We start from the raw sequence: 72089 nt of genomic DNA on the forward strand, positions 1-72089 counted from the left end.
CATGGATTTCAAGTTAGGATGTAAGAGCTTAAGCTATTAAGCTCTTATGGATGTTTTTGGGCTTGTGAGGGTACACCCACGTACTCTGAGTACGCCCCGCGTACTCGGTTAACCACAACATCGTGGTCAACTACAAGGATCAGAGTACGCCTAGCGTACCTACGGAGTACGCACTGAGTCAGCTTAGTTGGATTTACTCGGCTGGGTTGAATTAGTTGACTTAGTGGGTTTAAGCAGTTGACTTTGAATTTGAGTTTAACCAAGTTTGACCTTAAGGGTATTTTGGGAATTCTAATTGAGTTTAGCCATTTGGTTGGGATAGGAGGCAGTCATAGCTTAGATTTGAACTTGAGATTCCTTCAGGTTTTGTCAAGTTTGTAAGGTGTGTTTTCTCACTATACTTGCAGGTCGAAGTCACCAAGGTCGGACCATTAGTTTGATACGTAGTGATAGGCTTAGTATGGAATATATATGCATGTTTATGCTAGTTATTGATATGATAGACTGGTAGATCTGTTGGAATGCCTGTGAATCTATTGCATGACTATATGTTATGTTTATTTTCTGGTATATATCAACATATTGCTTTGGGTTGGGTTGAGGTTGTACTACTCCGTGCGGTAGCCAACAAACCCTGGAGCATTCCAGATATGAGCTGAGGACCAGGTAGGGCATGTCAGGCTCATTACGAGGGCTCATGAGTATTCCAGATACGAGCTGTCGGGTAGGCATTCCAGACTTGTAATCAGGGCTTGATGATATTCAGTCCAAGGACTGGGCTGATTGGGGAGCAAGCCAGACATAAGTTGTGGGCTGTGAGGGAAAGCCAGACTTATGCTTTGGGCTAAGGGGTAATCCCGACTTTTAGTTGTGGACCAGTGCATGTTGTTATTGTATATGTGTTCGTTGGTTATGTATTGGTACTTTGGGGGAACTCACTAAGCGTTGGCTTATAGTTTTGGGTTATGTTTCAGGTACTTCGGATGAGCGCGAAAAGGGGAAGGCATATACACATCCTCTATTGACAATCTTTGATTTTGGGAAAACTCTGATGTCAGAAATATTTCGAAAACTAATTGTAAACACTTTATGGTTTTGGAATGTATATAAAAAGTTTAAATTTTCCTTGATTTTTATGGATGTTACAACAACTGTCATAGGCCAAGAAGAACATCGTCCAACACCTCTTACTGCTACAGATATTGAGAGGTTGCATGTTGACCAGATTACATTTTTCGAGATGTTGTTTGGTGTTCCTCCATCTCTCTTTAAGCACATTAAGTTGTGCAACTTTCCATAAGAGATTTAGGACACTCTTCAAGACTTGTTCAAAGGTTCTTAGAATATATAAGACAAATGTCTGACTTTTGTTGTTAATGATTTTGATACCTTCACCGCTACTAAAGGTGAATCCATAACATTCCCTTCAAATAGGTATCGAATTGTTGTGAACAACATGACTCCACACGGTATAATTAGAACTACTCTTGAGTACAACCTGAATTTCATCAATAGCCTCGAAAAAGGTTGGGGAAATGTCAAGTCATGTCTTCAAAGTAATGGATCTCTGAAGAAGCTGAAGCTTTATTAACTCTTTGATGAACTACAAGTCCACGAATCAAATGTTGCACAAACTTTAAGAGAACTGTCAGGAGGTCCTCTTTCCTTGGTTAATTGTGTAACCCAGTTGTTCCGAACCCATCCATTTCAGATCCCTTTAGAACTATCCCACCTGTTTCACCTATTCAACCTACATTTCCCACTCCACTAGCTCTACCTATTCCGAACCATCCAAAAAATATTGATCTCGATCCAGCTGAGTCTGAACTTCGCTTCCAACAAGAGTTTGCACTATTGTCCATGAAATACAAGCGTCCATGGAATCCTAGTCACATACCATATCAAAACTCATTCCAAACCCCTCATCAAATAATCCTCAATCGTTTCCTAAACCTTCAGAGAACCCACCTACTTACAATCCAAACATCTCATCATCAAGTCACCTCTCAGAATCCTATGAAATTCCAAAGTCAGACAAACCCAAGATAATTTGTCAAAAGTGTGGACATGGTAACCATTTTGCCAAAGATTGTTTGGCTTAAACCACTCAGAAACCAAAGGTTAAGGATTCTTCTTACTATGCCTACAGAGCTCAAGAGATGGCAACATGTGAGAAAGCCTTGATTACTATTGTGTCAAGAGATGTTGAAGGGTACTAGTCTTCTAGATACGAGGATGATGTGAGTACTCGAAGGAAAATGTGTCTTATGGAAAGACAGTTAATCGAATGTGATGAAGGCTACTAGTCATCAGGTTCATAAGAAAATGATGAAGATGCTGAGCCGAACGTTTGCTACATGGAAACAAATGATACACCATGCATAAGCATCATTCAACAGGTAAAATCTATGATTACTGAAAATAATTTTGATTTATCTCTTTGTGAACCATATCTAACCCAGGTCCAAACAGATATGACCATTATCCATAAATCCTATGAGTCTTCCGAAGAAGTAAGTGAGAAGTTAGAGAGTGAACTGAATTGCCTTAGATTACACTTTGAAGATCGAAAGCTTAAGATAGAATCACTAGAAAGAGAGCTTGTAATGTATCAAGATGAATGTATCATTCTATAAAAACAAATGTGAAATCAACGTTTGTGAAAGAAATGTTTTAGTTTCTGATAAAAAAAACATCTTAATGCCTAAACTGATGCTTTACATCATTCAATTGATATTCTTGAAGAAAATGAACGGATGACTCATAATTTTCATCATCCATGGTCCAAAGCACCAGGTCTTAGAAGCAAGTTTCTGAAAAGAATTGCTCGTCCCTTAAAGGAGTTGCAAAACCTAACTTTTATGGGAGATGTTCTGAACATTACACACTCGGATACTCCTATCTCACCACTGTCACCCCTTCTTGAGACTTCAGACAAATTCAAATCTCTGATTCCTGAGTTCCAACCTATAGTTGTCAAATGTCCTAATTCCACGCCTCTTCAGCCTCTGATACCCCTGGACCTAAATCAGTCTTCAGATTCATTCCCTGACATCATCTTTACTGGAGTTCAATTTCCAAACTTCAGTCCTCTGAACAACTATGTTGTTGAGGAAACAATTGTATGTGATGATTTATCTGATTTGTGTGTCTCTAATTCTAAAGTGATCTTGAAAATAATTGTAGTGCCAATTAAGCCTAAGTTTAACAATCACTCATCTGAGTAAACTTCTAATTCATCATCTAACTCTTGGAAAAATCCTTAGTTAAATAAGAAAGATGTTGTCAATCCTAAGATCAAAGCCAGAAATACACCCAAGAAGGACAATAGGTCAAGGAAAGATTCCAGATTCATGGAGAGATCCGAAAAGAAAGTGTCTCGAACTATTAGTCCAATCACTAGGAACCATAATACATTTGGTCCTATTAGGATTCTCAATAGACCATCCAATCTTCCTAGTCCAGTTGTTCAAAATAAGTTTGTCAGTCCTAATCTAACATAGGTTACTGTTAAGACTAATTCTTTGAAAACTAACTCTCATCAAACAGTTTCCTCTGTAGTTATTCCTAAATATAATGGTACAACATTCAAATCACAACAATTTCCAAAACTAATTGTGCCATTATAAGCAACAAGTAAAGAACGAGTTGATAAGAACACTATTGTTGAAAAATCTTCAAAAGATTCCAAACAATTTTTTTGGAAAGTAAAAATGGGTTAAAAAGCTTCTGTAACTTCTATCAACACACTGATTCAAACATCCGAGAAAACTATTGGTCCGAGGAAAGCAGTATCCAAACAGCCTTTAGTTGAATATCATTTTCGGATAAATGGAAAGACCATGACATTCTACTTCTTTTCCAAAGTGTATTGGAGAAAAACCTCCAAAATACCAGCCACTCAAAAGTTATAACGCAAGTCCAAAGCCCATGCCAAAGTCCCTAAACCTAACTCGAAGCCTAAAAACACCAAAACTGATTGATTTTGCAGGCACTTTGTGCTTCGGAACAAGATACAACATGGTATATTGATAGTGTTTGTTAGATGCACATGACGGGTAGAAAGACTTTCTATGTGATCTAAAACTTTCACCGTTGGTACATGACGTATGGAAACAATTCAAGTTCACAAATCTAAGGTTATGGCATCCTTACCAACAACAATTTTTCTCTCTCCAATATGGCATATGTATTTGACCTCAAACACAACCTGATTAGTGTGGCTCAACTCACAAATGCAAATCGAAAAGTTGAGTTCTGCAAAAAGCATAGCTACATGATTACAGAAGACTAGAAAGAATGTCTAATCAATTCCATACACAACAAAAATATTTATCCATTAGACATCGACATGATCATCAGAAAGCCTCAACTCTGTCTTCTCTCTAAAGTCGTTACTGATGTTAGTTGGTTATGGCATCAGAGGCTCGCTCATCTAAACTTCTGATATATGAATGACCTTATTTCCAGTTAAATGGTATGAGGTCTAACACTCCTCAATTTTGAAAACAACCATCTCTGTGTTGCATGTGAATGTGGGAAGCAATCCAATAAATGTCATCCTGTAATCATTGAAAAATCAATTTCGGAACCATTAGAACTTCTACATATTGATCTTTGTGGACCCTCCACCGTAGAAAGTTTGCATCACAAAAAATACATTCTTGTGATTGTTGATGACTACACTAGGTTAACTTGGGTCTTCTTCCTTAGGTTAAAATCTGAAATAGTGTCAGAACTTATTAATTTCATAAAAGGAATTGAAGTTCTTTTCAAACTTCATGTAAGAAGAATTCAAAGAGACAATGGCTCGGAATTTACCAATGTCACCATTGAGAAATTACTCTCCAACAAAGGCATCGACCACAATTTCTCTGCTGCCTACACTCCTTAACAAAACGGTGTGGTTGAAAGAAGAAACTGAACTCTCATTGAAGCCGCTAGCTCAATGCTGAACTTTGCCAATCTACCTATTTATCTTCGGGCTGAAGTTGTGTCTACATCCTGTTTCACTCAAAACCGAAGCATCATTAATCTACATCTCAACATGACATTGTATGAAGCCATGAATGGTTGCAAGCCAAGTATCTCCTTCCTCCATGTTTTCAGATGTAGATGATTTATCGAAAACAACCATGATCAACTCACCAAATTTCAACCCAAAGTTGATGAAGCAATATATTTGGGATACTCAGAAAAATCGAAAGCCTACAGATTTCTTAATCGTCGAACTCGTGTACTTTAAGAAATATTTGATGTCATGTTTGATAACAACCTTGTTTGGAACTCTGGCCCAACTCTTGTTACGACTCACATCATTAAGTCCGAGGCTACATCACCGGGATCTCCGAATCCCCAAATCATCTATGAAGTTGACTCTAAAATCCTGTTCGGACCTTTAGAACTGCTCTTGACTCTGAATCTTGATCAAGATCGTCCTCATCAACTGCAACTCCATTTGTCAAAACGTTTCTAGTCATCTAAGAAGCAGAACTGCATTGATCTCTCAACAGCTGAAGCAGAATACATTGTTGTTGTAAGTTGCACTTTGCAAGTTCTTTGGATGAAATCTCATCTTTTGGATTATGGTTATAGATTTCAACTAATTCCAATATATTGTGATTTCTCACAATCCAATTCAGCACTCTATGAAAAAGCACATCGATATTCGGTACCATTTCATTAAACATTATGTTTTAAAAGGAAACATCGAGATTATTTTTTGTTACATCTGACGATGAAATTGTTGATGTCTTTACTAAGGCATTAGACGGAAACAAATTTAATGGGTTTCTAAACAAAATGGGTGTGATGATGCATGATTCACAATTCTTTCAACAGGTGTGTACTCTCTGATGGAAACTTCTGAAAGTGATATAATTCCAAAGTCAAAATCCTTTCTTCTTAGAATCATTACCTCTCAAAAATACAGGATCATTTTACATGTCTTTTTTTCTAACATCTTCTTCTAGTTTTGAGTTGCTCAACTTGCTTCATCTTTTCAAGCTCCTGACCAATATGGTTACATTGGTGTTTTTGCTTTGATATCTCCTTGGAATTTATTTCAAAATGAAGTGTTATGAAGTTAACCTCAAAAATCATATCTGAAAGGGTAATGCACGTTCATCTCTAACTCTTGTCCAAGTTCTGATCCTTCATGTCTTGGAATCCAAATTTGTTGAAAATTGTCCTTTAATATCTTTGTAACTTTTACTTCTAATATTTAGTCTAAGATTGTGCCATCTTGAACTCTATATTGTGTACTAATGATGTGTTTGTATTCTTTTAGAAGTATTTTATGACATCTTGTCTCGGAATTTACTTACTTCGAAATTCTCAGTTGTAAAAGGAAGTTCAAAGGTTTTTATTAAAGTTTTTTTTAATTCCGAAACATTTTCTTTTTACAATAACTTTTCTTGATGATTATCCTTAATTATCAACAAACATGCTTTGGAACACATTCTGAGAAAGTGCACGTCAACTCCATAACTGAAAGGATGGTTTTCCTTTTTGGCACAACTAAACATCCCATCTTTTGCATTTTCAGTTTTTTAAGAATACTAATTTTGGAAACACATTTAATGCGACCCATTTTTCTTTCGTAATGAAGACTTAGTTACATTATCTGACTTATTTTTTTTCCAACGTATTATCCAGTGAACTTTTCATAGTCACTTTAGGTCAGAAGTTTATGAGTTGTCTACTCGCAATGTAACTTTTGAGACTCTATAAATAGAGTCCTTAACATCATGAATAAATACACCTCCACATCTGAATTTCTCTATCTCTGAATTCTTATCTCTTACTATCTAAGATCTTTCTGAACTTTCTCTCAAATATTAAGATCAAACTCTCATATCTCCTTCAGAGCATGTCTTTGAGACTTCTTTCACTTTAAGCTAATCACATGAACTAACTCAATTTAAATGCAAACCTTGTTAAGAATCAGCTTAGTGTTTACCTGATATATAACTTATTGTCATTTACATTTCCTTTACTTTTCTATACTTACATTTTTGCAACAAACTATCTAACAACTCTAACTTCTTACTATTGTTGAGCTTTATGATCCTTTGAGATTAACTTATTTCCGCAATATATAACTTGTACTAACATTTGTTCAAGTGTTTCTTAAAAGTTTTTTTCTCAAGAATTGGTATCAGAGCCTAAGTGGTTGCTTCTTAAACAAAACCCTAATTTTGAAAAGCCTTCTATACCACTAAAGCTCATTTTTCTCAAAAAAATCAAAACAAAAAAAAAAGGAAATATGGCACAATCTTTATCTCTAAACATTTCCAATAGTGTTGGTGGTTCTAATCGAGCTCCAATACTTGTTGCAAGTGAAGATCATCACTGGTCTCAAAGGATGGAGAGGTATATGAAAAGACTTGGTTGAGATGTGTGGAGATTCATGGAGGAAGGACCTTATGTTCCCATTCTTACTCCTGTTTAAGCTGATGGTGCTCAAGCTAGACTAGATGGAGGTCAAGCTACAATGATACGTCCCACTAAAGATGATCTTGATTAGATGGAAAGTGATGTTGTTGTCTTCTATGACATCTCGTGTGGATTGGCCCCAGACAACTTCGACATCATCATTAACTGCAAGTCAGCCAAAGAAATCTGGGATGTTCTCAAAAACTTGTATCAAGGTTCTGAGCAAGCTCAAGAAAAGAAACTCACCACCGCACTCAACAAGTTTAACAACTTCAAAGCCCATCCTGGTGAGAGTCTTGAAGACTCCTTTAGAATATTTAGTCTTATTGTCACAAAGTTATCAAACGTTGGCTCCGTTCAAAGCAATCATGAAACAAACCTTCATTTTCTCAATGGCTTGGGTAAATACTGGACTACGGCAAAAATGATAGTCCAAGGAGATAGGAAGATTCACACATTATCTCTCTTCAAGTTATATGGAGAGCTTCAGGCACAAGAATCAACTGCGCTAGAAGATTGTGAAGACTTCGGAGGTCCACATGCCCTCATAGCTAAAACCCCACAAAGAAAAACCACCAAATCATATGAACATTACCCTCTTTCGTATGACAACCCATCACTCTTGTTAGCCAACAATTCAACAGGCTACCACCAACCACTTTTCGTAAAAATTAGTAGTTTACCAAACCATTCTTCAGCCGAAACTTTAATCCATAGAACAATCATTCTCGATATCCCAGAAACCCCTCACCAGTCTTCATAACCTCAGGACACTCATCAATCCAAGGAGGCACCGCAACTTGTCAAGTCAACTGACTCCGATACCACAACTGAAGATAAAACTGATGTTATCATTTGTCACAAATGCAACAAAGAAAACCACTTTGCTAAAAATTGTAAAGCTAATGTGGTGAAATACAAAGCATTCTATCTTAGAATGGTTTAGGAGATGGAAGAGAAAGAAAAGACAAGGGCATACGTGGCCCAAGTAAAGAGAGATCATGAATTATATTCGTTAGGAGATGAAGATGAAGATATCAACAACGTCAAGGGAAAAGGAAAAATATGCATGGTGGCAACTGCTGATGAGCCCGGATCAACAAAGTTGGAGAAAAACTACTACTTCATCTAGAAAGATGGAACTCTTTGCATTGTTGAACAGGTAAAACTCATGATCCAATCTAATAATTACAGTATGCATGATTGTCAAACCTTTTTAGACAACATCAATGACACATGTGATGCCGTCCTTTCAGACTATAACAAGGATTTAGATGAGAATAACATATCGTCCCAAGAAATTTTTCATGTAAGAGGACAACTAGAAGATAAGAGACTTAAATTTTCCATGTTAGAAAGGGATTTAGTGTTAGAAAAAGATGTCAGAATGTTGTGTGAAACTCAGTTAGGAATAACTTTAAATCAAAGGGATTGAGCCCAAAAGGAAAATGTACGCTTAAATATTTTAATCGAAAAGTTGTTTAATGAAAGTGAAGCTATTGAAAATCCTGTAAATAATGGGACCGTAGATAACACATACAATTGGTGTTGGTCCAGAGGGTATTCAACCCTAAAGGACTCATCACCTCGGTTTAACAAAGATGATCCCTATGTCCCTCTGGATCGATAGTTTTATTTCCCTATCAATGACAAAACATTCCCTAAAGACATTAGATGTCACTTCGGTAGGATTCATGAACTGAGTAACAATTGTGTTATTGAGGAAATTCTCCTAGAATCCTCCGATCCAATTCCAATCATTAACACAAGTTGTCCCAGTTCTCAGTCATCTTCTATTGTAGATGAAGAAATTGTTTTGGAAGGACCAGACTTAGCTAATAATTGTTCATCCTTACCTTCCATAGAATGTTCCAACAAAAAACCATCTCTGACTTACTCTGCGGTAGCTAATAATTATTCCTTAAAAGATCCAAAATGGAAAGGTCTGTTGCCAATTCCTAAACTAAAAAAGTCACCTCGGTCAAATCTTAAGTCAAAACCTAGGAGAAATTCTCGTACAAAAGCTCTTTCAAGTTCCAAAGTTTCAACAGCCAAAAGTCATCCACGAACCGGACAAAAGACCTTACCTACACCCTCCAGACCGATGTCCAAATCCGGTGTTTGGATAAAACCTCTTAATTCTGAACTCTATTTTTTGAAAACCTCACATCCAATCCACCCTCGTAACATTCCTAAGGTTACAAAGCATCCCGGATTAGGTGAAAACATTGACAAGAAACATGTCCCTATGCCTCGTATTCATACATCTAGTCAGAAAGATTCTTATTTGTCCCCAGGCTCCAAACTTGTTTAGGTACCCAAACTAACCAATTAATCTTGTAGGTAATGTGCAAGGAGGAACAACAAGAGGGGTGGTTGATTGACAGTGCCTGCTCCTTACACATGACCGGAAGGTTAGAGTACCTTTGGGATTTCTAGCCTATATGTAATGGTGGACATGTCACTTTCAGTAACAATGCAAATGGTATCATCCGGGGTTATGGTGTTCTGACTACGGGAAACTTCTCAATTTAAAAGGTTGTTTATGTTGAAGGACTCAAGCATAATTTGATCAGTGTAGGTCAATCTTGCAAAGCTGGTCATAGAGTTGAGTTTGATTGTGAGTACCGCCACATTTTGACAAGTGATAGAAGCAACTATCTGATTAATTCTAAATCCAAAGACACAATGTACCCTTTGGATGTCTCTTTAATCATTGGCAAACCACAATTGTAATTTCTATCCAAAGTCAGTTGGCTATGTCCCTGCAAGTTAGCTCATCTCAACTTCCGGTATATCAATAACTTGGTCAGCGAAGAACTTGTCTGAGGTCTTCCTATTCTTAAATACAACAATGAAACCCTATGTCCAATGTGTGAGTGTGGAAAGCAGACAAAAAGAAGCCATCCCTTGGTGATCGATTCTTCAATAATGGATCCATTATAATTTCTTCATATTGACCTCTACGGTCCATCTATAGTAGCAGTGTCATCATAAAAAATACATACTTGTTATAGTTGATGACTACACTCGTTTGACTTGGGTCTTCTACTTAAGACTCAAATTAGACACACCGCAGGTCCTGATTAATTTCATCAAAGAAACCGACCTTCAAATAAATGTTCCAGTAAGAAGAATCAGAAGTGACAATGGAACTAAATTCACAAATCATCTCTTGATAGTTTCTTGGTTTCAAAAGGCATTAGTCACAACTTTTCAGCTCCCTACACATCGCAGCAAAATGGAGTTTTAGAGCGAAGGAATCGTACGTTGGTTGAAGTTGCAAGATCAATGTTAAATTTTTCCAACCTTCCTCTATACTTATATCCCGAAGCAGTGGCAACTGTATGCTTCATTCAAAATCAAAGCATCGTTTGCAAGCATCTAAACAAAACTCCTTATGAGGGCCTGAACAACCGCAAACCAAATGTCAGATTCTTCCACATTTTTTGATGCATATGTTTTGTGATCAACAACAAAGATCACCTTAACAAATTTGCACCCAAATCATATGAAGGCATTTCTCTTGGCTACTCTACCAATAAAGTAGCCTATCGGGTTCTCATTAGACGCACAAGGCTAATAGTCGAAAGCTTCGATGTCAAATTTGATGACTATTATGTTCGCAACACTACTCCCTCTTCTGAAAAAAGTTCATCCTGGAAATTGATATCCCAGTCTCTTCGGGTCCTCTTAACATATTTGAAGTTAACTATAATGACCTATTTGACCTCGTAGAGACTGCTCATCTATCTGAAATTCTTGTGTCTCCTGTAGCTCAACAACAACACAGAGGTATCTGGGCCGTCCGTGTCTGATGACTTGTCGAATGGAACTTCCAACTCGCCGGTTGAGGGGGGAAAGCACAACTCCGATTCAAAAGACAACCATCGAGGTTCCAGTTATTGAAGATGCAACTCTGGTATCTATCCGCGAGTTACAACTCAATCAAATGTATCAGACTCTAATGATAAAGAAATAGAGTACATTGATACAAGAACAGACTCGAGGGGATCATCACTCAATCAGCTATCCAGGGGGAATCATCCTTGGTTCAAAAGGAACTTCCATCCGCAACTCAAAAAGAATCTCAATCAAATGCGGATCGACTCCCTACAATCCAAGACAATTCTATGGGCTGCTCTAAAGTCGAAGGGGAACTACCTTCCCCAACCAAAGAATGTTCATACATTGAAGATATTCCCTTTACCACAACCTTGATCATCAACAATCTCGCCTTCACATTTGGATGAAAGATCATCCACCAAGGTCAAATCATTGGTAACCCATCCGCATGCATTCAAACTCGATCTTCTCGTGATCTAACGGACCACTGCCATTGCACAGCTTTCATGTCTACATTCAAGCCTCAATCCATCAAGGAAGCTCTCATGGACCCCGACTGGATCACTGCAATGCAAGGAACAAGGTATGGAAGCTGGTACCAAACCCAAAGGCCACACAATCATTAGTACTAGATGGGTTTACAAGAATAAACTTGGCGTATGTGGAACATAAGAGCATCAAGGTTCATCAAATGGATGTAAAAAGTTACTTTCTCAATGGTGAACTGAAGGTCGAGGTTTACTTACAACAACCTTCAGGTTTCGAAAGTCAAGAATTTCCTAACTATTGCTACAAGCTTGAAAAGGCAGTTTACGGTCTCAAGCAAGCTCCAAGGGCATGGTATGAGACTCATTCTAAGTTTTTTTTCATGCTTGGGTACAAAAGAGATGTGATGGATCCTACTTTATTTAAAAGGGAAAATGGTAATCACTTAATTCTCACCCAAATATATGTGGATGATATCATATTTGGTTCAACAGACCAAAAATTGTGGATGATTTCGCAAAGCTCATGACAAGAAAATTCCAAATGAGCATGAATAGAGAGATCAATTTCTTTATAGGACTTCAAGTAAAACAAGTCCCTCAAGGGGTTTGCATCCATCAAAAAAATACACCTCTTAGTTGCTCATGAAATACTTAATGGACAATTGCTCCTCAGCCAAAGTTCCAATGGCCTTCGGATACAAGATCTCTGTGGATCCTACCGGAGAGTCGGTTGATCACAAAACTTATCAAGGAATGATTGGGTCATTGATGTACCTAACCGCAAGTAGACCGGACAATGTCTTTGCCACAGGCTTATGTGCTCGATACCAAGTCGACCCTTAGATATGACATCTGACCGCAGTCAAGCAAATCTTCAGATACCTCAAGGGAAGCAAAGCTCTAGGCCTCTCGTATCCTGGAGGAAATGATTTCATACTTCAAGTATTTACCGATGTGGATCACGCCGGTTGCATATTAGATTAAAAGAGTACTTCAGGTGGTTACCAATTTCTAGGAGGAAGATTAGTCAGCTGGTCTTCAAGGATATGTAGCCATAGCCAGTTGTTGTTCTCAAGTTCTTTGGTTGAAGACTCAACTGATGGACTACGGTTACAGAATCCTCCACGTAGCAATTTACTATAACTCAGAGAGTGCCATTGCGATTTTTCACAATCCAATTCACCATTCAAAGATGAAGCAGATTGAATTGTGGTACCAGTTCATCAAATATCACATACTTAAAGGTAACATCGAACTAATTTTTGTCCCAAATCACGAAGAAATTGCTGATGTTTTTACAAATGACCTTGATGCAACAAAATTAAATAGATTTTTAGAGATGTTAGGAATGATGAATCCCGGTCCGCAATTCCTTTAGAATTGATTGCTACCTCAGTCATATCTCTGTGAAGAATATGCTTCTTTTCTTTTCAAACAAAATTCTTGAAGCATTCTCTTCACTGCGGTTCTCGAACAATATATCAATCATATGTTCATCTGGTATATTCTGTATACCGCAATCACATATGATCTATATATCCTTCGGATCTTTAATTCCTTTTATTTCTAACTATTTGATCAAGTGTTCTCTCAGCTCAAGCTACCGCATCCATCCATGTCCCAACCTCAGTTTCTCTTCACTGTCTTCCATCGCAGTCATCAGAATTCATCCGCAATCACATTAAATGATCACTTCATAAATTCCCTGAACTTTGTGTGTTATTTAATGTTCTTCATTAAATAAAAATTCTTCACTAAATAAAAACAACATTCGTTTTGTAGCATACAATGTTTCATTTTCTTTCAAAATTCCCTTTTTCGTGTCAGACCTATTTTAGGTTAAGTGACAAATAAATATTTTTTCCCATAAAAGAAATCTTTTAAGAAATCGTTTACCTTAAACTGTCACATCTCCTAGCACCCAAGCTATTTAATCCGTTTCAAATTCCCCCTTTATTCAACAAGTTATAACCCCTCACCACACATTCCTCAAATGTGTGATAATGGGCCTGACTGCCAATAAATGCCCCATTTTCAAAAATAAATATTTATTTTTGTTTTAATTTTATGTGTGGCTGATAATAGTTAAAACCCAAGGGTTTTTACCATTAATAGCTGTAAATAGGGTAAATCGAATAATATTTTGAAATCTGGTGCTATATAACACTCTTTTCCTTACAAGAAAGCTTTACAATTTCTAAACCCTTACGAGGATCTTTCTCTCCTTCATCTTCTTACTCTCTGGTTTTCGGAAAGTTCTAAAAACCTTTTTCAAAATGGTGACATCTGGAATCTCCAAGAAGCAATCCAAAGCTTCTGGGAGTGGAATTCCTTATCGTCACCTTTTTAGGAGGATCTTTACTCACATTTGATTTAAGGGAGTGGAATTCCTTATCGTCAGTTTTATCAATCATCATCGATAGGCTCCACTCTATTTAATCTCTAACTATACAATGAAATTTATTTAAGGTTTAAGTGATGTTATTCTTGAACGATGATACAAATGGTAATAACTAGATCTAGGTTAGCTCATAAATAAAAACTCATGATCCAAATATTCCCAGTTGAGAGATATGTCTGGTATGCCGCAAGACATGTTTGGACTCCTTTGAAGAGCATGCAGTTCATTGTAAAGAACTAATGAGGTTTAAAGACAGTCATGATATGGTTAGGGATGTTTTGTTTGACATATTAAGCGTGTCGGGGTTTCCGCCAAGAAATAGGCACCTGTGAATTACTGACCCGAGAGATGGAATGTCAACCCTTAGATCGGATGACATTTTTAATTTTGGATGGGTTGGAGAGAAACATGCTTGTATAGACCTTATATAGGTATCCTCTATTATAGGCTTGAGGGATGGAGGTTTCAAGGTTGGACATGCTGTTTTAAAAGCTACTGCATGCAACATCACAAAACATGAGAAATTGTGCATGGAAAATAAACACGTGTTCATACCATTTGTATTTGATACGTTTGGTTTCCTCACGTTAGATGCGGTGGAGCTTCTTAATTGAGTACAATGGATCATGCCACAACGTAAATTTTCCAACCAAAATTTTCCACATATATTTGTACTAGCATAAGGTGATCACTATTTCCTTTTTTAAATAATGTGGGATCAATTACTCCTCTTTTATATCCGGACGAGACAAGAAATCTAGAGAGAGTCTCATACCATGCTCTTGGGGGTTGCTTCAAACCGTATACCGCTTTTTTAAGTTTATAGCAGTGATCAGGGAATTCTATACTTTCAAAGACCAGGGGTTGCTGAAGATAAACCTCTTCTTTTAATTCCCTATTAAGAAATGCACTCTTAACATCCATTTGATAAACATTGATGTTTTTGTGAGATGCAAATGCTAGAAAGATTCGGATAGCCTCCATTCGAGCCACCAGAGCATATGTTTCATCATAGTCAACACCTTCGAGTTGATTGTAGCCTTTTGCAACTAGCATTGCCTTGTTTCTGATTACGGATCCAGACTCATCGAGCTTGTTCTTGAACACCCATCTGGTGCCAACAATGGTGTGACCTTGCGGTTTTAGAATAAGTTTCCACACACTATTACGTTCGAATTATGCTAGCTCTTCTTGCATCGCCGCAATCCAGTCGGGCTCTAGTAAAGCTTCTTTGATTGATTGGGGTTCAACGGAGGACATAAAGGCTGAGAAGTGGCAGTGATCAGATAAGTCTTATGAAGATCTGGTTTGAACGTCAGCTGACGGATTGCCAATGATTTGACCAAGTGGATGGTGTTTCGTCCATATGTGAAGAAGCAGTTGAAGGTGATCAACAGCTGCAGTAGAGGGGATGTCTTTAATGTCAGAAGAATCCGAGATAGGGAACGGCAGTTCCCCCTGGACTTGAGAACAGCCTGCGGAGTTTTCTTGAGCTGTTGGTGTTGCGGTAGATTGAAGAGGTTCCCCCTCGATTTCTGATGGGATCTCTTCAGAAACATGAGGGTGTTCTTTCTTGGCTAATGGGAGAGAGGAAATTCTAGGATCCGATCTGGTGTCAATATTTTCTATGTTCTCCTCATCCGAGTCTGAAGAGATGTTTGATGGTTGAGATTCTTTGCGGATGAACGGAACTACTTCGAATAGTACTGGAACCTCGATGGTTGTAGTATGATCCAGAGTTGAGTTTTCTCCCTCAACCAGCGAGGTGGAAGTACTTAGAGACACAACATCGGAAGGCGTAGGACCTGATACTTCAGCATGTTGTAATTGAGCTTCCGGAGAAACAAGAACTTCGGATAACTTGGTTGTCTCTATTGGATCAAAAAGATCATCATAGTTAACTTCAACTATGTTTAGTGGACCCGAAGAATTAGAAATATAAGATTCAAGAATTGATTTTGTTTCAGAGGAGGGAGCCGCGTTGCGGATATAGGAATCGTTGAACTTTACGTCAAAGCTTTCGACAATTAGCCTTGTGCGTCTTATTAAAACCTGATATCCGATTTTATTGGTTGAGTAGCCTAGAAAAATGCCTTCATCGGATTTGGGTGTGAACATTTTGAGGTGATTTTGGTTGCTGATTATGAAGCATCTACATCAAAAAATGTCGAAGAATCGGACATTAGGCTTGCGGTTTTTGAGACCTTCATATGGTGTTTTGCCGAGAGGTTTGCACACTATGCTATGGTTTTGCACAAAACAGGCTGTGGCTACGGCTTCAGCCCAAAAGTACAGAGGAAGATTGGCAAAGGTTAGCATTGATTTAGTTGCCTCCACCAGAGTTTTATTTCTTCTTTCAACAACACCATTCTGTTGCGGGGTATAAGGAGCTGAGAAATTATGACTTATACCCTTGGATACTAAGAAATCATTCAGTAGATGATTGGTGAATTCAGTGTCATTGTCACTGCGGATGCATCGTACTAGCAGTTTGATTTGAAGCTCGATCTCTTTGATGAAACTGATGAATACCTGCGGTGTTTCTAACTTGAGTCGGAGGAAGAATACCCATGTAAAACGTGTGAAATCATCCACTATAACCAGTATATATTTTTTATGAAGACTGGCTACAGTAGATGGACCATAGAGATTGATGTGAAGTAGTTCCAACGGTTATGTAATTGAAGAGTCGATCACCGATGGATGACTTCCCTTTGACTGCTAACCACATTCACATGCAGGACAGAGTGTGTCATTGTGAAATTTTAGAATTGGGAGACCACAGACTAGTTCCCCTTGTGACCAGGTTGTTGATATATCGAAAGTTGAGATGAGCAAGCTTCCGGTGCCAGAGCTAGCTCACTTCGGATACTCCTTTGGATAGAAAGCAAAGTTGCAGTTTGCCAATGATCAGAGAGACGTCCAGTAGATACATAGTGCCTTCGGATCTGGACTTGATTAGACAAGTGCTTCTATCATTTGTCATTATGTAGTAGAATTGATCATCAAATTCAACCTGATGGTTTGCCTTACATAGTTGTCCAACACTAATGAGATTGTGTTTCAGACCTTCCACATAGGCGACCTTTTGAATTGAGAAGTTTCCTGTAGTAAGAACACCATAACCTCAGATAATCCCATTTGCATTGTTTCCAAAAGTGACATTACCCCCATTACAAACTGGCATGAAGTCCCAAAGGTATTCCAACCTTCCGGTCATGTGCAAGGAGCAGGCACTGTCGATCAACCATTCTTCTTCTTGATCGTCCTTGCACAAAGCCTGCAAAAATTAAGTGGTCAATTTAGGCACCCAAGCGAGTTTGGAGCCCGGAGTCACATACATTTGTTTAATCGATGCATGATGTGAGGTTGTACGGACAGGTTTTAGGTCAATTTTCAAACCTAGTCCTGGGTATTTGTGATTTTTTGTCAGATTGTAAAATTGAGAATAGTTACGAGATTTTTGAGAAAACTGGGATTTGTCATGAAGAGAAGTCTTTTGACACTGACATTGACATGCAGACTTTTTGGCATTTACACTGACATTACGCTTGGTCTGTGGTATTGACGAAAAGGTATGTCTTTGTCCAGTCCGAGGATTGTAAGATCTGACAACTTTGTTTATGTGATTTGAAAAGGTGGTCTTTGCAGATCTCGCAAGTGTGCAAACATGTCCAGACCTTTTGTGAGGTGACTTCTTAAACTCTTGATTTGACCTTTTGAGTGTTTGAGTTGGTAAAATTCCTTTCCATTTTTGAGCTTTTGAAAGTGACTTAGAAAAGGTTGGGGTAGGAAAAATACCCTTCCATTTTGGATCATCTAATGAATAGACCTGAAAACCATTTGATCGAAAAGACTTTTCCATTTTAAAGTTTGTGTCAGATGATTTCTGAGTAGTGTTAGAAACTGTAAGGTCCTTCCCTTTTGTTGTCTTGGAAATTCTTGATTTGAAATGATAATTTGAAAACGCAAGTTATCTGGATGTTTTGACTTGGGAATTTTAACAAATTTCTTATGTTTTGAATAAACTTCCCTTTGCTTGCTGCGGGAATGAAATTCTTCTTTGAAAACTCTTTTTGCTTCGGTTTTAGGGGAACCGCAGTCAATGATATTTAGTTGCGGTTTCCTTAAATCTTTTGAAGGTTTAGAAAAGCGGGGACTTGATTCATCCAAACTAGAAAAATCAGGGTTTTGAGAACATTGACCAACTTCAAAATTATCGATTGGTAATTCATGACTGATTGGTTCAATAATAACAGAACTCTTGAGTGTGGTTTGCGGTGTAGTGCTTTGAACAACCGCATAGTAAGTCTTAGTGAATACTTCAGTGGGACATTTGACATTCGGTAGTGGAACAGATTGCGGTTCATGACTACAGTCAAGGGTACTGCGGTTAGACTGCAGAGATGGGAAATCCAATGTGACTTCTGGATTTTCAACAAAAATTTCCTCATCAACTACGGATGTTGTCTGAGAATCGAAATGACTTGTGTTATTAACATGATTAGAAAATTCAGGAAGAATTTCTTCGATAACACAATTATTACTCAGATGATGGAGTTTACCAAAATGAGTTTGGATATCCTTAGGAAATGTTTTTTCATTGACTGGAAACAAAAAGTTGCTGTCAGGAGGAACATAGGGACGTTCCGGGGTGAAACAGGGTGAGGAATCTGTTGCGGTTGCATACCCATTGGACCAACCCCAGTTCAAAGTGTTATCCACATTCCCATTGTTAACTAGATTCTCAATGGCTTCACTTTCATTAAAAAGCTTTTCAATTAAAAGATTTAAACGTACAATTTCACTCTGTGCTAAGTCTCTCTGATTCAAAGCTATCTCTAGTTGTGTTTCTCTTAACATTTTAGCATCCTTTTCTAACATCAAGTCCTTTTCTAACATATCCATTTTGAGTATCTTCTTATCCAAATGTCCTCTAACGTGGAACATCTCCTGTGATGTAATGTTCTTCTAATCTAAGGCTTTATTGTAGTCTGTAAGGACGACAACACATGTGTCATTAAGTGTGTCTATGTAAGGTTGACAGTCATGCATGCTATAATTTAAAGACTGAATCATAAGCTTTACATGTTCCACAATGCTGAGGGTTCCATATTTTGCCATATAACAATGTTTTTTCTTTATTTGGGTTGAGCCGTCTTCATAAGCAGTTGCTACCATACAGATCTTGCCTTTTCCTTTGCTGTGATTGTCCTCATCCTCATCTCCTGATGACCACACTTGATGATTTCTTTTCACTTGAGCAACATAAGCTTTCCTTTTTTTCTTTTTCTTCCAGTTCTTGAGCCATTCGGAGATAGAAAGCTCAGTCTTTCACAACGTTTTCCTTACAGTCTTTTGCAAAATGGTTTTCTTTGTTGCACTTATGGCATATAACCACACCACTTTTATCTTCTGAAGGTGTACCGGAGTCAATAGAATGAAACTGCGGTGGTGCATCTTTAGGTTGAGCTTGCTGAGACTTCGGTGGAGGGTGAGGATTCTTGGTGAAACGAGAGTGATTGTTTTGAAAGTTGCAGTTTAAAGGTGGTCAGTTGTATTGTTGGTTTTTACGAAACGAAGGTAGTAATTGATTGAATTTTTGACTGACAAGAGCTATGACATTTTAGAATTCTTCTTCATCGTCATACTCTGAGTCTACTTCATATGAATAGGGTAGAGAGTCATACGAAGTGGGATGTATTTGAGTGTGAGGTGATTGTACTATTAGAGAAAGTGGACCCCCAAAGTCTGAACAGTCCTTGAGCATGGTGGACTCCTGAGCTTGTAATTCTCCATAGAGCTTATAGAGGGACAACGAGTGAATTTTCCTATCTCCTTGAACAATAGTCGTTGTCCAATGTCATCCCAAACCATTCAAGAATTTAAGGTTTGTCTCATGGTTCCTTCTTACAGTACCCGCATTGGATAGTTTAGTCACTATCAGGTTGAACCTTTTGAAAGAGTCTTCTAAGCTTTCACCCGCATGAGCTTTAAAGTTGTTAAACTCATCGAGTGCAGTAGTAAGCTTTTTTTCTTGAGCTTGTTCGGTCCCCTCGTACAGATTCTTGAGCACATCCCAGATCTCTTTTGCAGATTTGCAATTTATGATGATATCGAAGTTGTTAGGGGTAACTCCACATGATATCTCATAAAAGGCTATTGCATCGTTTTCCATTTTGTCGAGATCATCCTTGGTGGGACGGTTCATGACTAGTTGACCTCCTCCTAGTCTGATAGTGGCACCGTCGGTTTGAGCAAGTGTGAGAATAGGAACATGTGGTGCTTCTTCAACAGATCGCCTTAAATCTCTTCCAAGTCTTCTTAAGTACCTTTCCATTCTCTGTGACCAGTGATAATATTCATTTGCAACCAGTATTGGGGCTCGATTTGAACCACCAACACTGTTGGAAACATTTAGAGAGAAAGCTTGTGCCATTTTTGAAAATGATCTTCAGTGTTATAGAAGGCCCTTTGAAAATTAGAGTTCCGATATTCAAAAAACAACCACTATGGCTCTGATACCAATTGTTGAGAGAAAAACTTTGAGACACACTTGAATAAATTTTTAGAACAAGTATATAGTGGAATAGTTAATCTCGAAGGGTCTGTTAGCTCAACAATAATATTAAGAGTTAGAAGTTAGTGAGTTAGATACGAAAAGTAAAGAAATGTAAATGACAACAATTGTTATATCAAGTATACACATAAGTAGATTCATAACAAGGAATGCATTCAAACCAAGTTAGTAAATGAGATCTAGCTTAGTGATTAAGTCACAAGTGACTTGCTCCGAAGAGAGATGGTGATTGATTATGAGAGTAAGAATATTTGATAAGTAAGATAGAATGAGAACTTTAAGATGTGTATTAGAATTTGATGAAAGATTCACACACATACCGATTAAATGAGAAATGAGCTCTATTTATAGAGACTCATGAAATACAGTAGACACGTTCTCTATGAGTAGCCATGCAAGGTCTACTGGACAATAGAGAGAATTTAAATAAGACAAAATAAACTGAGTAATAAAAAGTGATTGCGGTGGCTTCTGACGTTGGTTGCGGATGCGGTGCTGACTGCGGTAGCAAGAAAGTTCAAGAGGGTCACTTTAATGATTCAACAGTCCGTTTTCGTCTGTCTTCTTACCATTAAACTACTATTGACGAGATCTTCGATTCTCGTTTAGGTTGTGTCGGCTAAAAATTGCTCGATCTATAATTCGAATTTCGAGTTGTATATTGATATGCCGAATCTTAGAAACATCATAACTTCCTCATACAAAGTCAGATTTGGACATTCTTTTTATGAAAGTTCTCGGTTTAGAGAATACTATGAATTTCATTTAGATCACTAAAGCTAAAAAAGTAGTTTATCATAAACTCACTTTTTACGTCATACGGTGTCGTGTCGGTTCTGTCGCGAAACTTTGATAAGTCATAACTTCTTCGTTATAACTTGGATTTCGATGAGGTTTTCGCTTAAACGTTTCTAACGAGATAATTTACAAATTTCTACAACATTAGTTTCCTTATTTCCAACTTAAATGTTATATGTTCATTAATATTGATAATTGATTTTTTGATCGGAATCTCATAAGAGTTCCCATCACTTTTCGAATGATTCTAAACAGAGTTTTACTTCAAATCTAATAAAACTATCTTGTTAGAACTCAATGCTCAAAATCATATATTATATAATAATATTCACTTTTAAGCTATCAAGCTTACAAAACACAATAATTATACAAGGTTATTAACATGTATGTTACAAATACCTCTCCTTTTGAGGATTTCGTCCCCGAAATTACAATGATTTAAAGAAATAGGGATATTTTGCTCTTATCTCATTCTTATTTTGTCATGTATAATTTGGGCATCAATGGTGTTTCCACTTGACAAACACCAACTCCACTTCTTTATTACATATATCAACCATTCTTTCGTTTACGATCTCTTCAGGTTCTTCCACATATCTTAATTATCCAGTTTCAACTCGGATAACGGGACCGTATACATTCTTAAACATTTATGCAGATAACTAATATGAAACTCATCATGAATACCTGCCAAATCTTCCAGCAATTCCAAACAGTATGCTTGGTTACCAATTCTCTGGATGATTTTGAAAGGTCCAACAAATCTAGGACTCAATTTTCCTTTCTTCCCAAATCGCGTAATGCCTTTCCATGGGGATACCTTCAGCACTACAAAAATCACCCAACTGGAATTCTATGGGTCGTTTTCTCTTTTCTACATAGGACTTTTGTCGATCCTGGGATGCTTTTATTCTTTTTTCGTACAATTTGAATCTTAGCAGTGGTGTCTTGAATCATTTCAGGGCCTCCAAGGATTTTTTGTCCTACATCACACCAACATAATGGGGTACGGCATTTACAACTATATAATGCTTCATTTTGTGGCATTTTTATTGAAGTGTGGTATCTGTTATTATATGAAAATTCGACAAGAGGTAAGTACTTGTCCTAATTACCACCAAATTCTAGGACACATGCACGAAGCATATCTTCCATTGTTTGGATTGTTCTCTCCGTCTGACCATCTGTCTGGGGATGATAAGTTGTGCTGAGAGCAATCTGAGATCGCAATTCATGTTGCATACTAGCCCAAAAATGAGAAGTGAATCGAGTATCACGATAGGAAATAATATTTAGTGACACACCATGTCTTGCAACAATTTCATCCAAGTATACTTGTACGTATTTCTCCATTGGAGTTGTTTCATGCATGGCAAGAAAATGTGCACTTTTAGTCAGTCGGTCAACAATTACCCAAATGCTATCATTCTATCTAGTAGTTAGGACAAATACTATTGCAGCGAGTTCGAGGTCATGGGTGGGATAATTCTTTTAATAGTCTTTCAGTTGTCTTGAGGCATAGGCTATTACTCTACCACGCTGCATCAACACATAATCGAGTCCCAACCTTGAAGCATCTCTATACACGGAAAAATCATTATCACCTTTTGGGAGTGATAAGATCAGAGCATGAGTCAAAAGATCTTTTAACGTTGAGAAAGCTTTTTCTTAAGCTTCACCCCATTCGAACTTTGCTTCCCTTCGAGTAAGACTTGTGAGATGTATAACTATACGCGAAAAATCTTTAATGAATCTCTGGTAATACCCTGTGATACCCAAGAAACTACAAATTTGAAAAGCATTATGGGGCGCTTTCCAATTCTGAATGGCTTCAATGTTTATACTGGATATTACATGGCCGAGATATTGAATTTGACGAAGCCAAAATTCACATTTGGAGAATTTAGCATATAGTTTCTCCTTTCGAATGAGTTCTAATATTTCACGAATATGAATTACATGATTAGCTTCAGACTTGGAATAGATTATAATTTCATCAACGAATATAATGATAGATTTATCGAGCACTGGACGACATACCCGATTCATCATATCCATGAATACAACAGGAGAATTTGTCAAACCGAATGGCATGACAAGGAATTCAAAATGCCCATAACGAGTATGGAAAGCAGTCTTCGGTACATCCTGCTCATGTACTTTCAACTGATGATAGCCAGACCTCAAATTAATCTTTGAGAAATAGCTAACACCCTAAAGTTGATCAAACAAGTCGTCTAAGAGAGGTAGTGGGTACTTGTTCTTGATTGTTACCTTATTTAGCTTGCAATAATCAATACACATTCACATCGATCCATCTTCTTCTTGACAAAAAATACTGGAGCACCCCAAGGAGAGATACTCAGTCGAATAAAGCCCTTATCAAGTAATTCCTGCAGTTGAATCATCATTTCCTTCATCTCAGCCGGTGCAAGACGATAAGGTGTCCTTGCAATCGGAGCAACACCAGGCATAAGGTCAATTGGGAATTCTACTTGCCTATCTGAAGAAAGTCCAGGCAAATCATCGGGGAAAACATCAGGATATTCATTAACAACGGGAATATCATTTATAGTTTTCTTCCACTCTTTTGAGATATCAATTGTATAGCTAGATAAATAGAACACCCATTCGATATAAATTTACAAGCTTTTAGGAAAGAGATTATTTTAAAGATTTTAAGTCTTTGTTCACCGTAGACATAAATAGGATTCATCCCTTCAGTAAGAATGTGTACTATCTTTTGTAGCACAAGAGTTTTGTACGGTTCTTTGACAACCAATCCATACCGAGAATAATATCAAATTTGGGCAAGAAGATGGGAATCAGGTTAGCAAGAAAATTATAACATTCAATTTCTATGAAACAATCTCTATAGACTTTATCTGCAAGTAATGTTACACTACTCGCTGTATCTACATGAAACGGTTAAGCGAGTGCATAGCAAACAATTTGAAAAGTCAGTGCAAATTCGTCCGACACAAAAGAATCTGAGGCACCAAAATCAAATAAGATGTGAGCAGGTCTAGAGTTGACGAGAAATGTACCTGTCACAACATTTGGGTCTTTAGTGCCTGTTCTGTGGTAATCTAAAATGCACGGCCTTTAGCTTTTGGCACCTCCTCCTTTTTAGTTGAAGTATTTACCGGTTGTTGAACATAAGCTTGACTTCCCACCATTTGACTAGTAAGAGTAGGGCAGAAATGCTTCCTGTGGCCAGTAACACCACAAGAAAAGCATGTAACATTCTTCATTATGCAAATGGGCTTCATCTGTTCTAATTCTCCACATCCATAACAGATCACCGATTCTTTTTTTGTTCTACATTTGCCCTGGTGATTCTTTCCACATTTTCGACATGATAGTGAGTGAAGAGAAAAAGATTGACCTACCACGGCCACGAGAGGTATTATGAGATTGCACTTGTTTGCTAAGATCATATCGAACGGATTGAGCTGGTGGAATAGAGGAAACAGGAACAGTTTGATCAACACGTGGATGCTTCGAAATAGAAAAAGTGGCACCACGTATTTCTAAGTCATGCTCACGCTTTTGGGTATACTAAAAAGATTTATCAAATGACAGAACATCCCAATTAACCATGAAATCGTGGATTTCATAGTGTAATCCTTCCATGAATAACTGAATTTTATCGTCTTCAGTTGGAATATACTTTGCAGCAAACCGTGGTTTTTGATTAAATTGAGTTTTATAATCATTCACAGTCATTCCTCCCTGTTTAAGCTCAATGAATTCTTTCTCCGGTCTTCTCCTTATGTCTAGAGGACAGTACTTTCCTAGCAAGCGAGTTTTGAACATTTCCCAAGATAAAGTCTCTTCGCCATACTTGTTGAGAGCTTCAAATGTTGCTTCCCACCAGACTAAGGCTTCTCCAATAAGCATTGAAGAAGAATAATTAGCCTTGTCTTCGTTTACCACATGAGAAATACAAAATACTTTTTCTGTGTTCTATATCCGAGTAAGAACAAGAATGGGATTAAGAACAGATGAAAACTTCGTAGCACCATTACTCTTGAAAGTTTATGAATGAAGGGCGTTTTGCCTCCCCTTTTAAAGATTCTTTGGTAGCTTTCTCTTTACCTTTATCACTATCCTTTTTATGTTCTTCGAGAGTCTGCCGAATAACACCTGCAAGTTTATCCAAGATTCGCTCCGCACGAGGGGATACTGGACTATTTACTTCTACAGGATGAGTAACTCCACCCACATCTGGTGTATGTCTACTCACCTGTTCAACCATTGTTCTGAAAATTTTGGAGTAATATAGTATTTTAGAATATTATGATTTATCATTACCTAATACTTTAATTAAGTCTTTCCTATCGTTTATATCCATATACCTACAATGAATCTGTTCATATACTAAACTTCCAATAGTTTAAGTCTAAATACCAATCCGTGGGATTTAGTTCACTTAAACTACTACTCTAATACCATGATTCAGAGAACCCCTCTCTAAACTTTACAATATTATTACTCCAAACATGTTACCTGCATATTCATAATATAATTTACAAAAGTCTGGATACAAACCAACTATTGAGATTTTTACAAAGTTTTATATATTACATAACTTCCTAGGAATTTATACACTAAGTACAAAAGTGATAATATTAACTATTCTACATCTTCCAAAAGTACAAGACTATATTGGATGCTTATCACCTGCAATAGTTAAACACTGAGAGGGATAAGCGGGTGACGCTTAGTGAGTTCAATAACCGTTACAATATAACGCTATGTCATATATATATATATATATATATATATATATATATATATATATATATATATATATATAGATATACATCAAGATAACAGGAGCAAAGAGGGACAAAGAACAACAAAGGCGTATGTGTATCATATGATAGGCTTTCCATATCAACCAATGATTGGATTCAAAGATTTACAATCAATGAGATACAATAATTTCTATATGATATACATCAATAAGACTTCAGCCCAGGTGGAACAGAAAATAAACAATTTCTGATTATCATTTTGCTAGAATATACAGGCTTTCAGCCCTACCTAGCCTGATGCCAATACCAAAAGTGATACGAGTCACGTTGTACATGGCCAAAGACACAAACCCAATACCAGAAGTGATATGAGACATGCTCTACATGGCCAAAGGCGTAAATCCAATACAATAATAATACGAGACATGCTCTACATGGCCAAAGACTCAAAGTCAAAACCAAAAGTGATACGAGACATGCTCTACATGATCAAAAGTATAAAACCAGAATAACACAGGAAAACACATTGAACATATATGTCATAACATATAATTGTCCCTATATTGAACTCACCGTGAAATAATCGAATGATAAAATGATAATTTGGGCAGTACTTCGTTTTTTAAAATGAATTTCTTTGACAAAACTGGGAGTTTTCATTGAAAACCGGGCTTTGTGCGTGCAGAGTTTCGACTGAAAATATTATTTTCTCGGGGCCTTTGGGTGCTCTAGGTTTTGCTTCGGGTGGTAGGGTAGTTCCTTAGGCTTCGGGGGTGTTAGGAGAGTTTGAGGGATGAAATAGAGTGAAAAAGTATGAAAATTGTAAACAAATTTCGAAAGGCTCACTTTTTATTTATAGTAGTCCGAAGACTCTCCGTACATTGGGCATAATTCCAGTACGCGGGGTGTACTGTTTAGTGTGGCTCTACGCTAAGCATAAATGCAGTATGTTGCGCGTAGAATGATGCATGGCGTCGGACGTGTCTGCATGTAAATGAAAGGCGATGTGGCTGATTCCGGTCCTTGCTTCCGAGTACGCGGGGCATAGTCTAAGTATGATGGCCGTACTACTTCGTATAAGCCTCAAAGTTTGTGTCTAAAACTTCAAATTTTCATATCTTTCGCATACGGGCTCCGTTTATGACATTCTATATATCCACGCGTAGGTGACATTATAGTCTACAACTTTCGTTTAGACTCTGTCGGCAAATTTTGAATTCATTTTTAATATTATACTTTTAATAGGCCGCGACAGGAAAAGCCCGTTAAAAATTCATAACTTATTCATCTGACGTCTGTTTTCGTCTATCTTTTTACCGTTGAACTACTATTGACGAGATCTTCGCTTCTCATTTAGGTTGTGTCAGCTAAAAATTGCTTGATCTATAATTCGAATTTTGAGTTGTATACAACCATGCTGAATTATAGAAAAATCATAACTTCCTCATACGAAGTCAGATTTGGACGTTCTTTTTATGAAAGTTCTTGGTTTAATGAATACTATGACTTTCATTTAGATCACTAAAGCTGAAAAAGTAGTTTATCATAAACTCACTTTTTATGTCATACGACGTCATGCCGGTTCTGTCGCGAAACTTTGATAAGTCATAACTTCTTCGTTATAACTCGGATTTCAATGAGGTTTTCGCCTAAAAGTTTCTAACGAGATAATTTACAACTTTCTATAACATTATTTCCAACTTAAATGTTATATCTTCGTTAATTTCGATAATTGACTTTTTGAACGGAATCTCATAAGACTTCCCATCATTTTCTGAATGATTCTAAACATAGTTTTACTTCAAATCTCATAAAACTATCTTGTTAGAACTCAACACTCAAAATCATATATTATATAATAATATTCACTTTTAAGCTATCAAGCTTACAAAACACAATAATTATACAAGGTTATTAACGTGTATGTTACAACTGCTTTTTTTTTAACCAATTTGTTGTAACCACATGCTTACAATATTTGGACCACTTTATCTTCGTTCCTTTTCCCAAACATGCAAATAAAAAAGGAGGGGGTGAAGAAGGGGTTGATATCTTTTGTGGGTTGCTAATGAACCAGACTTCATGCTTGGACTAGTGTTTGTAGGGCAAATACTTTCTACATTGGTGTTATGATGGGGAAAATAGTTCCTACATTGATTTCGTTATAATACCCATCAATTATTTAGCAAGTCCGGACGAGAATTCACTAAACTAGGGAAATTGTGTTGATTATGAAGAGCTGAAATGATCCATACCTCCCAAAATGCGATTAAGAATTAAAATATGCTTCTACTTTGAACATGTAACCCCATCAAGTCTTAGTCAATATCCTCGAGCCTAAGGTATACAGTGACATCAAAAGTAGTGGGTTTCAACAGGAAATTTAGTAGCAAAGCATATATATATTCCAATGATGGTGAGGGCTTTGCTTCCTGGTTTTTTGGGTTGCACACGAACAAAAATCCCAAATGAATGGCATAATTGGAAAAACTCAAAACCGTTACCCTTACCTGTTCTTCGCATCAATATCTCTTTGCCTTAAGATCTCTCTCTCTACCTTGATTTCAGATATGTGGGTTGAATAAAAAAATAGAGGTTGGCGATGGTAGTCCCAATACCAGAAAATCTTAAACGGAGTAGGAAGATAAAGGTTGCTCGATTGAGAAGTGGTTTTGAAGCCGTCTATGCTATTAAGTTTAGGAGAGAGAGTGAGAGAGAGAGATAGAGAGAGAGATTGAATGTTAAATAATATATTTCTTTTTTTTTAACAAGACAAAACATCATAAATTGTCTCTGTGGTAGTGAAATAACGAAAATGTCTTCGAATATAATAATTAAATAATAGTAGTGAAATAACGAAAATGTCTTCGAATATTATAATTAAATAATAGTTAACGTCTAAAGGCTGACGACATTAGCAAAAATGACAAAACATCAAAAGTTTTAAAAACATATGGATCATTTGTGAAAATTTTGATCAATAGGGATTAAACCGCAATTATCATTTATTATGTTCTGTCAAAAAATATTTATGTGAAATTTACCAAAGGATTTCAAATATACTTGAATTGTTGGTTATAATATCTTTCATAATTTTTTTTTAAAATAATTAACATGCTGAAAAAATTAAAACAAATGAGCGTTGAATAATACTATAATTTAAGGTAAGATGGGAAGTTATTTGACTAAAGTGTTGTTTGTTTTCTTTTTATATATATATATATATATATATATATATATATATATATATATAAACCACTTCTGATCACTTATTGTTACGCTGAGCAGCACTTGATCATTCGCAGTTGCTTGTTTTTCAGAAGAATTTTAACTTCAAAACTGTTGTAGGTGTACTATGTGGCGCAACAGTACATCATCTGTTTCAAACATCATCACACCTTACTCTAATTTATTACAGCAGTCTACAAATGTTAAAAGACAAACAACATTTTTATTCCATGTTACAGCCGGTTGATCTATCTCGTTGATCTATCTCTTCTACTACGAAGGGTTGGAAGATCATCTATAGAATCATTCATTTTGTTTTCGAAAAGCAAACACTTAAGAGAGTACGATACGATGTTGCATAACACGTGCCATAGTTGTTAAATCAATTTTTTTTTTTAAAAACGAACACGACCCTACGAAAAACTAAATGCTACGTGGTGAAAAGCGATGTAAAAAAATATAATTTAAAAAAAAAACACACACACACGACCCACTTAATTAGCTCATTTGTAATCATAGTAGATAACGTGCCGAAACAAAATCCCATTAGTAGCAGGATTTCGTCATTTTTCTTCCCATCTTCTTCTTCTGTTCACAAACACACAAACTGAGTACCAATGTCTTCAATTTCCTCAGAAAATCAACAAACAAGTGTGTTGCTTGTTACAGCTCACGCTCAAGGTCACATAAATCCCATGCTAAGGTTGGGAAAACTTCTTGCTTCCAAAGGCCTTCATGTCACTCTTACTACCAATGACCTCGCCCTAAAAAACCGATCCTCCACCATCGGCGGCGTCCACCTTGAGTACTTTTCCGACGGCCTACCTGAAGATCACGATCGACTGAACGGCAATATAGATACCTTCATGATTTCGATGGGTAAGTTTGGACCCGGAAGCCTCTCAGCCCTAATCCGAGCCTCCGGTCGTAAATTCGCATGTCTTATCAACACCCCTTTCCTCCCTTGGGTGGCTGACGTCGCCGCTGAGTTTGAGTTGCCCTGCGCCATGGTTTGGATCCAAGCGTGCACAGTCTTTCATGTATTTAACTGTTTTTACAATCGTCTTAACGAATTCCCAACTGAAAACAACCTTGAGATGGTCGTTAATTTGCCTGGGCTTCCATCGCTACGCGCGGAGGATCTACCGTCGTTTGTTCTTCCGTCGAATACCATGTTTACGTTCGATGGAATATTGAAGGAGCTCTTTTATAATTTGCACAAGTATAAATGGGTGTTGGGAAATTCCTTCATGGAGCTGGAGAAAGATGTGATAACGTCGGTTAATGACGCCGGCCTTCCATTTTGGCCCGTAGGACCGATTGTTCCGGCGACCCTTTTTGGGAAGGAAGACGCCATTGACGGCGATCTTAAGGGTTTAAATAAGTTTAAATCCACAACCGAGAGTAACTGTTTGGAGTGGTTAGACAAACAGCATCCGGCGTCAGTTGTTTATATCTCTTTCGGAACACTAGTCTTTTCATCCAAGAGTAATATAGAAAACATAGCAACTGGTCTGAAAATTTCGAAACGACCGTTTCTCTGGGTGGTAAAGCTGCCGGAAAATCAAGAAACTCATCAATTTGATATCTTGGAGGAGATTAAAGAACAGGGTTTGATCGTGAGATGGAGTCCACAAACTGCTGTGTTATCACATCCATCAGTTGGGTGTTTCTTAAGTCACGGTGGGTGGAACTCAATGATTGAAAGTGTCACCGCCGGTGTGCCAATGATTGTTTGTCCGCAGTGGACTGATCAGCCGACGAATGCTAAGCTTGTTACAGATGTTTGGGGCATCGGAGTGAAACTAAATAAGAATCCAGAAGCGTTTTTTGATGGGGAAGATGTGGCACGATGCATGGAGGAGGTTTTGTCTGGGCCTAGATCGGAGGAGTTCAGAAAGAACGGGGCGGAGTTGAAAAGGGCGGCTCGTGAGGCGGTGGCAGACGGTGGTTCGTCGGACAAGAACATCCAATTGTTTGTAGATGCAGTTTCTTCTTGCTCATGAAATGTATGCACTATTATGCTGTGCTTTGTGCAAGATATCTTGTACTTTTCCTTTAGTAATAAATTATTACTGGCTTGTCATTATCAAGATCTGTACTGACTTTTTTGTCATCTTTTATTTATTGTCAAGCACAATCATGCCACTTCAAAACATATTCAATAAATTGGATTAGAGTTTAATATGCATTAAGCTTTTTCTTTTTCTAATGATAAACAAAACCAAATTGGTATCTCCTTTGACTAATCTAATTATTTGTACTGAAAAATGAGATTAAACATAGGGAGTAAATAAGTCAAATCTACAGCCTCAATTACCTGTGCAGTGCATACTACAATTCAAGATTTTGACATTTTTTTGCATAGATGCATATACCGTATATGATGAATTATAAATTTTTTGGAATATGAGATGTGCGTCTATAAGATATGGGTAATCCGTTTCCTTTGTTAATTTTGTATATATACTTTGTTTTATTGTTTAATTGTCTAAAAAGTTATAAGTCTTTTCTTGTAAAAGAAAATTGTAAAAATTTATTACGATTCATAAACCTAGATGCTAACCGTAAGTTAATTTAGATTCATAAGTTTAGTAAGTAATGTTAGTAAACCGATTAATAAACAAAAAGGATAAGAATTTTTGGATATGTTACAGTTTAAGCTTCTTTATATAATTTGGTTTTGAAATATTAGTGGCGTTCCAAAATAATAATAATAATAATAATAATAATAATAATAATAAAAGAAAATAATAATAATAATAAATGAAGAAGAAGTAGCCGCCATCCTAACTTTAATATTGGTATTCTGTTCATAGGTATCATAAGGCCTCCGATGGTACGTCTTACAAAAGACTGTGTGGCTTGGTGGCATCTTGGTCATGTTCATGCACACCACCCGTTGTCATGTGTTGGATTAAATATCTAAGTCTATAATTATATTTAATCCATGTTATTATCACATGTGCGTAGGAGTTAATGAGAGATTCTGTACGTTTAAACACCTAAATTGTCCCTTTCTAAAACTTTCTTCTTTAACTTCCCCGCATCAAAATTTATTGTTGATCTGTTCTTCGGTACTATCATTTTCTTCAAGTGTTAGTCACTCAAAAAGGGGAACTTTGTTGTTGCTATGACCGTTTTCATAAAGATTGATCTACATTTTGCTGGAATTTTTACCAGGTATCCCTCTATTACATACGCAGATGGAGCAGAGCAAAGGTTTGATGATGGTGATTTTGTTGGAATGGACAAGAAGGAATTTGTCGAGTTCCTTGAAACATTCGCATGTGAGATATGTGTGAATGTGTACTATTGCATGCCCGATATCGTTTAACCTGATGGATTAAGGTTAATCGCAAATGACTTGGATTACATGGAACTAATCGAAGTAGGGTATGCTTATGATTGTGTAATCGATGTATATATGGACCATCTTGGTGTTAATGTACATCAATGGATTCTTGAAGAGCAAGCAGAAGTTGGCAGTTCTTTAGACCAATTATCTGGTGCAAATGAAGATCATGAAGAAGTTCACAGTCGTATGGATATGGATGATGGAATCGGCATGCAAGATTTAAATGGTGGTATGGATGATATCCGAGGTCCAAACGGAGATTTGCAAGGTGAGCAAGATGATGACATTCACATGGAAGTGGACAGTGAACCTGATGAGTACATTCCTATGAACAAGACAAAGGATGATGAGTTTCTAAGTAAGTTGTGCCTAATGGAGCAAGTCACCCCCCACAGTCCACCTTATGAAGATACATATGATCCACCACAAGAAGATAAGGTAATTTCTATTGACCAGGCTATTTACAATGAGAAAGTTCATTGGAAAAAGCAAAAACCTATATTAGGTATGAGATTTGTGAGTCCTAACCAACTGAAAAATATGATGTAGCAAATGGTTATTAGTTATGTTACAAAAAAATGATAGTAAGAGACTATTAGTGAAATGTTGTTTTGGGCAGTGCAAGTTTAGGATGTGGGCTTCTTGGATGAGTGAGGAAAAGTCTTTCCAGATAAAGAGTCTCATAAATGAGCATAATTGTGCAAGAAACTTCAAGTTAGGTTCAATTGTGAATTATTTATGGATAGGTACCCATTACACAACACAGTTCTTACAGAAATAAAAGGTTAGTGTGAGGCTACTTAGGGATGAGGTTAAAGAGAAATTTGGTATAGATGTGAGTATAGGATAGTGTAGAAGAGCAAAGAAGTATGCAATTGAACAAATTGAAGGAACACTAGTGGAGCACTATGCAAAGTTGTGGTCATATGGTGAGGAGATTAGAAGATCAAATCCAGGATCAACAGTCAAAATTGACGTCAATCTATGCCGGATGGTAAGAATTATTTTAGCAAACTTTACTTGTGTTTTGATGGGCTTAAGCAAGGGTGGAAAGGGAGTTGCAGAAGGGTTATAAATTTAAATGGATGTTTCTTAAAGGGCATATGTAATGGAGAGCTAATATGTGTTGTAGGAAAAGATGCCAATAATCACATATTTCCAATTGCATTGGCAGTTGTCTGTGTAGAGAACAAAGAAAATTGGAAATGGTTTTTGGAAAACCTTACAGATGACCTTAGACTGGATAATGATTTTGGTATAACATTAATCTCAGATCAGTATAAGGTAAGTTATTTTATTCCTAATTTAATAAATTCTAGTCTCATTTTATATAACATGTTATCATTGTTTCACAAGGTTGTGAGAGGTTGTGAAGGAAATACTGTCTACTGATGAACATAGGCAGTGTGCAAGGCAGATTGTTGCCAACTTTAGGAAAAGATTCAGTGGTGTGCATTATGAAACCATGTTTTGGAAGGCAAGAAAGGAATCCGCTGAGCCTTTATTCAATGCTGCCATGAAGGAGATTGAAGTGCTTAACCCTGCAGCCTTTGCTTGTCTTATGGAAATAAACCCCAAACCATGGAGTAGAGCATTTTTTTTCAAGAGGGAAAGATGTGTGATGCAGTGGAGAATGGCTTATTTGAGAGCTTCAACAGTGTGATAAGGGATGCTAGGAAAAAGCCAATCATCACCATGTTAGAGGAGATTAGATTGTATGTTATGGACAGAATATACAGTTTAAAGATTAAAGGTAGTCCATGCCCTGATTACAAGCCTTACCCAGCAATTACACTCCTACTGAATCAATTATAAAAATCTCAAAGGTACTTTCTAATATTTAAACTCATAATTGTATGTAATTACTTATGTTATGTCTACATTAGGTATTGGCAGGTTTTACCAGTGGTCTAAACCAATTTAAAACAAGAAACATGGTTGAGTCCTATGTTGTTGACCTGGACAAGAAGACTTGCACTTGTAGAGTGTGGCAGCTTAATGGGTATGGATGTGTGCATTCAATTTCAACTATATCATTTATCAATAGAGATGTTCGTGGTTATGTTGATACAATGTTCTATGGAGCAGTCTACAAGAACACCTATAAGTATCTAATTTAGGGGATGAATGGTAGCAATATGTAGCCACCTACTGAATTCATACCACCTCTTCCAAATATGAAGAGAAGAATGCCAGGTAGACCTAAGGTTAACAGAGGAAGAGATGCATCAGAGAAGCTACCAAGGCACACTGTGTCTAAGGCAGGGAAAAAAATCATGCAGTGTGTGTGAAAATGTGGGGTATAACAAGGTTACATGTTCTCAAGTGCAAAAACCTAAAGTTGGTAAGAGGCCTAAACTAAATGTTAAAAAGGAGAACAAGAGTTAATGAAAAAGGTGAAGGAGTAGGAGGTTTCAATGAAAAAGGTGAAGGAGCAAGAGGTGTCAACGAAGGGCAAAAGGGTCAAGGGTGCAAAATTAGTGCATGAAGGGAAAAAGGGTCAAGGAGTAGAAGGTGTTGCTTCTTGAAGGAGATGTAAAATAAATAAATCAGAGAGAATCATAAAGATGAAACTTGCTAAGAGGGTGAAGGGAAAATATGGGAAAAGGAGATACCAGTGCAAACCCATTGGAGCTTAACTATTAGGATCTTATTTCGTTTAAGTTGTTATCTTTTAACTTGGTTGTGTTTGGTTGGATTTAAGTGTTAAGTTTGGAATTGGGTTGTAGTAGGTAATTAAGTTTGGAATTGGACAAGTTGTTATGTTTTAACTTGGTTATGTTGTAACTGACTTTGTTTAATTTGCTTGTTCATATTTCGTGCATACAAACCACATCAAAACTAAAAGATAACAACTTAAATAAAATAAAGCACATTGCAAGTTACATAACAGATTAAACGAAATAAAGTACATTATAAGTTTCAAAACACATCAAAGTGCATTACAAATTACATAACAAGTGGTCAAATTGACCTTCATTACAACTTGTACATGATTAAACAGAAAAAAAAAATACCCAACTACATATTAGGTAAACCTTCAACTTAAAGACCTCATATTGAAGCTTTTTGTTCGACTTAAACAACCCATTTATGATCCCACATTCATTGTTGCACTGCATTTCATCAACCCAAGCTATGAAACTTGAACGAGCATCCTGATTACAACTATTTGCTTAAATTAATACATCTTAAAAAGTAGGGTTAACATCAGAATTTGAATAAATGGTAAATTACCTTTTTCGATCATGCATAAAAGGGCCTTCCTGGGTTATTGTTAGTACGAGATGTTCTTATTATAGCCTCAGCTCCACATCCACATTCCATGTTCTTCATTATGTACCTTCAAAGTGGAGAGTATTTGAAGAAGAAAACAATGTGCTAGAATGAAACTACTTGGTATATATGAAAGGGTAGTACGTGTAAAAGACTATATTAATTACCCCCGATGTGCAAGGAAAGTGGGGTCCCGAACATCCCCGCTTTTTCCTTCTTCCTAATTCTATTACACTTTCAACGGATTATTCACTGAAAATTAACAACTAATTAAGATAAATGTAACAACGTGAATTTTTAAAACAATTTTTCATTTTTCAACATAACATATTTCATAAAATATTCTCAAAACCCAATGTATCAAATAGCATCTCAAATACATCATCTCCCAGAATCTAAATATACTCAATACTCTCTCAGTGTGTACAGATCATGTCGGCGCCTTCGCGCAATCCTCGTTAGTACCTGAAACACATAACACACAACACGGTAAGCATAAATGCTTAGTGAGTTCCCCAAAATACCACATACAACACATAAGCCACTTGAGGCTATAACTCGGTATGACCCTCCGGTCAATGTGTCTCAGCGGGACCCTCCGATCCTGTAGCTCGTTGGACCCTCTAGTCCGGTCTAGCACATTGGACCCTCCAGTCCGGTTTGATCGAGGACCTTATGGCCTCATGGGTCGTTGGACCTTCTGTGCAACACCCCAATTCTTAGGTATTGTTTTAAATGAGATTTCTTGGGTTAAGCCCTACTCGACGAGTTGGTTGCCCTACTTGTCGAGTAGCAGCGGGGTGAGATCGCATGTTAAGTGACCAACTCGACGAGTCCATATTGGGACTCGATGAGTAGGAGCTGGCAGATGAAACCCTAAATCCCGGGGTTTTGCACCTTATTTAAAGGAAACTTAGCCTCCCTTGGGCCTCTTTACAGTTCTAGAGAGTCCTTGAGAACCCTAATACGTGTGTGTGTGTGCCCATTGTGTGTTTGAAACTTGAAAAGAGGATCCTTGGAGGGAGAAGGCTTAGAGGAGAAGGAGATTGGAGCAAGTAGAGTGTGGGAATCAACACTTATCTCAGTTATCATCTTCTAGAGGTACCTAAATCGCCATTTTTCCTTATAGATCTCTTCTATTGGTTGAGTTTAGGGTTTTTGGGGAATATTAAGTTAGTAAGATGAGCTATGGGCTAGATCTGAGGTTGTAACTTCAGATCTGGACACTCCTTGGATTCTAGAAGCATAAAGTTACAGTTTTGGTCATGGTTGAGGTCCCTTTTGAGCATGAAGCTCCATTAAGAACTTAAAATATGCATTTAGAGCCTTTATAGCCATGCATACACGTAAAGTTTGCAACTTTACCTGATAAGCATGCCCTAGAAGCTTGGATCTGTGATTTAGAGCCGCTGCATGGCTCAAAAGAAGTCTGTATTGAAAAAGGACTGAATGGACTTGACGAGTCACAAGGTTGACTCGGCTAGTCACATGAAGATCGCTGAGGACTCGACGAGTTGGATGAACAACTCGTTGAGTTCGATGAAGATTGCCATAAACTCGACGAGTTGAAGAACAACTCGGCGAGTCGGATTGCATTTTCTCCAAGATATGTATGTGTGTGTATTCGTCGAGTTGCAAGGAGGAAACTTGACGGGTGACCTTGAAGTTTGATTGAAAATCTAAGGAACTTAGCGAGTAGCCGAGGGTACTCGGCGAGTAGCCGAGGGTACTCATCGAGTTAAGGTCAACATGGACTGTTGACCTTGACTGAGGACTTTGACTTTGACCAGGGGTTGACTAGTGGGTTATGGAGTACCTTATAAGGTTAAGGACTTATGAGTATGTTGTACTATGATAATAGGTGGTGGAGCTTGTGTCAAGTGATCCGAGAGTTGGAGTTTACCTTTCAAGTCGACATCTGCGAGGTGAGTTATCCTCACTATATCGATAGGGTCTACGGCACCAAGGCCGACCCTTTAGTTGTTATTGTTATGGTATGTTATGTGTGGTTATGATCTGTTAGATCGGAATCAGGGTAGACAGTATGTTATGCTCTTATGCTCCGTAGGGATTGGTATGTTAGTGACCTTGCTAGGTCGGTGCTCTAGTTACGAGAGAATTCTATGATTGATGATCAGTGAGATAGATGTGTTTGATGTTTGTATATGCCAGTATAGGATAGTTATGCGCACGCGGTTATTTTCTTGTTGGTTGGGTTGAGGCGGTCCTGCTTTGTGCTAAAGGCCAACATACCCTATAAGCGGTCCGTGGCGACTGTAGGCCCACATGGTGGACCAGTCATACCGAAGGCTCGTGATAGATCCATACAGACTGTAGGCCCGGTAGGGCGGTCCAGTCAGGCTAATGGCCCAGTATGCATGTTGATTGATTGATTATTACTAATATGGTATTGTCATTGTGGTATTGGTATCTTGGGTGTAGCTCACTAAGCCATCGGGCTTACAGTTTTCAGTTTATTGTTTCAGGTACTTCAGGAGATCATGGCAAGGCGAAGGCATGACTGTACCGCTCCTCATCCTTATGTTATGATTTTGGGACACTCTGATGGATATTGATTTGAAAATAGTTTTGTAAAACAAAAGTTGTTTGATTTTATTTATGATTGAAAAAAGTTTAAATTTGGTGTAAAATTTATGGATGTTAAACTCTTGTCCGGTCTATATATCACATAACATACATATAACACATTGCACATAATCGCAAACATACACATACATATAAGACCCTCCGGTCTACACATAGATACCACTCTAGGTAATGTATAGTGAGAAGACTCACCTCGTAAGATGTCTAGTCACTCTCGTGCCTGATATCCTCGATCTAGCCTCCGCCTATCAAATGATAACACCTCAAATTAATACTCTCTTTATGTTCTCATCTCTAAAGGATGGGTAGAAAACCATTCTACCCCTCCATGGCCTCTCTTAAATCGGTTGACCAAAACCCTAAGGTCCTCGGAAGTCAACCCCAGTCAATGGTCAAATTTGACCAAACTCGCCGAGTGCACTCGTTGACTTGGGGAGTTCATGTGTATACCCTAAATCCTTTTAAGACCTCACTCAACTCGTCAAGATAACCTCCAAAGTCGATGGGTTACCACTGGTCACGAATCACGAGGCAACCCAATCTGACTCGTCGAGTTCTCTCATGGACTCGACGAGTTTCCCCCATGGCTTTACTCATTCGACCTTCTGAGCTCAGATATGTTCCTCTAATCCATAGATCTGGCCTTTTAGCCTTGCTCGGGTGGTACAGGATCTCACAATCATAATCCTTAACCACATCTAACCATCTCCTCTGGTGCATATTCAGGTTGGGCTGATCCATCAGATACTTCAAACTCATGTGGTCCGTGTATATGGTACATCGAACCCCATACAAGTAATGTTGCCATATCTTGAGGGAGAACACCACTGCCCCCAACTCCAAATCGTGGGTGGAGTACCTCGTCTCATGAGGCTTCAGTTGCCTCAATGCGTATGCTATCACATGCCCTCTCTGCATAAGAACCATACCCAACCCTGATATGGACGCATCACAATACACCACAAAATCCTCCATTCCCTCTGGAAGAGCTAACACCGGGGTTTTGCATAACTTCTGGCGAAGTGTCTCAAATGAGGTCTGCTGCTCTGGTCCCCAAGTAAAATTCACACTCTTCCGGGTCAATCTGGTGAAGGGAACAACAATCTTGGAGAAATCCCTGATAAATCTCCGATAGTAGCCGGCCAATCCCAGAAAACTCCTAATCTCGATGGGGGATCTCGGCACCTCCCAACGCATAATAGCCTCAATCCTGGCCGGATCGACCAATATCCCATTCTGGTTAATGAGGTGCCCTAAGAACTTGACGTTTCATACACAGAAATCACACTTGGAGAATTTGGCATAAAGCCTCTCTAATCTCAATACTATGAGGATCTCTCCTAGATGCTCTTCATGCTGCTCTTTGGACTTCGAATACACTAGAATGTTGTCAATGAACATTATCATCGACTGATCCAACATCAACTTGCATACTCTGTTCACGAGATCCATGAACACTGTTGGTGCATTGGTGAGCCCAAAAGGCATCACCACGAACTCGTAATGCCCATAATGAGTCCTAAATGCCATCTTCGGGATATCCTTATCATACACCCTCATTTGATGATATCCTGACCATAAGTCTATCTTGGAAAACCAAGATGCTCCCTGCAACTGATCGAACAAATCATCGATCCTCGGTAGTGAGTAACGGTTCTTGACCGTTAACTTGTTCAACTCCCGGTAATCAATACACATCCGGTGTGTTTCGTCCTTTTTCTTGACAAAAAGGATTGGTGCTCCCCATGGTGAGCTACTCGGTCGAATGAATCCCTTCCCCAGCAACTCCTGAAGTTGCGAGGATAACTCATGCATCTCTGGTGGCGCAAGGCAATAGGTTGCCTTGGCAATAGGCGCTGCTCCCGGAACCAAATCAATGTGAAACTCCACCTGCCTCTCCGGAGGCACACACGACAACTCTTTGGGGAAATCATCCGGGAACTCACGCATTATCAGGACCTCATCAACTGAACTCGACCTCTCGGTGGCAATTTGTGTATCCATCACGTAGGCTACAAACCCTCCGCAGCCCTGCTATAGACTCTGTCTCGCCCTGGCAGCCAAGAAAAATGCTGACCCAAATCGGGTACCCTCTCAATACACCGTAAGTACTCCCCCACTAGGGTCTCGAATGGTCACTAACTGACGCTCGCAATCGATAACAACTCCAAATCGGCTCATCTAATCCATGCCCATAATGACACAGACAGCCCCCATCACAATCGGTACCAAATCTATCAGAAACTCAACACCAAAAATTTTGATTACACATCCTCGAATCACATTCATGGCACACACCGCTCGCTCGTCGGCTATAGAAACTCACAGAGGTCGACTCAACGCCTCTCGTCGAATACTGATGTGCTGACTAAATGCTAAAGATACGAAAGACCGACTCGCACCCGAGTCAAATAACACCAAATCAAGTACAAAAAGCACACGAAAAGTACCTAAGAATACCACAATATAAGCACAATATCTCAAACTCAGCAAAAATAAATAAAAGAATACATACGAGCCACGATATCGGGTGCTGCGCAGACCTCCTCCGCTGTCAATTGGAAGGCTCTCCCGTGAGCCTTCGGTGCCTCGGCCTTCGCTGGCTGGACCTTGGTAGCTCTAGCAGCAAGTGCAAATCCCTGTGTTGATCCCTGAAGTAATTACGGGCACTCAGCCTTCCGATGGCCGGTCTGGTTGCAGTGAAAGCAAACTACAAACCCCTTGGGGCAATCCCTCGCAAAATGCCCCTCCTTGCCACACTTGTAGCACTCCCTTGCTCTGCACACTCGCTCATGGCTCTTTCCGAACTTTCCACAAGTGCGGCCCTTCTGACCCCAAATCTCGAATCAGCGGGCTTTGCCCACTTGGCTGTCGGCTGAGTCTAAACTGGTATTTTGAGTTCAGCAAATGTTCGGTATGTTGAGTTCACCACGAACTCACGAATGTCCCTCCTCAGAATGCTCAGATATCGACTCATGCGTGCCTGCTCAGTAGACATGTGTTCAGGGCAAAACAACACCCTCTCAAGAAACATTAGTGTAATCACAGTCGCGAACTCCGTCCCCTGCTTGAGAGACAAGAACTCTTGTGCCAACCGTTCCCTCTCCACCGGGGGAACATACTCATCTCGAAACATGGTGGTGAACCTCCCAGGTCACCATTGTAATCTCTGCAGAAGTGAAATTAGCCGTCACAAATTTCCACCAATCATTCGCTCCCAAGCGAAGCTCATTAAAAGCAAACCGAACCCTCAGATGCTCCGCACAAGAACGTGTGTAGAAGCATCCCTCAATGTCTGAAATCCACCTCATCGCGGCTATCGGATCCTGATTCCCATCAAACCCTGGTGGCTTCGTGTTGCTGAACTCTCAGTACAGCAACGAGTCACCCCCCTGTGGCCTTGCGGCAACAACAGCTGCTGTGGCTGCAGCAGCAACCACCTCGGTAACAACAGTGTACCTCGCATCAAACGTATCAATCAGTGTGGTCTTGATAGACCCAAACATCTCCTGAATGGCCTCCCAGATTGTTGTGACCATCTCGTCATGTATCATCCGAAGAATCTCCTCGTCGCTAACGTCACTGCCCCCTGGAGTGTGGCGTGTCCCAACCATGATGTCTCCAAAACACAACACAAGAGATATCAGAGACTCACTCGAGTATACTCGCACTCGATACTCAACCCTACTTGTTCCTTGGTACCCGAAGGATTCTTACTTAGATTGTTCACTGACCCAGTGTCTCCAACAGTACGATCCATATACTACCTTCAACACCGCTTCAGTATTCACCCCAATTCCTCCTCCTTGGATCCCAGATCGCAAGTACTCTATATCTTTCTAAGCGCAAGCTACTCTCTAGTAGACCACTCATAAGCTCCTCGCTGCTACCTACTCACTCTTGAAGAATCTCAAAGTAGCAGTAATCCCCTAGGCTTAGGGGTGTCGAACAGGTAAATTTTTCGGGTTTCGGGTAGAATAGGTCGGGTAGAACGGGTATTTCCCTAAGAAAATAATACCCGATACCCAACCTATATTGTAATTCGGGTTTTCGGGTTTCGGGTATTTGGGTATGAGGTCGGGTCGGGTAATTATCGGGTATACCCGAAAATTTCTTAAATGACACTTATTGATAATTTTTATTTTTTATTTTTTCATGTTGGTTGGTTTAATAAAGAATCGGGTAGGAAAATACTCCATACAGTTAACAAGTACATATATAATAACAATACAAATCATTATAATATGTAATGTACTTTTTAATTCTATTTTATGTGATAGTGAGAAACTGAGAATTGTGATGACAGTTCAGGACTTTAGTTTCAACGTCGTAATCCCTTTGCAAGTTTGTGTCGACTGTCGAGATGTCTTTCATAAGAAGGAAATGAAGGGTTTTGTATTATTTGAAGTGTGCGTACATGACTGCATTGCATATTTGATATTTAAAAAAAAAACGAATTCGGGTATACCCAAAAATAAATATTCATACCTAAAACCCGACCTATATAATTATTGGGTTAACCTATTACCCGAATGTTCATACACGTTACCGTTCTACCCGGCCCATTCTACCCGAATTCGGAACGGGTCGGGTGGGTAGAACGGGTTTCGGGTTTTTTCGACAGATCTACCTAGGCTAAGGCATCACAAATCAGGCCACTCTAGTCCTAGATATGAATACCTATCCTACTCTAGCATGCATAACATATCACATAATATCACATAATGTAAGGGTGTTTTGGAAAATCACCGTTCTGGCACTGGTTGATCGTGCACACTGCTCCGTTCTGCTTGTCACAAAATCTCTTATCGGAAAAATTGTTTATTTTATGAAAATTTCTCTCAAATCCTCAGTTTAAGTTCAGATACGCCCGACGGTGCATCCGAATCCCTCAAACCAAGGCTCTGATACCAACTTGTAACAACGTGAATTTTTAAAACAATTTTTCATTTTTCAACATAACATATTTCATAAAATATTCTCAAAACCCAATGTATCAAATAGTATCTCAAATACAAAATCTCCCAGAATCTCAATTTACTCAATACTCTCTCAGTGTGTACAGATCACATCGGCGCCTTCCCGCGATCCTCACTAGTACCGGAAACACATAACACACAACACGGTAAGCATAAATGCTTAGTGAGTTCCCCAAAATACCACATACAGCAAATAAGCCACTCGAGGCTATAACTCGGTATGACCCTCCGATCAATGTGTCTCAGCGGGACCCTCCGGTCCCGTAGCTCGTTGGACCCTCTAGTCCGGTCTAGCTTGTTGGAACCTCCAGTCCGGTATGATCGAGAACCTTCTGGCCTCATGAGTCGTTGGACCCTCTGGTCCGGTCTATATATCACATAGCATACATATAACACATTGCACATAATCGCAAACATACACATACACATAAGACCCTTCGGTCTGCACATAGATACCACCCTAGGTAATGTATAGTGAGAAGACTCACCTCGTAAGATGTCTAGTAACTCTCGTGCCTGATATCCTCAGTCTAGCCTCCGCCTACCAAATGATAACATCTAAAATAAATACTCACTTTATGTTCTCATCTCTAAAGGATAGGTAGAATACCATTCTACCCCTCCATGGCCTCTCTTGAATCAGTTTGCCAAAACCCTAAGGTCCTCGAAAGTCAACCCCAGTCAATGGTCAAATTTGACTAGACTCGCTGAGTGGACTCGCTGACTCGGCGAGTTCACGCTTATACTTTGAATCCTTCTAAGACCTCACTCGACTCGTCAAGCTAACCTCCAAACTCGACGGGTTACCACTGGTCACGAATCGCGAGGCAACCTGATCCGACTCGGCGAGTTCTCTCATGGACTCGGTGAGTTTCCCCCATGGCATTACTCATTTGACCTTCTGAGGTCAGAGCTGTTCCTCTAATCCATAGATCTGGCCTTTTAGCACTCAAAAGTTACGTAAAGGTCTGAACTTGATGTCCATGCATGGCACATCAAGCTCTATTTGATGAGATAACCACTTTAATGGTGTTTTAGGCTCAATATACTCATGGAACTACATAAAGCTAAGCTCAAGGGACTCTCTGGACCTATCAAGGTCCATATTTAACGTCTAAATCGAAAAGGGACCTCTCATCTTCATAACCTAGCTCCAAAAGAGGGTAAAGAACCCAAAATCCATGAGATCTATTCAATACAAGAGATTAGGTGAAGATTTGTACCTAATACAGAAGTCTGGAGTGAAATAGCAGCCAATCCCACGACCTCCTTGATTCCAACCTTGAAACTCTTCTCCTTCTCTTCAAAGAACACACCAAGAAGCTCACAAAAGTTCTATTTCTCACTCTAAGCTCTCAATTGCGATCAGGGTTTCACAGGGGTTTGTGTGGCCACAAATGAAGGCCATAAGGGCCTTTAAATAGGTCCCAAACTCGGGCAATTAGGGTTTTCCTCATCAGCACCGACTCATCGAGTCGGATACCAGACTCGACGAGTCCATTCATTAAACTCGTTATCTAAACACGACCCTACTCGACGAGTTGAGGCACCAACTCATCGAGTCCCTCCAATTAATTCAAAATAAATAATTAAAATAGCATACCCGAAAATCCAGATGTTACAATAAAAAAAATCAACAAATAACATCACCCAACTTTACAAAATGCCTAACATTTAGATAGGTCTTTCATTAATCATTGGATTTCACTTACAAAATGTATGTCATTTAGAGAGGTATTTTACATATGTCGGCAAAAAAACACAAATACCAAAAAAAACACATACACAAACACTACATATTAATAACCTTCTTAACCATGAACCGCCTTAGCTGCAAATCAACCCATCATCCATAAACACTACATATTAATAACCTTCTTAACCATGAACCGCCTTAGTTGCAGATCAACCCATCACCCATGCTTAACAAGAAAATGGAGCACAACCACCAACAACAAGAGCATCCCCACCATCATGCCACCCATAGCAACGCCAACGACTTTAAACTTCTAATCATGGTCATCCAGCTTGTGCTAGAGACTGATGTGGTCGATCCTGCAAACGATATACTCATGTCCAAGCTACCACTTCAACCTTTTCATTTCACTTTAGTTTTCTTTAATCTTCAGACCACAATCATAGAAAATTGAGTGTAGCACATTGTAGTTGATGTCTTCACCAAATTTTAAAGAGTCGGGTTGTAACATCTCAAAAATACGGGCCAAAATTTTCATTTTTAAATACGTCATTATAAAACCAACAGTGTGATAAAACATCTGTAATACCATGTCATGTCAAAACCGAGTAGGAATAATCAAACGATTTATCATAAAACAATATCAGAGTGTAATCCCAAAGATCTCATGTGCGGAAAACCATAGTGTGATGCACTGCGATCAAGCCGACTCCTTTCCTTTAAACACGAAGTACCTGAAACCAAAACTGAAAACCGTAAGCACGAAGCTTAGTGAGTTCCCCCATCATACCACATACCATACAATCATATAATGAACAGCTAGGAGATACGGGCCTCACCCACGCTCATGGAGGTACGGGCCTCACCCACACTCCGCTAGCTAGGAGATACGGGCCTTGCCCACACTCCACTATCTCTGAGATACGAGCCTCGCCCACACTCAGCCACTAAACCATAGCATACAAGTATATACAATCATATACTAAATAGCTAGGAGATACGGGCCTCGCCCACACTCATGGAGGTACGGGCCTCGCCCACACTCCACTATCTCTGAGATACGGGCCTTTACCACACTCAGCTACTATCACAAATATCATAACACAAACATACTATCAGACATAACTGGGGTGTCCGAACTACCCTTCGGTCCTAACAACCGAACTCTACTACTATCACATACAACATATCATGCCAGCATATAACATATCGAGTAGTAGCAAACCTAGATGATATCACAAAGACAATCATCTAACATACAACTCCTACTGGTGGGCCGGCATTGTGGTTGTAGACCCACCGCTACTGGAAGGTAACTCACCTCACACTGCTGAAGTCCCGTAGACACAATCCCACATTGCTGAAGTCCCGCAGACTCAACCCTAGCTGATGGCTGACAGATTCCCGATATGTCAATATCAAAACATCACCCAATTAATAATTGGATCACACTACATAACCATAAACACTTACTTTGGATAATTACATTACCCCAAGCTTGGCTTATTCAAGCCCAAGGCCCAATCTGTAGGCCCAAAGTCAACTAGGAATCAAAGCCCAACACATGGCCCAATTTTCCAAATTGGGCCTAGGCCTATACATGGTCTCATTCTAAGGCCCAACATCATATACTCATTAAGGCCCAAACCTTGGCCCATCTATGGCCCAATTTTCCAAATTAGGCCCAAGCCCCTTACATGGGCCTTACCCTAGGCCCATTAAATTACTATAGACCATTAGCTTGATCTTGGATAGTCCATTTAATAACCCAAATCATCAAGGCCCAATAGAAAGGCCCAACAATAAACCCAAACGAAATTGCGGTTTCACATAAAATGATGATTAGGGTTAAGTTTCCTACTTAACCCATTAAGGACTTAATCCATTAAATCCATTATCGCTTAGATTAATCTTTGCCAAAGTTTATTATTTAATATCTCAAGTTATTAAATAATTCTTGTGTGTCACGCTTAATTCCCTAAATTAAGATTTATTAGCATTAGGGTTTTTCCAACACAAATACTAGCCCATTATTAACTTGTTGGACTTTTAGGCTATTAGGGCTTTATTGGGCCTACCAAGCCCACTAGAATATCATTGAGCCCAATAGGGTTTTATTGGGTCAATTAGAGTCCATTAGACTCATTAGGGTTTCACTAAGCCCATTTGGCTTCATTGGGCCCATTAGGCTAACAAGGCCCATTAGGGTTTCTAGCATCCCCAATCGAGTCAACTCACAAGACAAGCACACCGCCACCCGACACGGCGGCCGATGGTGGTTAGAGTTTCATTTCATTATTTCGATTTCTAGTTACATCTTACAAAAAAATAATCAATTAACACATACACACCCACTATGTTAATAACACACACAACCACCTATTGGTGGCCGGCGGTGGCGTATGGCGGTAGCCACCACCTCACGGTGGTAGCTGTGCATTCCCTTCAAATTCATACCAAGGGTTTCACACCCACACATTACGACACACACAAAGCCCTGAAACAGTTACACCACCACCCACCTAGAGGTTCATGGTGGTGGCAGCGATAAACATGTCGTCAGCAGCAACACAAGCGAACAACAGCAACGGCGGCAGGGCGGCAAAGCAACCATGAAAAGAGCAACAACAAAAGGAGGAGGCGCCTGCTCGTGTCCCCCTCGACGATTAAAATAGCAACGCTGTTGGGAGGCCGACAACACACTCCGACAGCAACATTATTGGCTTGGAACGACAGCAAACAAGCCCCGACATCGGACTTCAACTGCCTCGGTTCCTCCAGCGACAACTCGGAAGCATAGAATCTGAGATAGTGGCAGCGGCAGGTTCGTTATAGCGGCTTCGGTGGTCGGCGGCTCAATGGTGGTGGTGCGATGCCGGGAGATGAAGAAGGAGGCGACAAACGGTGGGAGGCATAAGGGGGTATGGGAGTGATGGTTGTACACAGGATCCATAGGGTTAGGGTTTGTATGGGCTTTATACCCGGTCCTTACAAACTTGCAGCCATAATGGCACAAATGGTCCCTCCCTCCATAGAACAATTCGAAATAGACCCCATATTTACCCTTTAAACCCTCAGCATTAAATCCTTTACAATTCAGGTCCGGTTTTTACTAAAACAACCCCTCCTCTACAAACTCTTTTCAAATGAAATCCTAATAATTACCAAATAATCCCTGCCCTCATAATTCTTTACGGAACCCATCCGAAACATAGACTTTTAACCCCCAACTTCTAAAATATTTACAAGTTGCTCCTCGAAATCACACCTTGCTAAATAATTATAAGTTTTAGGGCTATGAGCCATCCATTAATTAATTTATTTGTTTAATAAATAAACGGGGTTTTACAACTCTCCCCCACTTAAATTAGATTTCATCCTCGAAATCATTCCTTACCATTCCTTACTCGCCCAACCACTCTAGTAGCATGGTCACCAACTTGGGCACACCCTAGCCTTCCTAGGGTAGCCATGACCAACCTCGTAAGGCCCTACAATCCGTAGATGAATGAGTTTCTCGCAACTAGGTAACATTTACTCGATCTGAATTTGTTGTCTCGAGATGGTCTGAATCCCTGGCAAACCACTCATACTGAATCATTATCGTTGGACCCAGTCCACTTTATCCTTCGACCGACTACTCAATTTCCGATAACTCGAGGTTCCCATTATAAAATAGGATCACCGACCTAATCATCTCTGTAGATCACTTGTACCTGGCCGAGGCCCAGATACTCCTATTGTGAGTGACTTCTCACTCTGCAGTAAACCAGCTATTCCATGTGTACTTGCAACCTAAGACACAAGTACTAATACTGCCCAAACGCTGAAACTGCCCGAACACAGAATTGCCTGAAGCAGTATGTTGCCACACGGCTACTTTCCAAAATTTAATGAGACCTCCCTGATCCCCATTCGTTCACTAATTATCTGAAATATCGGGTTCCTGCCCGGCTGCGGAGCCAATGGACTCCCACCTAGTCGCCTTAAACGACTTCTGAACGAAATCCTTCTCTGGAACTAGTTGCCACTGAGGCTCTAACAACCCCCGATCTAACCGATCGGGTCCATGCGTCGAATCCTGTCATCATCAAACCCAAGGCTGAAAGTGATTGCTACCTAACCAATGGTAGCCTTATCTCACATGTCCTGAAGCAGTCCGTTGCTTTTCTGATCTCATAACTGTAGTGACGCTCCTACAATCCTATCACTGGCTCAACTAGATCTAATCCATCTGGGTAATTCCGAAATCCAATCCGTGGATTTCCTTATCCCTTCTGCTACACCCGAACTGGTGGGTACTACTGTTCCTTTCGCATTCTAAAAACATGCTCATGCCATCTATCAACCTAGTGGATGCTATGGCTACACCCGCAGACTTACAACACTCTATCACTATCCAGATGCTAATGAATGCTACGGCTACACCCGTAGACTTACAGCACTCTAACACTATCTGACTGCCTGGTGAATGCTACAGCTACACCCGTAGACTTACAACACCGCTCACACTATCTGCTGCTAGTGAATGCTATGACTACCCCCGTAGTCTTACAACACTTTCCCAACTGAGTCGAACACGCACTCGACTTAACCTCAACCGAACTCGAGTCCTAACCGGAACTCTAACCTGGTTGCCGAAACCTGCTATCACGTGACCCCACTATATTAGTACCGTACCCATGACTGTGATCAAAGCGTCACACTAAACCACTAAATCATCTACACCCTCTGGCAGGGTAAGAATCGGTGCCTCGCACAACCGCTGTCTAAGAGTCTTGAATGCTGCCTGCTGCTCAGGGCCCCAATGAAAGGTCACCGACTTCTTGGTCAGTCGGCTCAAAGGAACCGCAATCTCGTAGAAATCCCATATAAATCTCCGATAATAACTTCCTAGACCCAGCAGAATCTGAATCTCAGATGGAGACCTCAGAATCTCCCACTGCATCACGGCCTCTATCTTGGCCGGATCAACTAGAATACCCTTATGGTTGACAAGGTGGCCAAGAGATTGCACCCCGCGCAACCAGAACTCATATTTATAGAAAGTCTCTCCCCCACTTAGATTCGACTAAGTCTTCACGGCATGCGAGAATTGAAGGATTCCCAATCCGTCTCGCTTTCTAATATCCCACCGATGACAAAATGTGCTTACCAATGCTAGCGTTTAATCACCGATTAAACCTTAAGATTGCCCATCCTCTGAAATCTTGAAGAGTGCTCTTGAAATTTGTTCCATACTGACACCTCAATTCATCTCCCAGGCTGACAACTGAAGACCTTAATCTTCACTCTGGCTGATGAATCCTCGTTCTCATTTCCAATCATGCAGTACCACTGAACTCTGACCGAGCACAGCCCATGCAAAAAATACAATTCTCTTGAACATGCTATGACCCACCACTTTTGCATCTAACACCTGCGACTAACATTATCCTTTTAATGTCACCAGCTCTGTCCTAGCAACGGTAGTGCCTTGAACTCCAAAATTCATCCATAGACAATTGCCGACCATACCTGAACAAGGATAGAACCTCTGAACGCTGACTTCATTGGAGAACATTCACTCCAACCCTGATCGAGTATCCTTAAAATAATACTCCTGCATAGATCCTGACAAAGATCCGAAATGATAACGGTGCGCGTGGAACCCACTCCACAAGGTCCTTCCCTCTGTAGGTTCATCAAGGACCTTTCGGCATTCAAGATGGCATATACGGTCCTTGATAACCGAACACTAGCAGAAAACTGACTCGAGATCCGACTTATCCAAACTCACTCGCAATCCCAAAGCGATACGTATTCCCAATGTCCATCAAATAAGATGACATACCCGCAATATCTGGAGGAATACCGATCCCCTTCTGCTAACATGACCAATCTTGCTACCCTGTAGCAGCCTGAACCCTTGGAGCGATAAACTCCCTCGTGTACTTTCTTGTATGCGCTGCACTGACTCAGGCCCTGCTGGCCTTTCACCCAATGATCAGAAGTCATGGGTCATTTCTCGAGACCCTCTACTATACGCACCTGGCACTCATCTCTCTTTCCAGGGTGCTCCCAAATCGATCCCGCATTTGCAACTCTTGGGAATCGTATCCTTCAGGGTCTGACACCCTGTCACGCTCACTAGCTCGCTTGCCAATGGCTAAGCTGCAACAACTGGAACATCCTCTGTCCCCAAACTGTGTCACAAACTCTTCCCTGAAGCTTCTTAGATTCTCCAAGACTCTCGATGATTCGAGTATGGGTCCTGTGCTTTCAGTAGTACGGGCCCAATACTACCTTCCACACCTATCTATACTTTCCTCAGCAATCCTCCCGGATCCTCCGAGTCACTTCCTCAACTGGTACACCAAAGTCTAACTAAGCCTCACTTCTAACTCACTGAAATATATCCTAGGCTTCCCTAGGTCCCCGAACTCACCAGTCCTCAGCTGCTGAAAGATTCCCAGTATTGTCAACTAGCTACTTCATGAATATAGCCACATGCAATAGAGATCAGATAATCCTTCGAGTAAAAGACCCATCCCTAGAACGGTTGGACTCAGACAAGAGTTGCGCAATAGGATCAAGTCTCGCACTCTGGGATTATCCAGCTTGTGTCCCATGTGACCTAGCATATTCATTTAATAGTTAACTCACATTACTAAGAGTCCCACAAAGCACAGAGCAAGCAGCATTCAGACAATGGGAAATCTAACCATCATATTCCAATAAAATCATTCTATCCTCTAATCAGGAATCTGTACATGCAATTCAAAGGCTCATACAATCAGGCATAACCTAAACAGGCTATCCTATCACTGACTGATCAGTACTACCATGCAAGTCTACAAGCATATACAATAGGCATATAAGGCATCCTCCTAGATCCTTAGCCCTAAGCTAGCATGCAATTCTCATAATCATATCATATCATAACATCTCATAACATGTACGGATATCTTGGGGAAAACTTACTTGAGCTCAGCTGATTGCACGCATCACACACCTTGTTCTTTCAAAGTCATTTTCTCTTTTCAAACTTCTTTGTATAAAATGCTTTTACTTTTGAAAATTTTTATACCAAGCCCTTAGTTTGAGTTCAGACACACCTGAGAGTATGTCCAAATCCCTCAAACCAAGGCTCTGATACCAACTTGTAACATCCCAAAAATACAGGCCAAAAATTTCATTTTTAAATACGTCATTATAAAACCAACAGTGTGATAAAACATCTTTAATACCCTGTCATGTCAAAACCGAGTAGGAATAATCAAACGCTTTATCATAAAACAATATCAGAGTGTAATCCCAAAGATCTCATGTGCGGAAAACCATAGTTTGATGCGTTGCGATCAAGCCGGCTCATTTCCTTTAAACATGAAGTACCTGAAACCAAAACTAAAAACCGTAAGCACGAAGCTTAGTGAGTTCCCCCATCATACCACATACCATACAATCATATAATGAACAACTAGGAGATACGGGCCTCGCCCACGCTCATGGAGGTACGGGCCTCACCCACACACTGATAGCTAGGAGATACGGGCCTTGCCCACACTCCACTATCTCTGAGATATGGTCCTCGCCCACACTCAGCCACTAAACCATATCATACAATTATATACAATCATATACTAAACAGCTAGGAGATACGGGCCTCGCCCACACTCATGGAGGTACGGGCCTCGCCCACACTCCACTATCTTTGAGATACGGGCCCTGCCCACACTCAGCTACTATCACAAATATCATAACACAAACATACTATCAGACATATCTGGGGTGTCCGAACTACCCTTCGGTCCTAACAACCGAACTCTACTACTATCACATACAACATATCATGCCAGCATATAACATATCGGGTAGTAGCAAACCTAGATGATATCACAAAGACAATCATCTAATATAAAACTCCTACTGGTGGGCCGTCATTGTGGCCGTAGACCCACCGCTACTGGAAGGTAACTCACCTCACACTGCTAAAGTCCCGTAGACACAATCCCACACTGCTGAAGTCCCGCAGACTCAACCCCAGCTACTGGCTGACAGATTCCCGATCTCTCAATATCAAAACATCACCCAATTAATAATTGGGTCACACTACATAACCATAAACACTTACTTTGGATAATTACATTACCCCAAGCTTGGCTTATTCAAGCCCAAGGCCCAATCCGTAGGCCCAAAGTCAACTAGGAATCAAAGCCCAACACATGGCCCAATTTTCCAAATTGAGCCTAGGATTATACATGGTCTCATTCTAAGGCCCAACATCATATACTCATTAAGGCCCAAACCTTGGCCCATCTATGGCCCAGTTTTCCAAATTAGGCCCAAGCCCCTTACATGGGCCTTACCCTAGGCCCATTAAATTACTATAGACCATTAGCTTGATCTTGGATAGTCCATTTAATAACCCAAATCATCAAGGCCCAATAGAAAGGCCCAACAATAAACCCAAACGAAATTGCGGTTTCACATAAAATGATGATTAGGGTTAAGTTTCCTACTTAACCCATTAAGGACTTAATCCATTAAGTCCATTATCGCTTAGATTAATCTTTGCCAAAGTTTATTATTTAATATCTCAAGTTATTAAATAATTCTTGTGTGTCACGTTTAATTCCCCAAATTAAGATTTATTAGCATTAGGGTTTTTCCAACACAAATACTAGCCCATTATTAACTTGTTGGACTTTTAGGTTATTAGGGCTTTATTGGGCCTACCAAGCCCACTAGAATATCATTGAGCCCAATAGGGTTTTATTGGGTCAATTAGAGTCCATTAGACTCATTAGGGTTTCACTAAGCCCATTTGGCTTCATTGGGCCCATTAGGTTAAGAAGGCCCATTAGGGTTTCTAGCATCCCCAATCGAGTCAACTCACAAGACAAGCACACCGCCACCCGACACAGCGGCCGATGGTGGTTAGAGTTTCATTTCATTATTCCGATTTCTAGTTACATCTTACAAAAAAATAATCAATTAACACATACACACCCACTAAGTTAATCACACACACAGCCACCTAATGGTGGCCGGCGGTGGCGCATGGCGGTAGCCACCACTTCACGGTGGTGGCTGTGAATTCCCTTCAAATTCCGACCAAGGGTTTCACACCCACACACTACGACACACACAAAGCCCTGAAACAGTTACACCACCACCCACCTAGAGGTTCACACGGTGGTGGCAACGATAGATACGTCGTCAGCAGCAACATAAGCGAACAACAGCAAGGGCGGTAGGGCGGTGAAGCAACCATGAAAAGAGCAGCAACAGAAGGAGGAGGCGCCTGCTCGTGTCCTCCTCGACGATTAAAATAGCAACGCTATTGGGAGGCCGACAACACACTCCGACAGCAACATTAGTGGCTTGGAACGGCAGCAATACAAGCCCCGACATCGGACTTCAACTGCCTCGGTTCCTCCAGCGACAACTCGGAAGCATAGAACCTGAGATAGTGGCAGCGGCAGGTTCATTACAGTGGCTTTGGTGGTCGGCGGCTCAATAGTGGTGGTGCGACGCCGGGAGATGAAGAAGGAGGCGGCAAACGGTAGGAGGCATAAGGGGGTATGGGAGTGACGGCTGTACACAGGATCCTAAAGGTTAGGGTTTGTATGGGCTTTATACCCGGTCCTTACAAACTTGCGGCCATAATGGCACAAATGGTCCCTCCCTCCATAGAACAATTCGAAATAGACCCCAAATTTACCCTTTAAACCCTCAGCATTAAATCCTTTACAATTCAGGTCCGGTTTTTACTAAAACAACCCCTCCTCTACAAACTCTTTTCAAATGAAGTCCCAATAATTACCAAATAATCCCTGCCCTCATAATTCTTTACGGAACCCATCCGAAACATATACTTTTAACCCCCAACTTCTAAAATATTTACAAGTTGCTCCTCGAAATCACACCTTGCTAAATAATTATAGGTTTTAGGGCTACGAGCCATCCATTAATTAATTTATTTGTTTAATAAATAAACGGGGTTTTACACGGGTGAAGGTGGTGAAGCCGATATTGTTGCTCTTTAAGGGTTCTTCTAGAGGATTGTTTTCCCGAATATGGTAAACAAGTTTCAGATTTGTTTTACTTCAAACCCCACATGCGTATATCCCCTTATAATTCGAGAGTTGTGCTTGGGACTAAATCGAATCGACAATGTAAGGTTGTTGGTGGAAATTAAAGACGGTAATTACTATTTACATGTGCCAGCTTCTGTATCATCGAGTCAACTTAGTATTGACTCGGTGAGTTACCCCATATGTATACATGGCAAGTGACGAGGCAGGTTAACCTGCTAAAATGGGAAAGATGACTTTCCCAGTCGGTAAATAACAAGTTTATGCCCTTAAAATGCAAAAAATAGTCACGAGGGACCATTTAAACCCTTATACGTAACTTTGTTGGGCTACAGTGACAATAACCCTTTGATTATGAGCATGGTCTTTTTGGGTTGCCTTCACTCATGCAACTTGATAGGATGACTAGTGGAGAGAAAGAGAGAGTAGGATTTATTATATGAATAAAAAAATTGGTACTCAAAAATGATTTTATTAATATATTACAAGATTAATATATTATTTGGAAATCACATTATTAATTAGTAATTAATCAGAAATTAATTTGATATTAATTTTGGGATTAAAAGGAACTGATTAATAATTGAGGGACTAGTTTTGCAAATCATTGATAGTTGCAAACTTGGGCTGATGGACTCCTATGGGAAGACTGGATGAAGTCTATAGGAGGCCCTATAGAATTCGTCAAAGGCTTATATTATTTAGGACCATGGACTACTTAAGGCCTAAGCAAGGAAATTAGGGTTTTCACCTGAAAACCATAATAGCTCCAACTATATAAGCCCTCTAAGCCTAAGGATTTCGGCCCCTACTCTATTCTAAGAGAACTTGGCTGATTTATTCTTCTCTCCTTCTCAGCCTTGTTGTGTTGAGTGTTTGTGACTCCATTAGATGTGCAAGACTTGGGGCACTAAGCTTTCAAGCGTCAAGGTGGTTCTTGTTATTACTACATAAGTAGTGAGGTAATGATCTAACCCTAGTTTTATACACGATTTTGAAATTTGTATGCTAGTCCATAAGGGTTATTGCTTTGGTGTTCATATTTGCATATTCGATAAGGAAAAGCATAGATCCAAAGCAATTAAGGTTGCATGATCACATAGGATTGTAGATATGCTCAAAACCCTTCAGTAATATCAAAGTTTAGGACGTTTTTTAATTGAATAGATGCAATAGTGATTTGTTCAAAGCTGTAGAAAATCAAAATCCACTATCTGATCAGGGAACTCGACGAGTTCAAAGTAGAACTCGATGAGTTCAGCGCCCAACTCGACAAGTTGACTCGTCTGTATGTAACATCCCAAAATTTATAGCCAAAAATTTCATTTTTAATTAGGTAGATTATAAAAACAGTAGTCTGGAAACATCATCAGTGTCATTCAAATCATACTCAAACCTAAGTGTCAGAAATCAAAAACCATAACATGTCATAGTAAAACAATATTAGAGTACAATCCCCAAGGATCTCGTAATGCGGAAATCATAGTGTGATGCGTTGCGATCATGCTGGTTCCTTTCCTTTTGAAGAAAAAGTACCTAAAACCAAAACTGAAAACCTTAAGCATGAAGCTTAGTGAGTGCCCCAAATACCACATACCATACATATTAACATACTGCCTAGCATATCTGGGTGCTGGCCTACCGCTTCGGTCTCTTTCAACCAAATACTATCTAGCATATAAGCACATAAATCACATATGGTCATACATAACCATGAGCCATACATATATCATAATTAATAAAGATGCTATGTACCGAACATAGTCTTGCCATTATGCCACGGGCCGCACGTGGTCTTTCTTGCCAAGCCGAGGGCTAGCCCTCGGTCTTACAGACAAGTGCTAGGAGCCACCTCCTGGTCTTCCATGCAAGCATCACAAAGACAACTAGCATACATACTACTCTACTTAGCCTATTTAAAACAATGTCCTAGAAGCCACCTCCTGGTCTTTCATACATAATGCCTAGTGCTAACCCCTAGGCCTTCCTACAATACATAAACCAAATGGGTCGGCATTAGTTCCTTCAACCCATACAAACAGTGAGGAGACTTACCTCACACTACTGAAATCTCGCAAATAAATCGTTGGATGGTGGCTGACAGATCCCTAAACTGTCAACATCAAAACAACACCCAATTCATAATAGCTTCCAATGCATAACCATAACTATATACTTGGGGTAAAGAGACTATTTTACCCCTAAACTAGCTTGGATCATAATCAAGGCCAAACTCAAAATTTGGAGGCCCAAAAGCCAAATGATAAATCAAGGCCCAGTAAATGAACCGATTTTCCAAATTGGGTCCAAACCTCTACAAGGTCTTACTTTAAGTCCCAACCATTTATTCTAGTCCAAATATTTGGCATTTCGATGGGTCAATATCTCATAATCATCAAGGCCTAATTATGGCCCATCTATGGCCAAAATTTCCAAATTGGACCCAAAACCCTCACGTGGGCCTTACCCTAAAGCCCATTAAAATATTCTAGTCCGTATTCTTGTTCTTGGATGTCCCATCAATAGCCCAATTACCAAAGCCCTACAGAAAGGCCTAATTCTAAGCCCAAAAAATTAGGGTTTTTACATAAAATGACGAATAGGGTTAAGTAAAAACACTTAACTCATTAAGGACTCAATCTGTTAATTCCAATATTACATTAAGTTAATTCCAAAGGATTATTTATTGAAATTTCAAGTCTAATAAATAGTTTCAATGCAGGTCCCAATCCAATCCGAAATGAAGGTTTCATGACATTAGGGTTTTCTAAACCCTAATTAGAGTTTACAACTCATAAGTTAGTTAATTAGTTAATTAAATAAATATATGACTGTTTATAATACGAGCACCACCCACTGCCACCTCGGGTAATGGTGGTCGGCGGCGGTCCATGGCGGCAACCCCCATTTTAGTGGTGAATGCTTATAATTTTTAACCCAAACATGATCAAAGAAAATCTGGTACACACAAAACACCCAAGGTGACGGCTTAGTGGTGGTAGAATGACAGTATGAGGTGGCAGCCACCACCTCACGGTGGTGCTGGTGGTTTTCTTTAATTTCTTGCCAATTTTACATCTAAACAACATCACACCCAAAAATACACACAATAGCACCATAAAACACACGTACAATAACCCACCCACGATGGTTGCTGGTAGCGGAAGAGAAAGAGTGGTGACAGCCATGGTGGTTTTTTTCGTGACTTTCGGCTATCCTCATGCATCTAACGATTGAACATATACTCCCTCGTCGCTCTAACTAGACACACACACCATACACACAGAATGACACCCACAACACCGCCACCCATACAGTGGCAGATGGCAGTCGAGAAATGCAGTGAGAGGGGCAACTGCCGGGAGCGACGACGACGAAAGGACTTGTGGTAATGGCGGAAGAAGCGAAGGAGCACATTACCAGGGAAGAAGATGTAAACGCGGCCACAAAATGCCGGTCTTTGCTATCACCGACAACAACATAGGGGGCCGACTTCGTCGACGGTGGTTTAGCAGCAACGACTCTCGGCCGTTCAAGGCAACGTCAAGGGGGTTTTGGCTACGACTGAATGTTGGGGATACAAGGTGGCGGTTGCAATAGTGATTAGGGTTCACTACAAGAATAATGACTATTAGTGACAACAGGCGTCGCCGCTAAAGGTCTCGATTATCGCCGCTAATACCTTTAGCGGCGACACGTCGCCGCTGTTGGTTCGTCGCTAATACCCAATTTGTCGCTGCTAATGCTTACCGTCGCTGCTAATACCATGTCGCCACTAATACTTTCTGTCGCCACTAAAAGTGTCACCGCTAATTGTAGTTTTCTCTTTTTTTTTAGTTTTTTTTAAACATTCTTTCCATATACAAAACAAACATTATAAAATTATAAAAACTATTATAAATTGTAAAAACTTTATAAAAACATATAACCAAAAACACATCCATACGTACACAATTCACATACAAAAACATATACATACATATACAAAAACACATATACATGATACACATACTAATACACAAATACATACATAATACACATATAAAAATACTAATATATATATATATATGTATATATATATATATATATATATATATATATATATATATATATATATATATATGTGCATACCAATACATAAATACATACATAATACACATACATATACAAAAGACACATTCTACATATAAATGAGTTCATAGAAGAGAGAAGAGGGAAGAAGGAGCTGAAGGAGGAAGAAGGAGCTGAAGGGGGTTATATCTGCGAAGGGCATTAGCGGCGATGCCTTTTAGTGGCGACACGTTGAGTATTAGCAGCGACATATAGAGTATTAGCGGCGACACCTTTGGGGGGAATTTTGATGGTTAAATTTTTTCAGTATTATCGGTGACATCTTTGAGGGGAAACTTTGGCGGTCAAAATTTTTGAGTATTGGGTGTCGCCGTATTGGTATGTACGTTATCGATTTTCAGTCGTTGGATTAGAGACAAAATCAACGGCTAAGGTTTCACCTCATATTTCGACGCGGATCGGGGTCGATAGGCATTAGCGGCGACACATAACGCAAAAATTATGCGTCACCGCTAATGCCCATTATTCTTGTAGTGGTTAGGGTTTGAGAGGGTATTGGGTGCTATATCGGATAAAGGGATGATATGGGTGACGGGTTTGATCTCCCATCGCCAATTCCAAACTTAGATGTGCATTTGACACTTCCTGTAACAGCCCGGAATTTCAGGTATTGTTATAATTATGTTTTTGGGGTGTTTTAAGAGGGGACTCGGCGAGTTGGAGCCAGACTCGCCGAGTAGGACCACAGACTTGGTCGCGGGTTCGCGACTGGACTCGAAGAGTCCAGATATGGACTCGGCGAGTCTGCGTTGTTCAGCAGAAACCCTAGCCGTTTGGTTTTGGAACGTATAAAATGGACTTATAGGCCGTCATTGTCCGTTTTAGCCTACTGAGAAGAACCCTAAACCGATTGTGTGCATCTGGAGCAAGGATTGAAGATCATTGTTGAGTTTGGAAGAGTTGTTGTGCAAGGAAGAGAAGGGCTTTGCTAAAGGAACAGCAAGAGAATCATGTTCTGAGGTTTGGGGACGCAGAGAACACGTTATTCAGGTAATAAATCGAATTACACTCTTCCATGTTGATGTGTATATGGATTTAGGGTTTAGGGAACCCTTTTGGTGGCTAGATTGAATGTACCTTAATCCCCAAACGATTGGAACCCTGTATTGGGACCTTTAGAGGTCCAGAATGTCCCATGCCTGTGCATTTCGGGAATTAAGAGAGGTTTTGGATTGGAATCCTTATGCCTTAAGTCGAAATGTAAATTATAAGTCTTGGGGTGTAGCATGAGCACCTAAATGAAGGCCTTACGTGATGGACCAGCTTAGGAGGACCAGATCTATGAATGGTCGGGACAATACTGATCTTAGGAAGCAGTTTGATCGACTGCATGGCATGGACTCGCTGAGTCCAATGAACAGACTCGGCGAGTAGCTTGGAGAATAACTGGGACTCATCGAGCTGTTCTTCAGACTCGGCGAGTGGAGTCGGGGTGGCCCCACGATTCTTCCACGAGGAACTCGTCGAGTCAAGAAGGATACTCGACGAGTAGAAAGGGAACATTAGGGAATTGGTGAAGACGTCTAGACTCGCCGAGTTGCCATAGCACTCGCCGAGTCCGGTCAAGTTGACCGTTGACCGTTGACCAGAGTTGACCTACATGTGATTTCTTAAGGGCAGTTGTCTTGAATGATAAAAGTGTTAATAAGGGATATATGATATTATAGGGAGTCTGTAGCTCGGCGGATCGAGTACGAGTGATTTCAGGAGTTGCTAGCTTTCGATATTCACGAGGTGAGTCTTCTCACTATACTGTACCCGGAAGGGTTTGACTGTGTGACCGGAAGGTCGGATATGATATGTGATATATGTGCTATATGTGGTAAGTTAATTATTATATGTGTTGTGTATGTTTTATGGGCCGGAAGGCAATATGTTATGGGCTGGAAGGCGAATATGTTATGGGCCGGAAGGCGATTATGTTACGGGCCGGAAGGCGTTGTGTTGTGGACCGGAAGGTCAGGGCCTGGAAAGGCGTATATGTGTAAGTAGTATATTGGGGAACTCACTAAGCATTTATGCTTACAGTTGTTATGTATGTGTTTCAGGTACTAGCGAGGACCGTGGGAAGGCGCCGGCGTGATGCGTACACACTGTTCGATATTTTGAGATCTTGGGGATTTTATGATTATATTTTGACCTAAAACTTGGAATAATTATATTTAGTTTGAATAAAGTCACTTTATTTGCAATGGAAAATTTGTTTGAAAATTTGCGTTGTTACAATTGGTATCAGAGCCTTGGTTTGAGGGATTCGGGGGTACCTTCGGGTGTAACTGAACTCAAACCGAGGATTCGAGGAAAATTTAAAAATAAATAAATAAATAAATAAAGGCGTAAACTTTTACAAATGATCATGTGGTAAACAAGAAACAAGCAGTGTGTACGATCAGCCAGCACCCGAACGGTAAAGATCCCCAGAATACCTTACAATGTTATGTTATGCAATGAATTATGAATTATTATGCATGCTAGAAGACTAGGTATTCATGATAGGACTAGAGTGGCCTGATTTGTGATGCCTTAGTCTAGGGAGTTTGCCGATATGAGATATTTGATAGCGTGCAGGTAGATAGTGCATATCAAAAGTAGAGTACTCACTTTTCGGGGTTTGGGGAGGAAGATTGGGACGAATGCTGATACGGTGTGGTCGGTAGTATTGGGCCCGTACTACCGAAGACACCGGGTCGGTGGGAGACCCAAGTAAGAATCCCTGGATATCGGAGACTGAGTAGGGTTGCGTTATCGAGTGCAATTGTACTTGATAGAGTCTCTGATAATTTTATGTTGTATTTCAGAGACATTATGGTTACAACACGCCACGGGGCGAGTTCGAGTAGTGTGAGCGACGAGGATATTCGTCAGATGATTCAGGAGGAGGTAGCTGCAGCGATCCGGGCTGAGATCCCGGAGATGTTTGGGTCTATTAAGACCACCCTGATGGAGACGTTCGAAGAGCAGTACGCCGCACTGACTGAAGCTGCAGCCGCTGCCGCTACCGCAGCCGTGGCCACTGCCAGGCCACAAGGGGGCGACTCGTTGCTATTCCGGGAATTCAGCAACACGAAACCCCCTAAGTTCGATGGGACGCAGGATCCGATTGCTGCAATGAGGTGGATCACCGATATTGAAGGGTGCTTTTACACTTGCTCATGCCCAGAGCACCTGAGAGTACGGTTCGCTTTGAACCAGCTCCGTCTGGGAGCGAAGGATTGGTGGAAGTTCGTGACGGCGAACTTCACTTTGGCGGAGATTACAGCAGTGACATGGGAGAGGTTTACTGCCATGTTCAAGGATGAGTACGTTCCCCCAGTGGAGAGGGAACGATTGATTCAGGAGTTCTTGACCCTTAAGCAGGGTACTGATTCGGTTGCGGTGGTCACGCGGAAGTTTCATGAGAGGGCGATGTTCTGCCCCGAGCTGGTGTCTACAGAGCAGTCGCGGATGAGTCGGTACTTGGGTGTTTTGAGGAGGGATATCCGGGAGTTTGTGTCGAACTCCACCTATCGTACTTTTACTGAGCTTCAGGCGAATGCCAGGAAACGCGAGATCGAGTTGGAGACCCGGGCCAGGGAGGAGGCCGAGTCTCGGCAGATGGACCGGTGGCCGGCTCAGTCTCAGCCGGCAGCCAAGCGGACCAAGTCCGCCGATTTGAGGGCGGGAGGTCCGAAGGGCCGCACTTGCGGAAAGTGCGGTAAGGGTCACGATGGGGCGTGTCGAGCTGGTGGTTGCTACAAGTGTGGCAAGGAAGGACACATTGCCAGGGATTGTCCTAAGGGGTTTATGGTTTGTTTTCATTGCAACCAGACAGGCCATCGGAAGGCCGAGTGCCCGCAGCTTCGTCAGGGATCTACACCTACTACCAGGACTACTAAGACTCGACCGGCGAAGGTCGAGGCCCCGAGGGCTCGCGGAAGAGCCGTTCAGCTGACTGCGGAGGAGGTCCGCGCTGCGCCCGATGTTGTGGCAGGTATGCTGTAATTCACGTATTTATTTAAAGTCGAAATGTTATGCTTATGTTAATATATGTGTAGGTACTTTTCTTGTGAACTCTATGCCTGCTCTAGTGTTATTTGACTCGGGTGCGAGTAGGTCCTTTGTATCTTTAGCTTTTAGTCAGCATATCAGCATTAGTCGTGAGCCGTTAAGTCGGCCTCTGAGCGTTTCTATAGCAGCCGAGAGGGTGGTTTGTGCCACAGAGGTTCTTCGGGGATGCGTACTAGAGATTTTCGGGGTTGAGTTTCCGATTGACCTAATTCCTATTGCGATGGGTGATGTCTGTGTCATCGTGGGCATGGACTGGTTGAGTCGATTCAGCGCTGTCATCGACTGTGAGCGTCAGCTGGTGACTATACGAGACCCTAGTGGGGGAGTTCTTACGGTGTACGGCGAGGGTACCCGTTCGGGATCAACTTTTTGTTCGGCCGCTAGGGCGAGGCAATGTCTACAGCAGGGATGTAAGGGTTTTGTGGCGTATGTGATGGATACGCAGGAGGCTTCCGAGAGACCGAGGTCAGTGGAGGAGGTCCCAGTGGTGCGCGAGTTTCCAGACGTTTTTCCCAAGGAGCTGCCGGGAGTACCTCCTGCGAGGCAAGTAGAGTTTGGTATCGACCTGATTCCGGGGGCTGCGCCTATTGCGAAGGTGCCTTATCGTCTCGCACCTCCAGAGATGCAAGAGTTGTCCTCGCAACTCCAGGAGTTGCTGGGGAAGGGATTTATTCGGCCGAGCAGCTCACCGTGGGGAGCACCGATTCTGTTTGTCAAGAAGAAGGATGGTTCACACCGGATGTGCATTGATTACCGGGAGTTGAACAAAGTGACGGTCAAGAACCGTTACCCGTTACCGAGGATCGATGATTTATTCGATCAGTTGCAAGGGGCATCTTGGTTTTCCAAGATCGATCTGAGGTCAAGGTACCATCAGGTAAGAGTGCGGAATGAGGACGTCCAGAAGACAGCATTTAGGATGCGATATGGGCATTACGAGTTTGTGGTGATGCCTTTCGGGCTCACCAATGCCCCGGCGGTGTTCATGGACCTCATGAACAGGGTATGCAGGCCGATGCTGGATCGGTCTGTGATTGTATTTATCGACGACATCCTAGTGTATTCGTGATCTAGTGAGCAGCATGAGGGACATTTGCGAGAGGTCCTTGAGGTACTGAGGTCGGAGAAGCTATATGCAAAGTTCTCCAAATGTGACTTCTGGTTGCGGGAGGTCCAATTTCTTGGACATGTTGTTAATCAGGCAGGGATATTGGTCGATCCGGCCAAGGTGGAGGCTGTGATGAGTTGGGAGGTACCGAAGTCACCTTCTGAGATCAGGAGTTTCCTTGGGTTGGCGGGGTACTATCGGAGGTTTATTAAGGATTTCTCCAAGATCGCAGTGCCGCTCACCAGATTGACTCGGAAGGGTGTTGCATTCTCATGGGGACCCGAGCAACATACTTCCTTCGAGACACTTCGCCAGAGACTGTGCGAAGCCCCGGTACTAGCTCTCCCGGAAGGGATGGAAGATTTTGTCGTATATTGCGACGCATCGATTTCGGGACTGGGTGCAGTGTTGATGCAGAGAGGTCATGTGATAGCTTATGCATCGAGACAGCTAAAGCCTCATGAGGCGAGATATCCCACGCACGATTTAGAGTTAGGGGCAGTAGTGTTCGCTCTCAAGATTTGGTGTCACTACCTGTATGGGGTTCGATGTACGATATACACAGACCATAAGAGTTTGAAGTATTTGATGGATCAGCCCAACCTAAATATGCGTCAGATGAGGTGGTTGGATGTGGTCAAGGATTATAAATGTGAAATCCTGTACCACCCGGGCAAGGCTAATGTGGTAGCCGATGCACTGAGCCGCAGGGCGGAGAGCACTCCATTGCGAGATGTATGTCTGAGACTGACGGTGATGACTCCGGTATTGGATGCTATTCGTGGAGCACAGGCCGAGGCTGTGAGATCCGAGATGTAGAAGAAAGAGCGAGTCGTTGGGTTAATTTCAGAGTTCGTTAAGGATGGTCGAGGACTTCTGACGTTTCAGGGTCGGATTTGGGTACCGTTCGTGGGCGGCACGCGTACTACTTTGATGGAAGAGGCTCACAGATCGAAATTCTCGATCCATCCCGGTGCTACGAAAATGTATTTGGACTTGAGGAAGGAATACTGGTGGCCCTGTATGAAGAGAGGCATCGCCTGGTTCGTTGAGAGGTGCTTGACCTGCCGTAGAGTTAAGGCCGAGCACCAGAGACCGCATGGCAAGTTGCAGCCTTTGGAGATTCCTGAGTGGAAGTGGGAACAGATTACAATGGATTTCATCACCAAATTACCGAGAACTGCCAGGGGAGTCGATGCAATTTGGGTGATTGTGGATAGGTTGACGAAGAGTGCACACTTCCTTGCCATCAGCGAGAGTTCATCAGCGGAGAAGTTGGCGGAGATATACATGAGGGAAGTAGTATCTCGGCATGGAGTGCCGATCTCGATTGTTTCGGACCGTGATGTACGCTTCACTTCCAGGTTCTGGAAGAAATTCCATGAGGAGCTGGGTACTAAACTGCATTTTAGTACCGCATACCATCCCCAAACAGACGGTCAAAGCGAGCGGACGATTCAGACACTGGAGGACATGCTTCGAGCGTGTGTGTTAGATTTCGGGGGTAGGTGGGATGCGTATTTACCCTTGGCAGAGTTTTCCTACAACAACAGCCATCATTCGAGCATTGGTATGCCACCTTTTGAGTTGTTGTATGGTAGGAGGTGTCGGACCCCCATTTGCTGGGGAGAGGTGGGACAGAGAGTGATGGGCAGTACAGAGATCGTACTTCAGACGACAAAGAAGATTCAGCAGGTTAGACAGAGGTTATTGACCGCCCCGAGCCGACAGAAGATTTATGCGGATAGACGCCGGTCCGAGCTTGAATTTCAGGTTGGCGACTTCGTTCTCCTGAAGGTTTCTCCTTGGAAAGGAGTGATCCGGTTCAGGAAGAGGGGCAAGTTGGGGCCCCGGTTTATAGGTCCATTTCGTGTGATTGCAAGGGTAGGCCGGGTAGCCTATCGGTTGGATTTGCCAGCAGAGTTGGGACAGATCCACAATACTTTTCATGTATCGCAATTGAGGAAGTGTATAGCCGATGAATCGGCAGTGGTTCTATTAGAGGATATTCAGGTGGATGCGAGCCTGAATTACGCCGAGAGACCAGTGGCCATCAGGGATCGGAAGATCAAGGTTCTGAGGAACAAGGAGGTACCTCTGGTGTTGGTTCAGTGGCAACACCGGAAAGGATCGGAGATGACTTGGGAGCCGGAGCGTGAGATGCGAGAGCAGCATCCGCAGTTATTTGCAGAGTGAGACTTCGAGGGCAAAGTCTAGTCCTAGTGGGGGAGAGTTGTAACAGCCCGGAATTTCAGGTATTGTTATAATTATGTTTTTGGGGTGTTTTAAGAGGGGACTCGGCGATTTGGAGCCAGACTCGCCGAGTAGGACCACAGACTTGGTCGCGGGTTCGCGACTGGACTCGACGAGTCCAGATATGGACTCGGCGAGTCTGCGCTGTTCAGCAGAAACCCTAGCCGTTTGGTTTTGGAACGTATAAAATGGACTTATAGGCCGTCATTGTCCGTTTTAGCCTACTGAGAAGAACCCTAAACCGATTGTGTGCATCTGGAGCAAGGATTGAAGATCATTGTTGAGTTTGGAAGAGTTGTTGTGCAAGGAAGAGAAGGGCTTTGCTAAAGGAACAGCAAGAGAATCACATTCTGAGGTTTGGGGACGCAGAGAACACGTTATTCAGGTAATAAATCGAATTACACTCTTCCATGTTGATGTGTATATGGATTTAGGGTTTAGGGAACCCTTTTGGTGGCTAGATTGAATGTACCTTAGTCCCCAAACGATTGGAACCCTGTATTGGGACCTTTAGAGGTCCAGAATATCCCATGCCTGTGCATTTCGGGAATTAAGAGAGGTTTTGGATTGGAATCCTTATGCCTTAAGTCGAAATGTAAATTATAAGTCTTGGGGTGTAGCATGAGCACCTAAATGAAGGCCTTACGTGATGGACCAGCTTAGGAGGACCAGATCTATGAATGGTCGGGACAATACTAATCTTAGGAAGCAGTTTGATCGACTGCATGGCATGGACTCGCCGAGTCCAATGAACAGACTCGGCGAGTAGCTTGGAGAATAACTGGGACTCGTCGAGCTGTTCTTCAGACTCGGCGAGTGGAGTCGGGGTGGCCCCGCGATTCTTCCATGAGGAACTCGTCGAGTCAAGAAGGATACTCGACGAGTAGAAAGGGAACATCAGGGAATTGGTGAAGACGTCTAGACTCGCCGAGTCCGGTCAAGTTGACCGTTGACCAGAGTTGACCTACATGTGATTTCTTAGGGGCAGTTGTCTTGAATGATAAAAGTGTTAATAAGGGATATATGATATTATAGGGAGTCTGTAGCTCGGCGGATCGAGTACGAGTGATTTCAGGAGTTGCTAGCTTTCGATATTCACGAGGTGAGTCTTCTCATTATACTGTACCCGGAAGGGTTTGACTGTGTGACCGGAAGGTCGGATATGATATGTCATATATGTGCTATATGTGGTAAGTTAATTATTATATGTGCTGTGTATGTTTTATGGGCCGGAAGGCAATATGTTATAGGCCGGAAGGCGAATATGTTATGGGCCAGAAGGCGATTATGTTACGGGCCGGAAGGCGTTGTGTTGTGGACCGGAAGGTCAGGGCCTGGAAAGGCGTATATGTGTAAGTAGTATACTGGGGAACTCACTAAGCATTTATACTTACAGTTGTTATGTATGTGTTTCAGGTACTAGCGAGGACCGTGGGAAGGCGCCGACATGATGCGTACACACTGTTCGATATTTTGAGATCTTGGGGATTTTATGATTATATTTTGACCTAAAACTTGGAATAATTATATTTGGTTTGAATAAAGTCACTTTATTTGCAATGGAAAATTTGTTTGAAAATTTGCATTGTTACACTTCCAGCCCCTCCATCACGCGTTCTTTTCAAATTAAGCCCAATAATTACAAAACAGTCCCTGCTTCACAAAAATCTTTACATTTCAAGTCCTAATGTTACAATATGGACCCCTAATTCTGGAATTTATTTCATTTAGCTCCTTATCGCTAACACCGATAAATTACTAAGGCTTTAGGGCTAAAATAAAATAAAATATACAATGTATCTCGAGATTTAGGGCTTATTTATTTATTTATTTATTTTTATTCACTTATTATTATTATCCTTATTTATTTATTTATTTTATTCTATTTGTTTTATCTTTAAACGGAATGTTACAATTCTCCCCGACATTAATTAGATTTCATCCTCGAAATCGCTCCTTACTAACACCCATATCCAAACAACTAATCAGACGAACATAACCGGTGATTTTGTGCGTAGAACAACCTTCTCATGACAACCAAAACCCAAACCGAACTTCCATCCCAAAGAACCCAACCCTGATCCTCCGAAAGAAGCCACTTTTACCTCTCTGGCACCGGAAATCTGCATTGGCCTGACTTCCTGACAGACCACCCACGCTGAGCTTTACCATTCTTAATCCTTCTCGAACAATTGACCAAATGCACACTTCTAACTTTGATTATCTCGATGCTAATATTAGAAACCAAATCACTAACCATGAAGACTGTAGACACTTATACTTGACAGAAGGCTTAGATAATCCTTCGAGTAGAAGATCCATCCCTGCAACGGTTAGACACAAACGAGAGCTGTGCAACAGGGTCAAATCAATTACTCTAATATTATTTAATCCCTCTTCAAGTGACTTAGCACTTTCGATCATCAAGCTACTCCACACACATGAATCCCCAAATCACTACTACTGTCCGAAGCATCACCTAGTTTTAATGAGGTTCTAAATTCGGATGATCGGGCCGAAATTTGATCAAGTAAAGGTTTTTGGATCTAAAGGAATAGAGTTTAGACCCTCTTGGATATTGAAAATGTTGGACTAAGTGATTAAATCCTTCTTTTTGTGCCTTGAAGAAAAAGGGTAAAATTAGAAAGGTGATATATTAACCATCTTGCGTGAATTAAGGATTTTAATTCAATATTTTTTATGTCAAATGTAACTAGATAAATTGAGGGGATCGTCAATACCTTTCAGTGCATATAAAGAACACTAAAAATGGAGTTGAAACGAAGAAGTTATGTCTATTTGAAGTTGATCTGGAAATTGGGAATTTTGCTCGATGATGGGCGTAAGAAAACTACGTTGGGCATAGGTGCTAAATTCCGGACACGAGTTTAATGATTTATGCAGGGCGTATCCACTGCAAACCAAAACCCTAATTCTATGGTTTTGAGCCATATTTAAGGGCTCTAACTTCTTAGGATCCTTCCCATAACCAGCCTCCATCACCTATGATGATTCCTTAAGAAACACTAACCCCATCCAACTTGTTTTGAGCCTTGGTACCTTTTGTGAGCTTATCTTCTTCATTTGGTGGTTGGATCTTGAAGAATAAGGTGTTTGTAAAGTGTATGGAAGAAGGATTCAAGTATAGATCCAGCAAAGTTGCTTCATTTATGGAACATTGTAAGTAAAAAGCTTATAACTTGTCATTGATTTCTTAGATCTTGTTAATGGTCATTTTTGTGACTTTTTGGTCCTTTGAACTTGTGTTTTGGGAGTTAAGAGAACTCCAACACCTTTTGAGCTTTAAAGAAAACTCTTGAGACTTTTTGGACTTTGAAAGTTGTGCTTTGGTGCTTATTCATTAATTCATGCAAGTGGTGTTAGCATTTTTTTCAGTTTAATGCATAAAGTTTAGATCTTGCTTAATTATAGTGTCTTAATGGATAAAGTTCGAAACTTTATCCATTAAGACATTCTAAAGGTCCATATCTAAAAGTTTGAAAGGATGGATTTCTATATTAAGAGCTTAATAGAGTTTTTGGACTCTTGAGGCTACGCTGAGTGTAGCTGTTTGTATGCCAAGTGTATGGCTACACTAAGCGTAGGTATATTCTACACCGAGGGTAGAGTCACACCGTTGACTTTTTGACCAGTTTGACTTTTAGTCACACTTGGGTATAAGTGGGTATTTAGCTAAGGGGTAGTCTTGTTTTGGATTTAGGTAGCTTGGATTAGTTGTTATCTTTGTTGGGAATGCTATTGAGTTTATGTTATTTCATTCAGGTGAGTCTTCTCCTTATACTTGCTTCTGTGGTAGTATATGCTCACTAGTTGGGTCTTACTTGTTGATTATTCCTACGTGTGAACTAAGTTGGTGATCACTCATGGATTGTAGTGAGTCCACGTGACTACTGATAGTCCCCAGTGTTACTAATAATCCGTGAGGTGTGTTGTTAATCTACAAGGCATGTTGTTAGCCTACTGGCACTATAGATATTCCCCGAGGTTGCTGTTAACCCATAGTTGTTTATGTTGTGTGTTGTATGTGACATTTGAGATTGCTTATAGTTATAAGGTTGTTGATAAAAGATAGCTGATTATTATGTTGTGATGTATAAGATATTTTGGGGGACTCACTACGCTTTGTGCTTACAATTATGGATTAACTATTTTGAAGGTACTTATCAAACCGCGAAGGTGAGATTGTACACACACATCAACAGATTTATGATTTGAAGTTTCTGCATTATCTGCTTTAACTCTAATTCCTAAATAATGGTTATAAAAATGGAAGTTTAAATTGCACTAAAAATGAAAAATTAGCCTGGGATTTTGGGATGTTATAAGTACTTATCGATAGCTACCCATAGATATAAAAACCATCAAAAATGGAATCTTTATGCAAAAGTTATGATTTTTAGAAGAAAACTAAATTCGGAGCAACCAGGAGCCGACTTGTCACACCACCAGAGGGTGACACGTGGCACCTTCTCCATTCACCCTTCCTCCCTATGACTAACCATTACAATGTTGACATGTGGCCAGGACGCGATGTGCCTAAGGGTGGAGTGCCCTATGAGTTTGGCTATAAATAGAAGCGTTTTGCTAGCCTTTCTGTACCAATTCACCTAGAAACTCTTCCAAACTCTCACAAAACCCTTGAGACCCTGTTCTAGTACTTCTTAGGCATTAGTAGCAAATCTCTAGAGCATTAGAGAGCCTGGAGAAATAGATTTTTCTACTTTAAAGCTCTACCCGTGTGGTATCAAGTTTTTCACTAAACAAAAAGTAAGTCGCGTTATGCTTAATGTGCTTTAAGTATAACTTATATTTATGTTTATAATCGTTATTATGAACTTATAAATAAGACTTATCTGTAATACCTGTCGTTATACTGATCAATCTACTTACGAGAATGATGTCAATGCAAGATCAGTGAGGTGTTTAAAGTGGATTTTCCAAACAATATATCTTTATACGCTAAACAGATCCTACCTTCGATATGATATTACCT

The 72089-nt window shown here is 40.4% G+C and overlaps 1 pseudogene; it reads left to right on the plus strand.

Moving 5' to 3' along the window:
- The first annotated feature begins 30043 nt into the window (after positions 1-30043).
- Positions 30044-31630, plus strand: LOC145047352 (UDP-glycosyltransferase 84B1 pseudogene; annotated as a pseudogene).
- Positions 31631-72089: the final 40459 nt, after the last annotated feature.

This window comes from Lactuca saligna, chromosome 5 (genome assembly GCF_052625555.1).
Source record: "Lactuca saligna cultivar CGN05327 chromosome 5, ASM5262555v1, whole genome shotgun sequence".
In the NCBI taxonomy this organism is placed as follows: Eukaryota; Viridiplantae; Streptophyta; class Magnoliopsida; order Asterales; family Asteraceae; genus Lactuca; species Lactuca saligna.